Genomic DNA, 72,089 nt, shown 5'->3' on the forward strand with positions numbered 1-72,089 from the left:
AACAACCTTGGTTTGCGAGCAACTAATAATAAATTTCCGTGTCATTCTCACGCGCAAATGAGATTAGTGCAAAAAACGGAAAATCAAACATCTTCCCACTGGATTTTTTTTCCGGAAATAATCGATTTTAGAAAATAATCCATCCGTCAAAATGCCAATGACTATTAAGTGTCAATTTCTACTAAATAAAAACAACCAGATATAGAAAATCAAAAAGTAACCCCACCCCACTTTCTTTTTCACCACGTATCCGAAAAAGTAACAAAAAGTGAACAGCTTAAAAATTTTAAGTAATCATGGACGACTACTCATAGACGAGTTAAACTATTCTCAAACTTCACACATTCAACCATTTCAACGAACCTGTTCGCAGCTAAAACATCCAATTGGTCATTTTGACACCATTATTTGCGTACTTTGAAGGCGAGCAACATCAATTGCAATTGTGGGAAAACTGAAAATTAAAGCAAATACGGTCCCCCCTTTTTTCTTATTCAGCATGATAAAATTTTCTTACGTAATGGGTTAATTGGACTGCTAGTTATTTCACATCACCCTTTACAACGGAAAGAAATGTCTCCGGAAAGAAACAATTAGACGCCTCCCTGCTTTGACGCGTGTCTTTGTATTCACATCCTCGGGGAAATAATAACTTATTATTAACAAATCCATCGAATATTTTTGTATTAACTTTATTCGCAACAAAATCCTATCAAAACTAATAAGTCATCGCTCGCTTTAATTGGACCGTGGCAACAGTAGAGCGTTTGTAATAATCAATTGTTATTTCATATAATTAGACACAGTTAAATTTATGGAAATAACAACTCGTGATCAAATTTCAGCGAGCAGGAATAACATAATAGGTTGAAGAGCAATATAGCATAAACAGTCAAAATCTACTTTTTCAACACACCTATTAATTACAAGTGACTATTGTGAATTATGTACAAGTGTGTAATTCTTAATTATGCCGCACAGCCGTTGAGCAGCTACTTTGTTACTGTTCCTAATTCAGCTAATTAGCAGTAAACAATTGAGTATTTTCAGGAAAAGCGCTGATGAAAAGTACAACACTAATAGGATAATTGGCACGCCCATTTAATATATCAGGGATCTTTTTAACAATCACCTCCCCTGTTCCAGGGAGAGGGAGAGGGGCAATTTTTGAATGGAATATAAGCGAGCAATTTATAGATCACAACTCATATGAACCGAAGGCTTGGGTGCACGATAATTAATTTAGCATTGAGTGTATTTTTTGGGGGGGGGGGGGGGGGTTGGATCAATTTTTTAGTAAAGAGGAGGCGATTGTTGAAAAGATTCCATTTCAGTTCATGTTTTTTTTTTTGGTTTTTTATACTTTCTACAGTTCAAAACCTTCAGTTTTAAAATCTATATAGTTGTTCACTTGTCGTAGGCGCCTAGGATCCAATTCCACATGACAAAACTCCAAAATTACATCCCAATATATGCATTTTACTATGATTGACAATTTCGTAAATTGTTTTTTTAGCGTTAGCTCATTTGCACTTCTTGTACAATTCCGAGACTTTTCCGCCACTAACAACCACATAGTTAACAATAAGCATTAGATACAACACAGTGTTAGCAACAAGCAATTTATGCAACCTATACAAATAGCAGACAAACGAAAAGTATATACCGCACAAAAATATAACACTGACTATTTTGCTAATCAGCCTGTTGTGATAAAACCTAAAATTGGCCAGGTGTGCTTTGCATGTATCGGGGGACACTAACTTTACAGCTAAATGGGTACAATAAACAAATATACAGGCGACTGCATTTGGAAATGTCGGGTCAGAGTAGATGTAGTTTGGCTGTTTGTCTTTCAACAAGGCGACCATGAACAAAACATTGGGCAATGAGTTTATACAGCAAAATAGGAACCCTAATTTGTGAAGTCTAACTTCGGAATCACTGATGATATGAGCACCTAAAACGAGCTTTTCACATTTAGCTTGATTAATTTGGCAACTATCGACTGAAGATCTTTTCAACATCGAGCACAAAGATTCTCTAATTGATTTGCATCGAAATTCAGAGAGTGAGCAGCGAATAGTTAACAGAAATAGAAGAGCCAAACTTAAAACTGCCGCTAAGCTTGGAAACACATAGCTGAGAAATGTTAATAGCACCATTTGAAATATACTGGTATTAAACTTGAAAATTGGCCGCAGAATTAAAATCAGTTTTGTAAATGGAATAACAAAGCACAAGAGTTCCACTAAAAATTCAACTATTAAAACTAATAGAGCGATGACTACCCATCCAGTTATGAACATGATGATCGGAGTCCAATTTTGAAACAATTCCTCATCAACTGCAAACTTCAAATCAAAGGATGACAAAGCGGTTTCCTCCTTTTTAAAACCTCGCATCATTATTGATAGAGATGACGTCACGGCTATTGTGAACATTAGCTCAAGGAAGAAATTGAGTTTGAAACAGGAGCTAGGGAGTATTCCCTCGAAATGATCGGCGATGTTGCAGTGGAGCAGTATCATGATGATGATGAGCAAGTACGTGGGTAGAGACGTGACTTGGGACCTGATGTAGTGGAACCACCCGAAGATGGAGTTTGATAACTTGAAACTGACTGGACAACCGATGGGTTTCACTGTTTTGAGGGTAAAGGAGGAGTAGGGCAGCCATGATACCAATAACAGGTGATTATCTCCTAAATCATTATACCAGTACACACTTTTAGGTGAAAGCCGTTTATATGAATCTGAAACTTTAAGCCACGCAAAACAAATACCAATCCCACCGAAACCAAATTTTTTTTGGAATAATTTCATACCAAAATCCAGCATATGCTCTCAACATCAAATAGGTTTACAAATGAAAGACGGATACTTTGTATCAAACAATCAATTTAAAACTAAACGGCGTTTTATCCTTCTATAAGTTGCCCATTAGTTCGATAGATATAGTTAAGTTCCAGAACAAGAAACATACCCGGCAGACGGCCGGAAAATAGCCGCCGTTGATTCCCATAACTCTATTGGGATTGAAAGAAAAGAAAATATCAACAAAACTTGATTTTTGTATAAAAACATTTTTAAGTGCGATTTATTTTGATGTCATATCGTAAATGAACATACTCATGTCTCTCAGTGAGAGGCTACAGGGTCTAGTATCAATACCAACAAGCATTATAGATAGTATCTAAAACTCATGCGAACAAAGTTCAAGTACCGGGCATCTAAAAATGGGCTTTATGGGTTTATCCCGTTTCTATTTCTGACTTTGATTTTTTTATACTGACTCTCTTTATTTTGAATTGCTCTGCTGAGCAGCTGCTGTTTAAAAGGACTTTGAGCGGAATGACAGAAGAGTGAAACTAGCCTAGAGAAGTCAAAACGATTCCATGCAAAATGTCGAAAAAGCGGCAAAATGGGAAAGCGAAAAAAAAGTTCGACGAAGTAAAAAAAATAGTAGGACAAGTTCTGAAATACAATTCAAAGAATTGAATAAAAAACTTAAAAGTACTCTACCTGACCAGCAGATCAATTCAACAAAACCAGCCAAAACACAAACAAACTCATCTCAAAAAATTGAGAATCTAAAACAATCGAACAAACTAAAGAAAAACATACTCATTACTAGAACTCTTGAAGCTTTTACTGCTTAGGCAGAATTTCATCCCATAAAATATACTTGTTTCAAAAATATGTTCAAGGCAAGTTTTATTTTTGAAATTGGTCCAGTATTATATCTGCATGACCTGAACAAAATCATTGTCCCTTGAAGATCGATTAACTCAAAAATGACCGAAAAATTTAAAAGAAATCAATAGCAAACTGTAATGAAGTTTTGCTGAAAATCAGGATATTACAATCTTCAGAATCATTTCTGTGTCTCTAGAGGCTATCCATTAATCAAATTCCAAGCACTAAAAAATTCATTGGGTCAAAGATCGATAGGCAAAAGTTTTCAAAAAATCTTAAATTTCAAAAATAGAAATTCGTTCTATTAAAATGTTGAAACCCATTCAATTGCACACTAGCAATTATCTAATAACAGACTATCAAACCCTGGATGAGGTTAGCTGGCTACCGCGGCAAGAAAAACTGAATAAAAGTAAAATGTTTTGAAAATTGCAATTTTAATCAAAAAATTTCTAATATTCTAAAGGCTAAATTGTTGAAAACAAATCCATTGAAACTAACAACCATGCCGTAAATTTTTATCAGACCGTGGAATAGGTTTTCTGGCACTTGAGAATGGAGAAATATCAAAAATTGACAAAAACTTTAGGCCAACTTGAAAAAATTGCAGATTTTATTTTAAAAAAATGCCGAATTTCGAGAAATGTTGGAAATCAATCCATTATTGCTAAAAGACAATCAGTGCTCTATTATAAAACAACAAAGGACGTTTCCTGGCCGCTGAAGCTCGAAAAACTCAAACATACTCGGCAGATTGCCGGAAAATAGCCGCCGTTGATTCCAATAAGCATGATTGGGATTGAACGAATAGAATATATTGAAAAAAAAAAGATTTTTGTACAAAAATATTTTTTAAGTCCGATTTATTTTGATGGCATTTCGTAGTTGAACATACTTCTGTTTCTTAGAGAGAGGCTACAGGGGCTACTATCAACTCCAATAAGCAATAGAGGTGGTAACTAAGACTTATAGGAACGACGTTCAAATAGCGGGCATCTAAAATTGGGCTTTATGGGTTTATCCCGTTTCTATTTCTGACTTCAATTTTTTATACCGACTCTGTTCATTTTGAATTGCTTTGCTTAGCAACTGATGTTCAAATTCACTTTTAGCAGAATGAGAGAAGAGAGAAACTAGCCTAGAGAAGTCAAAAAGATTTCACGCAAAATTTCGAAAAAGCGGCAAAATGGTAAAGCGAAAAAAAGTTTGACGAAGTAAAAAAAAAATACGAGCGCAATAATAGCCGGCTGAGAAGATGAGGGCGGCTATTAATAAATGACAAAAATTTTCAAAAAATTTGTAGTATTTGTAGTACCAAAATATCTAGCACATAAAATGGTCATAACAGGTCATTTTTGTCTCACAATAGGCCTTCATCAATTTTCAAAAACTTCAACTTAAGACTAATCAAACAAATAGAAAACAATCACAAAAAACATGAAAAATTGCAACATTTTGAGCCCAAAAACTAAAAATGACCTTTACCTGTTTATCCCGTTTTGAAAGATCAAAGTCATTGAAAAATGTGTGAACACATCATAAAAAACACAGCGACCCAATACAATTCAAATTCTTTGAATTGTAATATATATATATATATATATATATATATATATATATATATATATTACAAAGACTAATTAGAACACGGGGCATCTAAACCTGGGCGTCATGAGTTTATCCCGTTTAATTTTTTCATTTTTGATTCTTCTGCTGAGCAACTACTGTTTAAAACTACTTTCAGCAGAATGAGAGGCGAGAGCAACTGGCATAGTCATGACGATTTTACGCAAAATGTCAAAAAAACCGGCAAAAGAATTTTCCAGTAAAATCAAAGTATGACAGTTAACACAGGACATTGATTTGTATGAAAAAACAAAAAAGAATAAAACAATTTAGTTTTTAAAAAGCAACACTATATAAAGACTGCCATTACGCGTCCCTAGATTGAGTACACAGCACTACCAGCTTGTGGAATCAATAATAGACAATGCAAAAATGGGCAAAAATAGAAACTTAGCGAAAATCAGCATGTTTTTGAAATCCAGCGGTGTACCAGCAAAAAGGACAAAAATACATAACAAATCCCTTATGGACAGCTTTATTTACGACTTTAGAAGTAAAAATAAAGCCATCGGCAGTTCCGTTGGCTCAAAAAGGGACAAAAAAAACAACAGATGAAGGCAAAGGTAAAAACTTCATAAAACCTTTAAAAAACATACCCGGCAGATTACCGGAAAATAGCCGCCGTTGACTCCAATAAGCATGATTGGGATTGAAATAACAGAAGATATTGAAAAAAAAAAAGATTTTTGTGCAAAAACATTTTTTTAAGTCCTATTTATTTTGATGGCATTTCGTGGTTGAACATACTTCTGTTTTAGAGAGAGGCTACAGGGGCTACTATCAATACCAAAAAGCATTAGAGATGGTAACTAAGACTTATAGGAACGACGTTCAATTAGCGGGCATCTAAAATTGGGCTTTATGGGTTTATCCCGTTTCTATTTATGGGTTTATCCCGTTTCATTGCTTTACAAAGTAACTGCCGTTTAAACGCATTTTTAGCAGACCGAGAGAAGAGATAAACTAGCCTAGAAAGATCGAGCCTAAAAGCTGTAAAATAAGGCGATACGGATTAAAAGACAAACAATGACAAGTCGTAAATCAAAATCTACGAAGCATAATCAGATAATTACCTGCCAGACAGATATGTTTGCACTAACAACAGCTTTCGGTTGTCAAAAGAGATTAAATCTTCCTCCAGGAAAACTAGCAGCGACAAAATCAGTGATCTAAGTCAACACGTTAAAAAACAGTGTTCAAACTACGCATCCTTAAAAAATGTACGTCATTTTACGCACATACTAACAATGCGGAGAAGCAATGGGATGCAGAAATAACAAAATTATTTAATAAAAACAAGTAGAGTCAAATTCAATAAAGGTACCTAAAAATTCAAACATGCGATCACATTCAACAAGAAAAGGCAGGAATAAATTTCTAATAATTTTAATAATGCGAGAGCGCTAAAACTAACAAACGAAGGCAAGTTTTAAACATTCACTAGAACTGTTCGAAAAACATCAATCAGTCAATCAAAACATTAGCTACCAGCTGAAATAGCATTGACAAGATTGATGGATGCCACATTTGCTGGACGATGAAACCCGTTATCATTTGAGATTACAAGACACGAAAAAAATAATACGGGCAACAGGCAAAAAATCTACGGATAATTAGAAACCTAATTTAACTATGTTTCGGATAAAATCAAGAAAATACAGTGATAAATCCATAAAACGCATGAGTTATAAAATCAAAAAATCTAAAATATAGTGAAATATTTTCATCACAAAGCCAATGAGACCTGTCATTAATGCAACTGAATAACAACACAACAAAAAGATAAACAAATAAAGGCAAAAATTCTGAAAATACAAAATTTGTGAAACAATACGCTATCAACAGAAAATTAATAAATATGCTAATTCCACATTAAAAACATTGAAACGGCACCTGAAACGACGATAATCTTTAAAAACACAAGGAAAACTCACTTCATTTTTTTTATAACAGAGCAACAGAAAAACGATAGACTACATAATGAGGGAAGAGATTAAAAGCAAGAATCAACCATCAGAACACATAGATTACCCTGAATTAGAAATTTAAAATCTAAAGAGAATTTAAAATCTTAAAAGAAAATGTTAAAGAGAGACTCCGGAACCAACTCAAAGTGAAACCTGGCTCTAACCACGAACTACCCATTTAATCACCTAATCATCATCGTTCAATTGCTAAATTCGAAAAAGAGAAAAAAAAACAAAAATTCTTAAATAAATCTCAACAGGTTTAATAATTTTCAATTGACTTTATGATACAAAATTTGTTCATTTAATGAGTTACTACAAAGTAGACACCGTGAAAAACGGACTCTAATGACAAAAGGTAAAAATTCGAAATCCCATCATTCCTTTTCACGAAATTGTCCACAGTGACATCAAGGTCGTAAACATTAAAATGTGGCAGTTCACAAAATACTCTCAAAAAACTTCTGTTCTCAATCAGTGACTACTTACGCGCTCCAGGACAGCAAAAAAACAAACGCACAGTCAAAAAGCGAAAATGTAACAGCACAAATTTTATCATTTATTTCGCTAAATACTGGCCTATGAAACATTCAAAAGACTCTTTTTAGCAACGCATCCCCTATAACAGATCTAAATGAACAATTTCACAAAAGACAATGTTCCGAAAAACACAAAAAAAGCAGAAACAAAAGAGGGGAAAATAACCAAAAATGGAGAAAAACTAGTGTGGAATTAGACTTAAGTTAATCATTTTTTTTCAATAAAAACACAACTGATTCCCTTCAATTGAAGAGGCAGTTGGAACTACCTGGAAGACTAACTGTCATAGCGAAAATATCCATAGACTGCTGCAAATTCAGAACTAACACAGAAACTAATAGAGAAAAAGACGAAAATAGCTCAAAATCTTAAAATTAAATAATAAATAAATGCTCGAAATGCTCAAAAATGATCCAAAACTTAAAATTATTTGGTATCATTGGCGGAAAAAAAACAATTGAAAAAAGGTTGGAGTTAAAACTAGAATAAACTGCTTGGAAATGTCGCACGTGATGAAAAAAAAGTCCTCGCACTTAGCAAAACATTTTTTTACTTCTCTCTTATGACCAAAAACCACTTTAAAATTTCTCTCTGCTTTTGACTTTAGTAGAGCAAATTGACCTGAGCACTTGTTTTACGTACAGCATTTGACTTTGCATCCTGTGAAAAAAGTCACCGAATAAAAAGAGCTCCCCAATACAATCCAAAATCCACTGGATTGTAAAACAGGCGCACAATAAAAGCCGCGTGAGAAGATGGTGGTTTATAATAGTAAATATTTTGTTAGCTCGGTGAAAAGGGATCAATTCCAAACATTCAAAGATGTAACCTTCATTTAGCTTGTATGGTACACTGCCATCCTCGCCTTTGTAAATGAAGAACGCATCCCAACAACCAGCTTCGACGTTCACTTCGAACACGTGAAAACTCTTCTGGACTCCAGTGACCTCTAGGTATCCCAACAGAACATCTGGGTACACCTCAAATACCCTCTCAACTGCAGCCGATAATTCCACATCGCCCAAATTGTGATCAGCATTGAATGCATAACCCACTTCAAACGGTTCATCGCTCATTTGTTCAATTTCTGGAAGACAGAGTTTTGTATAGTTCTTGCTGCGCAACCAGTTCGCGTCTATTTCCGCATACCTATTTAAAGCAACCAATCGCTCGGTGACACCTTTGACATTCTTCGTTTTTTCAAAAGGCGGCAAAGCTGAAAACACATTAGGATTTAGAAGTTCCATCCGATTGTGGTTTCCGACTGTTTTTTGTCCACAAATGAAGTTATCAGCAGTGGCATCTGAGAGGAAGTAAAAGGCTCTAGAATGTTCACCGATCCGTACGCAATGTTCGTCTGCCATCCAAGGAATGTTAGATACGTTTTCACTGTGGATGCTCTTTCCACCTAAAACATATCAACCTCATATAATTGCATTGCTTTGACAGTTAATTCATTCGATCTGATCACACATAAGTATAGTTAACAGAGCTGTCAAACTGCCAGAATTTCCGCTATTGATCACAGCTTGTCATCATCACACATTGATATCATTTGCTACAAAACTAAGCCCAGTATTGATTTAAAAAAATTAGTACCAGCGCCAGTGAAGGTAATACGACAGTAACTTCTTAGCAGCCCAGCTTTATCGGTTAACATATTTTGGCTCTGGACACCTATACTACAGATTGAGCTAATTAGTTTCACAAGTTTAAATACCTCAAAATTTTAACAGTAAGTGAGGTAAATCGGACACGAACATTGAGAGGCACAAAAATATAGCTAATAGATTGTCAGAGATTAACCACGACTGACCCCATGATATCCATTACAATTGAAACAGGCAACACAAGTACATTACAACCAAAAATTCACAATATTCTAGGTGCTCGAGCGTTCTAATTTGTTGCCGAACTTGTTAGATTAGATACTTATGTTAAAATTAGCATCTAAACTACAGAAATTAACATAAAACCAAACATAGCCGCATTGCCGGAAAAAAACCACCACTGTCCACATTGATGTCCATTGGGATCGAAAATAGAAGACTAAAATATTCTAATTGACAGACATGCTAATTTTCAAGCGTCAAAAGTGGTCTAATGGGGTGTGCAATCTTGGTTAGATTAGATGATACTGCTGAATGCAACTGTACCCTTAAGACTGTTTTAACACCAATACCAATTAACATTCGCTCTAATTAACTCCCATTAGCTAATGCACTCTGAGGTAATCACCGGTCTTCGTTGTTCATCAATCTTTTGTTATTTTAACCTTAGAGATAATAAATACTTTGTGTCGATATTCACTATGGCTGGTTTAAAAAATTTAACGCGCGATTCGAACAGTCGTCGTCGCCAAAAACTTCCCTTCGCAATAACTAGCTTGTATATGCTAAGATAACCAGTCAAAACCCAAAAATATATATCTTAATTAAATCGTGGAACTATACAGAAATAAGCAAAACTAAAAGTAAGCTGATAAAGCAGAAAATTTTACTTACTTTCCGCATATGCTACAGGTAGCTATAAAAAAACAAGACTTTCTATCGACCAATTATGCAGTTACTTTCTATCTATCAACATATGCAGTTGTCCAAAAACATATCAAGAAGATATAAGCCCACAAGCCTCTTCACGGGTGATGAAAATAGGAAATGTGACAACCTGAAAAGGTGAACTTTTTCTAATTTATTTGTCATGACTCAAAAAGTAACTGCCAATCGGACAACAACCAAATCAATTGGTATTTGGTAGCTACAATTATCTTCGAGCAAAATGATTTAATTCAATTCAAAATGAAAGAAAATGAAAAAGAAGCCAACATCACCAAATCACCTGAAAATCAGCAAAACAGATAAAATAACCGAATTGGAGTAAAAAAATTATTACCTAATAACAGCGGAACGCCGGCAGAACAACCTTACTGGAATCTATAGTTCATTGAAAAATTTTAATCAACGAAAGAAAATTTTCGCTCCTTCAAAAAAAATCAGCGCATTAATTTTCGCTCTCCCAGACAGAAGTATAAATGGAATCACTCTTTCTTCGCACAGCAAATCCACGAAATGTGACCAACAGACAAACCACTCAAATTTTCTTCACGCGTTTCACTCCTTGTTTCAATTTCACTCCAAAACTGTTGATTAAAAAACCTCCCATACTCCTTTTCGAGCTATGAAAGTCGAGCGCCTGAAGATAGCCATTTGAGTAGCTGAGAGTGGCTCTTTAATGCAAATAGCATTTGCCTTAACAGACTCTGAGTACCTAATCTACTTAATAGCATAGATTTATCCCGTTAGTTTAACTTCGCTTTTTACCTCGATCGCAAATACTGTTATTTTCCACAGCTATTTTCAAACGGTGAAACGTTTCAACTGAGTTCAAACGGTGAGTGAAGCTAAACGCGGAATGGCACGAATTTTAAGAAAAAATTTAAGCGACAAATTAAAATCTTTTGAAGTAGCTGAGGTAGCTAGAACATTTTTAACGAATCACTTTACATATGGGCTATGGGGATGGCAAGGGTGGGCTGCAAGTTCTCGCTTAGTCACATTGTACATCTGGGATTCTAACCATTATACTTTGCGGTGACGTGCGAAAAATCCGAGCATTAGAAATAGAAAACAATAACGACATCGATCTAAATTGGAAAGTTTCCATTGTAACTTTCGATATATTTAGCCTTGGATTTCACCTTTAAACTTCCGCCAATTTGAGCTTCGAATTCTAGGCTTGGCATAAGATCAGACATCACAATTCATTCAAAAGAAAATAACGCAGTTAAAAACTTTAAAATTCAGAAGGATCTGAGGATCATTTTTGAAGATCGTTTTTTAAAAAGTTGCGAGACAATGAAAATTGAAGCTTTTGCACGGGAGCACGAAATCGCGCGCAATAAACATTTCGTCAAACTCCGATTACTAGCTCTTGTAAAACATTATTTAAACAAAAAATACCTGGCATATTACCGGAAAATAACCGCCATTGATTCCCATAAACGCGATTGAGAAAAAACCGCAAATGAATAAAAAAGACTATTGTAAAAAAAATTAAGCTCGAACTATTCTGAGTGTATCTCGTAGTTGCACATACTCCTGTATGATATTGAGAGGATACGAGGACTAGTATCCACACTTTGTAGGGGCTAGTATAATAATTTGAGATGGTAACTAAGACAAAAAAACAAAGTAGCTGGCATCAAAATTGCGCTTTCTGGGTTTATTGCGTTTCTATTTTCTTTTTCGCTAATGACTCTGTTGATTCTGGGTTGTTTTGCTGAGCATCTGCTGTTCAACTGCAGTCTGATCAGAATGAAAGAAGAGCCAGACTAGCCTAGAAAAGTTTAAAAAAAAATTGCAAGCAAATCGAACAGGTTGTTCACTATGGTAAAACTAAATAAATTTTTGTTCGACTACATAGCTCCAACTTCTAGCTAAACATACGAAAGTATTTACTTCATTATACAAATGAATTTGAAAAAAAAGCAAACGGAGGAAACATCTGAAGGGAAAAGCAACAGTGTTATCACTTTCTTGAAAATTTTTCTAAGTTCCGACTCCAAAACCATTTTTATAACAGGCACTCTAATATGTTTAGTTCATGTTCGATAAAAGACTCCATATCGTTAAAATAAAGCGTAACAAACGATAAATATCGAAAAACAAGAAAGACTGAGCAAAATGAAAATTAAAGAATCAAAAAAATCTCAACCTTCTTATGACATTCTCTAAAAATTACAAAATGTCAACAATTATTCTTAACAAACCTTAAGAGAGTTTCCGGTTGTTCATCGAGCACAAATAGACAACCAAGCGCACTGGAAAACACCTAAAACATGAGCTAAAGACGAAAAATACAAAGAAGCTCAGCATTGGTATATTTATTACATGAAAATCAGGCCTATTAAATCTAATTTGTAGCTTATTAACAATTCCTCTGAGAACACATAACCCAATAACGTCTGAAGAATTTCACTCAAACGAGTAGCGTGAGCTCAAATCTATTGCCTGCTTCAGTTGGTGGAGGGTAACCAACCTCACTAAGGGGGCTTCAAATGACGTCAAAACAATAAAACAATAAAAGACATAACAATAAAAGACATACCCGGCAGATTGCCGGAAAATTGTCGCCGTTGATTCCAATAAGCATGATTGGGATTGAAAGAATAGAAGATATTGAAAAAAAATTTTTGTACAAAAACATTTTTTAAGTCCGATTTATTTAGGTGGCATATCGTCGTTGAACATACTTCTGTTTCTTAGAGAGAAGCTACAGGGGCTACTATCAATACCAATAAGCAAAAGAGATGGTAACTAAGACTTATAGGAACAACGTTCAAATAGCGGGCATCTAAAATTGGGCTTTATGGGTTTATCCCGTTTCCATTTCTGACTTCAAATTTTTATACTGACTCTGTTCATTTGTTCATTTTGAATTGCTTTGCTGAGCAACTGATGTTGAAAATCACTTTTAGCAGAATGAGAGAAGAGAGAAACTAGCCTACAGAAGTCAAAAAGATTTCACGCAAAATGTTGAAAAAGCGGCAAAATGAGGTAAAGCGAAACATTTTTTGGTTCGACGAAGTAAAAAAACATAGCAGGACAAGTCCTGACGTACAATTCAAAGAATTTTTATTGACTTAACAAACAACTAGACCTAGAACTGACAATGGGTGAATGGGGAAAAAATCAGATGAAAAAAAACAAAAAAAAAACAGAAAATCAATGACAAAATGCTGCTAAGTAAACAAAAAAACTACTAGTGATATGTAATTTTGATTCTAACAAAAAACTAGGTCCAGAATGAGCTGTGAATGGATTGGGAAAACTATTTAGAAAAAAATCCAATCCAAAAAATCGAAAAAAAACAGTAAAAATCAGAGTGAAATTGCCGCATGTGAACAAAAATCCACTCCCGGAAACCGAATTTTTATTCAAACACCGTTTTCTCACTCTACTTTAAAATTAGAGCAAAAAAAATTCACGCCGCAAAACCACTCGCTTTTTCGCTCCATTTCCTGTTTCGGCGTGACCAAAATCACCACTCCAATTTGACTACAAAATCATGAAAATGTGTGAACAGATCTTAAAAAAAAGACAGCGCCCCAATACAAATCAAATTCTTTGAATTGTAAAAATTCTTTGAATTGTAAAAATAGAAGCGCTATAATAGCCGGCTGAGAAGATGAGGGCGGCTATTAACAATAACCAAAGAAAACGCTAAGTAAAAACTTTACTCGCTAAGCAAACATATTTTCATTTACTTTTCTCACTCTCTCTCGCTCTCTCTCTCTCGCTCGCTCTCGCTCTCGCTCTCTCTCTCAGTAACATGCGGTAGGATAAAAACCCTATTTTATCTGCTCTTCAATTCAAAGGGCGTCTGTTATTAATCAAGAATCTAATTCCACGATACCGGAGATAGAGAGACAACTGAACAACACAATTATAGGTACTGCGAGAAACGGTACTGCGAGCTAATGTATATTAAGTCGGTTACTCATGCAATGACGAGGAGTGAAATGGATGCAAAGTGCGTGATAGTAATGGGATAACGGTTGTGAAGACCTGGATTGCGTATGAAGTGGTAGTTGAAGACTGCGTCTCTCTTGTCCTCTTCCATCTCAAAGCGCATTCGGTGCCAGTCTACCCAGTCGAATATCATCCTGGATATCACAATGGAGGCAGAGTTGCAGAAGGAGGAGGCCACGTGGTCAGCTGACTGGTGTGCCTAATACACACAAGAGCAAATTCTACAGGTTCCATCTATGCCCAAAACACTTCCTGCAAGTATATAATAGTAACTCGCGACAAGAGTCCATTTTGCATACCTCATTATCTCACACATGCTTGAGAAGTCAGTTTTCATCAATTCTGATTGCCCAAAATGTAGTCAGTTCAGCAAAATTTTCTGACTTCGTAAACTCCTTGTACTAACCTTGGGGATTGCTTCGAAGGAGTGATGTCTTGTGAAAGTGGAGTTCATGTTTGGCAGCCGTGTCAAGTGGCCTGGAACTGTGAAATCTCTTCTCCCAGCGGCGAAAGACACCAGAAATCTAAGCACATCAAACATGGCTAACTATTGTCTCACGCAATACTTTTCAAGGAGAGTGTAATCTGGATTAATAACTTTTGCCTCCCCCGAAAATAAGGCGTGTCATTTAATTTAATTTACTCTTGATACAAGGAAAATAGGAAACTGTGTGTCATTATTACCCACTTAAAAGATTGTCTTGCTGATCATTAAAGTGCAACAGAAATCGTAAACAAGTACCTTTAAATTGTAAACTGTCGCTATTTATATCAAAAGTTTGACTTCAAATTATGAACGAAAAAGGATCAACGTGCATATTAACGTCTGAATATCTTAAAAGATATTCAGTGCTCCACAAACATCAGAAACGTAATAGGGCACATTTTAACAGTCGCGGATGGAGCCAAAGAATTCCATTGGGGTAAATTTTTACAAAAAATAGAGCCTTTTGACAAGGCGTCAAAAACATCGATTCCAGCTCGCTATTCTCGTGGCATAGGATAACTTCTTGGCTCACAATCGACCAGTTAGCTGAGTACTAATGCCAATAAGAATTTCATCTAACCAGATCATACAATAAACATCATGACACAGAGTCATCACAAAGTAAAAACTAGGCGTCTGTGGTTATCACGCTAAGAGGATGTCCTCTGTGCTATTGGAACACCTGATAATCTTGGAACTCACGCAGTTGCTTGCCATGGAAGAGGAGATGCAACTGCAACACGACAAAATCCGTGACCCTAGGGTCTCTCTTTGATTAACCCCCAATAATTGAAAAAGATGAATCTTATACCCGTGAGCACTTCATGCGCAAAACATATTTATTGTTCCGTCATGTTAAGCTGGAGAACCAGCCATTTTCAACGTGATTGCCACTTTAAGCTTACGATCACACTTAGTTTTAAATGCGGATGTGAAGACTGGCTAAGAGTTTGGCGCAGTTTAGGACAGGAAATCTGGTGTAGAAAGCAATAGTTTTCTAATTTTAGAGGACAGCCTATTAAGGCAGAGATAGACTATAAATTCCTGACTTTAGAGAGTAGAAGTGTCTCGCATCAGATGGTTTTGTTTTTTACCTCACTGACAATCAACCCGACCACTGTCAATTTTCTTGCCTGAGAAGAATTAACTTTACTTCGGATAGGTTATTCAATTCGATAATTTAGAGGTTCTATGTTTATAACTCAAAAGCGAAATTAATTTGCTTGGGTCTTACTGAGGAGCAAAGTTGTCGGAAATAGCACAGAAACAGCCAAGAAATCAACAAAGCATGCATTGTACTGTTTTCTCGGTGAACAGACAAAATAGTCCGAAGAAAACAAAACAGTCCCAGAAAAAACAGTCCCCGTCAAAGTGGTCGTTATAGAGATCAAAAAGAAAGTGCAGCTTTGATCTTGAAAGAAAGCTTTGAAGTCGGAAACTCAAAATCATTGTGCCGTAGTTGTTAGTGCTCTGGGCGCACATTCGAAGGTCGGTGGTTCGAGCCCGATTGGAAAATTTTTTCGCAAAAATTGAGGGTAAATCACATCGGAAACTGGGAAAAGTTGGGAGAAGTCTTAATAACCGGAGAACCCGGCCATGGCTTGTCGTGAGAGAAGGGAAAGTGAAAAACTAGTTCATTATCGATATTTTGCAATAATCAGATCACTCCTAGCGTTATTTTTAAACTCAAAAATTTTTTGTAGAAAAAGAATGATGTGAATTACAGAAAACAAAGAACCACAATAAAAAAACAACAACTGTTAGAGTTTGACAACAAGTTTCTCCACCGGATAACACGAGTCTGATTCCCTGCTATTAATTCTAAGTTTTTTGTAGGTCTTTGAATTTCTCAATCAGTTTGGGTATCGATGGATGTTTTGTATTAACCAATTTCAAAAAGTTACAGTTCCAGTTGTTTGTTCTGGGATAGCCCTTCTTAATGCGCTTGCAGAAGTTCCAACGTTCAATTGCAAATTGGATTCTCGTCAGCCATGGCTGCTCTGTCTTTCAACGCCGAGCGGAATTTCCTCTTTTCAATATTTGTTGGATCCGGTAAATGGCTATGAACTGTGATAACTTCAATTTGTTCTTTGCGTAGCCTGAATCATCCATTGCAATTTGTAATTCAGCAGCGCCAAGAAGATGCGCCATCTGTAAGTTGTCGGGGCCAAATACAGCCATATCTTACAAAAACAAGCAATTCCGATTTTTTGTCTGAAAGAATTCCATATTAACAATTTGCGTCAAAATTATGACGTCAACTAATCAAACGAAACTCATGTACAACCATTAACAGTCAAGTTTATTACAATGGCAGTTTCAAGAGTTTGTGAGTTTAAGTTTGCATTTGGGTCATTGGCTCTAAACTGTGCCGTTTTTGGGGTAAGAAGCCATTTTGAACACCGTGGAGGGTGTTTACTGGATCGTGGCGACTGTGACGCGTGGGTAGATCGACCTCTCGCTATGATTTTCATTTCGTTGAATGTATTGTGCCGTGTTTTTGGGGTACGAAGCCATTTTGAACACCGTGGAGGGTATTTACTGGATCGTGACGACTGTGGCGCGTAGGTAGATCGACCTCTCGCTATGATTTTCATTTCGTTGAATAATGTATTGTGCCGTGTTTTTGGGGTACGAAGCCATTTTGAACACCGTGGAGGGTGTTTACTGGATCGTGGCGACTGTGACGCGTGGGTAGATCGACCTCTCGCTATGATTTTCATTTCGTTGAATGTATTGTGCCGTGTTTTTGGGGTACGAAGCCATTTTGAACACCGTGGAGGGTATTTACTGGATCGTGACGACTGTGGCGCGTGGGTAGATCGACCTCTCGCTATGATTTTGATTTCGTTTAATGATGTATTGCGCAAATATGCAGACGTTTCGGTTGGAATAATGCTCTAAACTGTGCCGTGTTTTTGGGGTACGAAGCCATTTTGAACACTGTGGAGGGTGTTTATTGGATAGTGACGACTGGGGCGCGTGGGTAGATCGACCTCTCGCTATGATTTTCATTTCATCATATGATGTACTGCGCAAATATGCACACGTTTCGGTTGGAATAACGCTGTTTCGATAGTTTTTGTCCATTTTTCGTGGCTTATGAATGTCTAACGTTTTGAATTGAATTTTTTGTACTTACTTGAGAAACTCTAAAATCATTGATTCAGAAATCGTCAGTTTCGCCTTCTTTCGTATTTGATACATGTGCTGAGTCTTCACGCCTGAGGACAATAAAATGTCTGTGCGCAACACTCCTGAGAGTCCCCAAAAGAAGTTTTATCACGCATGATTCAGAGATTCTTCTCGAGAGTTTCAGTGACGGAGCCGAAGATCCCCCGACGATTGTTCGCAAGAAACTCCCTCTATATGAGTGTTTGATACCGGATGCTCTGGTGGAGGCTAACAGAGCTTGGAAACGTCAGAAGCGTATTTTATAGCCTAGGAAATGGCGGGCAACCTCTGATTCGAAAAGATCGAAGACTCTTCCTGACCCTAGGTTTGATCCTGACTTTGATCAAAAGGATTGGGTCCTAGTTGACCCTAGGTTTGATCCTGACTTTGATCAAAAGGATTGGGTCCTAGTTGGTGGTCACTGATTCTTAAATCAGTATAAAGAAAAAAATAGATAGCTTGAACCAGAACGTCCAAGGCTCTTTTGCGATTGTTCTTTGGAAATTGACTATTCTTTTCTAGAAGATGAAAAATTGATTCAATTTTGTTCTTTTGAGCTCGCTTGATGTATTTTTGTGCCAATCGGACCTGAAGTTAACTTCTGTTAGAAGGTTGAGAGAGAGAACAACTCAATTTAAATTGTGCATAAGATAAGCTTGACATAGCTTGAAAAGAAGCTCTACTTGTTCAACGTAAACTTGGCTAGAGAAAGGAAGCCTTGAGGAAAAAGAAAGAACATGAGAACGGGTTATAAGAGATGCCCAAGTTCGAGAACTTAAGACCAGTTGGTGTAAATGAGTAGCACACTAGGCTTGCAAGTAAGAGATGCTGTTTCGAATCCAGTACTGGTCCATTTTCACAGTAGTTGCACCTGCGTAGACCCCCTAACAGGTTATGGGCCCAGACCGTAGTCTCTGAGCTTAACCGCAAATGAGAGACAAGATAGTTAGAAACTGTGAAAGAGAGGATGCGCAATTTGAGGGGGAGTGTTAGAAGGTTGAGAGAGAACAACCTAATGTAAATTGTGCATAAGATAAGCTTGACATAGCTTGACAAGAAGCTCTACTTGTTCAACGTAAACTTGGCTAGAGAAAGGAAGCCTTGAGGAACAAGAAAGAACATGAGAACGGGTTATAAGAGCTGCCCAAGTTCGAGAGCTTAAGACCAGTTGGTGTAAATAAGTAGCACACTAGGCTTGCAAGTAAGAGATGCTGGTTCGAGATGGTCAGTACTGGTCCATTTTCACAGTAGTTGCATCTGCGTAGACCCACTAACATCTTCTGCTGGGCGTGTTAGATACTTCGTGTGTATTTTGCATGTTATACCATCGAGGTGTCCTTAAAAACATTCTCAGTGCTCTGGTTTATGTTTCTTCCGTGTTAGAGATGATTGTATGCGATTGGTTGAGCCAGCAAGCGTTTGCATATAGAAATAACGGCCGGAACTTGTACAGCACATTTAAACTTTCTTGTTCAACATTCAGGTTGCTTAAACGCCACGGCTGGAAGATTCTCTAGTTTTCTATGATTATTATGACTTGACAATGTTCATCCCAGTTGAGGTGTAGCATCATTATCATTCCTAAGTACTTGATAGTTTTGGTTTCTTCAATTTGTTTTCCGCTGACAAAGGTTTAGGCTTGTTTGTCTTTTCGAACGGTTTCTGAACAGCACGTACTTGGTTTTGGCAGGGTTTAGAATGATTTTAAGACAATCGCACCCATTTATGAGTTTATCAGGTGATGTCTCGAGTTTGCTCTGTAATACCTGACTCGACCTTGACCTGTAATATAGAACGAAGTCATCTGCAGACTGATAAATTCAGCTGAAGTATCTGGAATGCTTAACGCAAAGTGAAAACAATATGGGCACCACGACGCTACCCTGGTGGACACCAGCTTCTAGTGAGGTTTTCCTGCTTCTTGTGTTCTTGATTTTATTGTAAACGCTTCTTTGTGAGAGTAAGGAATTTTCCCATTTAATGATACTCATCTGTATTCCGATTTTTAATTAAGTTTGTCAATCATTCGTACTCTCCAGACCACATCAAAAGCTTTCTCTATATCGAGGCAAACAATCCCCACCATTTCTAACCATTGGTAAGCTTCACTTACATGCTGAGTCAATACAAGATTATCAGTTGTGCATCTGTTGGTTCTGTATGCACTTTGTTGTGCTCCAAAGATTTTGGTTGCTTCACAGTGGCCTAGGATGAGATCTTTAACAAGAGTTTCGCATAATTTTGCAATGCAATTGGCAAGACTAATTGGCCTGTATTTTCGGCTTTCTTCATCTCGTTTTGCAGTTTTGGAAGCAAAGTTAATTTTGATTCTATTCAAAGACATGAAACGTAGAGTTGTTGATTGAGCATGATATAATTACGCATATGAAAGCTTTAATGCTTATTTTGGTAGCTCCGTCAGTAGTTGATAGCTTACTTTGCTTGACCCGGGACATGATTTACTCGTGAGCTTCAAGATTCTACTTAACTCTTCAACCTTTAAAAAACAGTCCTTAGTTTTTTCATTTGGATCGGCTTCTATTAGAAGTTAAATTTTTTGTTCTGTCTCATGAAAGAACTTCTTCAGCTCCTCATTTTCAAATTGGTGTTCCTTCAAAGTCTCACTAAGTAGGCATTTAAACGTTTCACAATTTCATGGTCAGTTACAACTACTTTGTTTTAAACGTTATTTGTATATCCGATCCCCTTGTCTGTTGGTTTATTGCTGCTGAAGATTTTAATTGCTCTCCGAAACAAACCCCTTAATGCCTGCTCGTTTCCTTGCGTCAATTAGCTTTCTGTTTTGTCTCTCATAAGAACGTTTCAAAGCGCTTCTAATTTCTTTTTGGAAGTTGGTTCACCTTCTCAAACGACAGAGACTGCCAACCTTTGCATTTTTTAGTTGCCTCCTTATCCTTTTCTTTTGCTTAATCAGGTTGATTATCTCAGGATTAATTTGATGAGTCGGTTTATTTACATAGAATTGTTCGGTTGATTTGTGAAGTATTTCAATGAGGTTAAGGTTAACTTCAGTTCAGATTCTCGTTCAGATTCTCTTTGTTTGGATACTTTGGTGGGTTCAAGAAGGAACTTTTGTAATTGACTGTTGCATGCTTCTTAAACTTCTTGAAATTGACTTTTGCTTTCAAATCGAACTGTATTAGAAGTTTCAGCCTCAATGTTGCTGAATGGTCACTGCCGAAATCTTGTGTGACTTGAAAATTGTCAACGTATTTAAAGACTGAAAGGCCGCAGAAATGTAAATCAAGCATGCTCTGGCTCCTAAGATGATTTGATTGATAGATTTAAAAACCGATTTTCAATAGTTAAAAACTTCCATCATCAAATATGTCCAGCAGTATTTCACTGTTTTCGGTGTTGTAGGTACAGTTGAGCTCTTGATGAGGAGAAACACAGATGAACAGGTTCTGGTGGTTGCTGAAAAATGTTTCATTTAAATTTAGGTCTTGATTGGTTGAAAGGTAAACATTGATTATCCAAAAGTTTCCAATGATTGGTGTTTCCCAGTTAACACCGATTATCTCTAATGCTTGTCCGTTGTTGTTTTTCCTAGATATAATTGATCTGACCACTTTAACCCTTATCCCCTTCTTCGCCATGATAACAGAACAAAAAAACTGCTTGCCTTTCTTTGCAAAAAAAATTTTTTGCACGTACGAAACCTTTCTGTCATTTCTTGATTTCATTAAAACAGACAATGGCAATGTTTTCTTTCGTCAGAAACAAGGACAGTTCATAAATTTTGTTTGCTAAATCACGACATTTCCGTTTTAAAACTTTTAGATTGTCCATATTGAAGGTTGTGTTGGCTGCTAGACATTCAAATTTGTTGTGTTAACAGTTTGTATCTGGTTTTGTTTTCCTGATGATGCCGTGAATCTCTTGTCCATCTATTCTATCGTTGAATACTCTGGAGTCAATGTTGCTAACGATGCTGATTATATCACAACAGGGCATTGCATTGAATTGTTTCTAACTTTACTGAGAACTTCAGCAACTGGGGCATTATTTTTGCAGTGATCATTGAGTGAGCATTTTGAGTATCTTTCTTTGAAATGGAACCTGGGTATTTCGCTTTTTGATTCTGTTTATTTGCTTCGGACCCGGCGTTTTGATATGCGGGACAGGCCTCTATACACAGTTGCGTGTGAGCCACCACAGTTTGCACATATTACCTGTTCCTTTTTGATTCGTTGCAGCCTTTTACAGTGCGTTTGCCTGACATCGTAGACATCTCAATTCGCCTTTACAATCGCTTGCTGAATGACTAAACTTTTAGCATTTGATTCACTGTTTAATTAGAGGTGGTTCTTCACTTGGTTCGCAGCGATTAAGTACCCAGTCTATTTTAACGCCATGTTTTAATGAAGCTGTTAATTGTTTTGAACAATCAGTTATCACGCCAATCAGTTTCTTTGGTTTTCCTGTGGCCTTGTTTGTTATCCAATGCACCTTGATAACATTCATTGCATTGTTGTCGGGGAAGTTTCTATTTCACTTCGTTTTCTCGTATGCTATAATGAACATTTATAATTACAAAACAGGGTTTATTCTCGATTTTTGGCAGAGTGTTTCTAGCGTTAATAGAAGTGTTTGGAAGAACAAATTGTAAACTTGAAGCGTTAATCAGACATTCTCTTGAATTTCGGTCTTCGGTTTGGATAGAGAAGTCATTGTTAATTGAAAGTTACCTGATGAAATGAATTTTGAGTTGAGGGAATTTGTTTTTCATCGAACGGGCAAAATAGACTTGTGTTGGTCTTGGATTAGTCGTTATTGTAACTGTTCTGATTGGTACAGAGTTGGTTTTAGGATAATTTCTAGTTCGCTTGCGTTTGTTTCTAACTTCAATGAAGTCTTGTTCATCTGTGATGTTTCGTCTGCAGTTTTGTGCTTCAGAGAGATGTACGCTTAACTGGCTCATTTCGGCCAGAGCCGTTTCGAGAACTTAGCAAATGGTGTCAGAAAGGCTGAATGTGAGCTTGGCTTTTGAAGATCGGAATTAAAATCGGAAAAGTAATCGAGAAAAGGGGATTTTAAACCTGAACCATTTTTCTACGAAAAATCTCTTTATAAAATCCTCACTCCCAAAGACATCGTGAGACAAAATTAATACGGCAAACATCGTGAGCCAATCTCTTATATGCTTTGGTTCTTATTTGATTCGGTTTAGCTTCATTGTCAGATTAACTTTCGTTAATCAATGCGTTGAGTAAAAATCTGAAAATGTTTGGGACTATTTTGTCTGGACTGTTTTGTCCGCTTTTTGAGACTGTTTTGTCTGGGACTAATTTGTCTGGGACTGTTTTGTCTGCGACTATTTTGCAATTTAGGAGTACTTTGTCTGGGGCTGTTTTGTCTGGGGCTGTTTTGTCTGGGACTGTTTTGTCCGGACACGGTTCTCTCCTACAAAGGATCAAAAATAGCCCCTCATTGACTTAACTAAGGCAATATTTCTCGTTGAGTCACTTCCACTAACTGACTATATAAAAAGACCAAAAAATGAAGTGCTGATACGCGCTACCACTGACTTTTTCCCTCAATAATCTTCTTTGAATCCTTGATTGAGGGATTTATATTAATGTTTACTCCAAATAACTTTGACCAATTGGTTATATCGAAAAAATGGCATCAGGAAAACTGTTTTACTTGTTTTCAGACGGGGTTTTCAACATTTCTCTGTAAAATGTCTCAATCAGGCTATCAGTGTACACCACAGGCAACAAATGAGGAGTGGCTATTGTCACCAGAGTATCCGACAGGGAGCCATAGGAGTCCAGAGATCTTCCTATGAGGCCTCCAATTGAGTGGCCAATTAGTAAAATCTTCTTTGGCGTCTTGTACAAGGTTCTAATGCGCAGAATCGACGCCTCAGCGAAGGCCTAAAACAATTAGGCAAACTAACTGAGCTCAGTATTGTCTGTCCGAAACGCGAAGTTCCATTGAATGCGGTTCAATGGGGAACAAACATTAGATTTGAAATGGTCCACATGTTTCAGTACAATCTTTGATTAATCTTTGAGCTTTCCTATGTTAACACACAAGTTTTTCTATGTCAAATACATCGATCAGCCAAAATTGATAGAACAAAAAACAAGTTTAGGATATAGTTTCTCCCAAAATTGCACTACGATGCTCAAATAGCCATTCCAACAATCAAAGTCAATTAACACAATCAAATAATCAGTTTTTTCCAGAACTAACTCGCGCTCTGAAGAGGTAGTGTCCGGAGAGTGCGAGAGACTCCTCGTTGAAATCTATGGTGAAGTAGTCGAAGTGGATGCCAGTGTGAACCAGTCCTCTGCTCTCTATCATGTGAGTCAGAATGGAACTGATGGTCCTCCCCTGCTCGTGGAAGCCACAGTTGCCAGGAATGAAAAGGATTGGAACGCCTTTAAAGGACAGCGACAATGTTTAAAGTAAACAAACAACTTACGTGGGACGAATTTCTCTGGAACCACTGAGGACATTGTAGTAGCTAGATTACGCTTAGAGAATCCTGTCTACGATTTCGAGCATCACTAAATACTCGAGGAAAGTTCAAGGCATCTTTCTTTTCAAGTTGCGTGTCGAGATTTCTGTTGTGAATGGCTCTATTGAACGCAACGCGTGAAAGCAATCAATTCTTTAATGGGTATTAATAATAATAATAATAAATTGTTCGTAGTGCCGTTGTCATAAAATATTAGCAAGAAAATACATACATTGTACAAACACAATCGGTTACAATTGGTGACACTACAAGGTCGCCATTAAACCTATCTGGTTTGTTTTCAGGCGCCTAACGGAAGAGTTGTGCAATTTTAGTTGAAAGAATAATAAAAAAAGTGTTTAAAAATGAAAAGTTGTCCTAATCAGTAGAGATTAACTAAAGAAACTGTGTTTGTAGCTATCAAAAATTTTGCTCTAATGAGCATGAAAGAGAGAATTATTGAGAAATTATATGAAATTGAGAATATAAGCATTGGGTAAAAATTCATTTAACCAGCTGCAGAATAATAGCAAAGCTCACCGTTTAATGACTCTTTGCTGTTGTGAAATGAGAAGTTTTTGTGCATGTAGATCTTCTCAGTGAATAACTCTCCAGCCACGTACAGTTTGTAATCAGGGAATTGTTCCTCAATCTCGTCAGACATCTCTATCTTGTAGTACGATTCCCAAACTGAAATTACAACCATCTACACTCAAAAAATCTGCACCTAAATTACTTGTTTGATACCCTCAAAAAAGAGGAAAATCGGAAAAAATCCTCATATAGAATTAAAAAAATTGAAAAGAGATGAATATCTCGAGCTCTGAGATCATTATGATTATTATCAATTTCTGTCGTCTGTCTAGGTGAGCATAAAAGGATGTTACTAAGAAAAACGGTGGATATGATATTTTGAACAATGTAAGATTTTTGGCTGTTTTTTGGCAAAAAGGGACCAAAATTTCCAACTTCTCGATTCTTTTACTGGCTTTTAAATATATCAATAGTAAAAACATTCAAGTCACGTATTGAATTACATATTGTGCCACTGCCGATTGAATTTTTTTAAATCTTGTTGAATCTCTGGCAAAACAGGAGAGTGGATCCCTGTGAACATTGTCTACATTCACAATCATCAAGATTTACATTCACAGGCAATACAGAACACCACGTAAAGGTGTTTATTGATTTTTTGTAGAACGTATTACGATTAATTGTTTTGCTTTTAAAAGAAGCAGAGCAAACAAAAATGTGACCAGTTTTCATATTTTATAAATCTCAGCGAAAAGTTAACAAGACCATTACAGATTGCTTATCGTTTAGCAGTTCACTTATCGTTGAAATAAATCCAAAAACTCTTTTTACCACGCGTTAAAAAGTTTTGGATAAAACACGTGCTGACGCATTGAACTCAGAAAGACTAAAATTGTTGACTGTATACCTTGAACAGAAGACCTGAATTCGAAGAGGCAATAAACTTTTTAAAGTAAGCTTGCAGTTTTGCACAGTCGTGTAGGTACCAAGGATTTATCTCAGGAAAAGGCAGCGGTCAACCAATTATTAAAAAAAACAATCTGGTTATCTAGTCAAAATTGAGATCGACTCATTTTTAGAAAAAAGGAAACCCATTGAAATTTGAATTGAAAGCTAATTATTGAGAGCAACCATATTTGATTCGTCTGATCTAATTTTCTCAAGATCATTGAAAACTATCCAACTCTTTAAGGATGTAAATTTTCCTGACGAATCAGCAATCTCAGAACAAGTGACTTCGCTGAAAGAATTGAGATACGTTGGATATTGATGTACCAAACAGGCTCATCGCAACTCTCTTGTTGATTCCCTAAAAAGACCTTACCAGCCGCTTTGTTCATTCCTGTTATATACCAAAAATTGCTCTGGAATAACATCGCAGATTCAACTCTATTGAGCCATTTTAACATTGAAGGGGCGCGGAATGCAATAAATTCACTAAGTGTCTGTACATAACGTTATTAGAGGTTATTATATACCACTTCAAAAGATCTAAAGTGAAACCAACTCTCAAACATTGTTCATTTGACTTCTAGTAGTCAGCTTCCGCAAGTTGAGTTTAGCTGCTCGAAATTGACAAGCAGAGAATAATTTTGTTTTGACAATAAACTCGAAAACTATTCAAGAAAGAGTTTAAAAAGTACGATCAAGCAACAATTTGGCAAAAAGACAAACGACAACACTACATAACGACGCAGAGGTATACCGCCAAAAATTCTGTCTTAGTAAAAATTGCGCGCAAAATAGATACATAAAATGAACGAAATGATGAGACAAGCTTTCTATCGAATTTTTTGCAAAAAGGGTAACGCAATTTGAGATACTTTAAAAATGTATAATAGGTGACACGTCTTGTAGCACGTTTCTGCTCATATTAGGTATCTATTTTTTGTAAAAAAATTTGTCTCTAATTCGCAATATTTAAGAGCCTAAATAAAAGCGCGCTTCTGAGCATGCAAAAGTGAAATAAAGCTTTATCAATTGAGTACGCAAAAGTGATTCCAAGCGTTTACAGTGATATAAAGATAGAAATAACGACGCGAAAAAAATAAATCTATTTAGAACTTTGGTTTTTAGTGTTTTTTTAGTGGAAGTCATTTCTTATGTGATATACACCATTTTCATTTCCAGTACCATTCCAGCAGATTCACTACCAGGACGGAATCTTTAAGACGTCCCAATGAGATTGACAACTCATGGGCAAACATGAAATATTTAATCTTTTTATTTAAACATTAAAACCTGAGTATCAAATAAAACTGCCATTGTGATGTTTGTGTTGAACTGTTAATGTTTATAACATGCCATTGAAAAATTGCATTAGTAAACCTCTGCTTCTGATTTTTTTTGAGATTTATTTAGAGACAGAGACAGAGAGAGAGAGAGAGAGAGAGAGGGGGGAGAGAGAGAGCAGAATGAAGATATTTTTCAGAAAAAAATCATTAGACAGCTTTGAATTTGTAAAAAGAACCAAAAATTAGTAGACACCTACAAACCTGTAATCAGGCGCAATAAAATGTTGATTCAAAAAAATACCCCTGTAAACCTGTAAAAAGACGAAAGAGACGTCGCGCAATGGAGAAATTTTTCAGAAAAAAAATAGGCATCCAAAACAGACCCAGAATTGAGGGATTTTTAAGAAAAAAAGCTAGACAACTGTAAACCTGTAAATAGACGAAAAACTAATGATCAAACTCAAATTAACAGTTTATTTCCTCAATTCAAATGCAATTCACTTATTAAATCAAATTTAGCAAGAAAAAAAACATTAACCAATTCACATGGGATTTTATCACCGAAATTTCCCTCTGTACAATCTTATCTTGTTATGGATAATTAGGAGGAGTTATTAAGTTGCTGCAGGACAAACTTTCGTTTTATCGATAGAAAGTTACCTAATTTTTCTGATGAAATAGCCAATTCAACCATACAGCACAAAAGAGCAAAGAAAAATTTTAAAATGAGGGATTTATGAGAAACTAATTTATTTGCCAAATTTTTAAAAAAATTATTTCAAAACAATGATGCTTGAATACAAATAAAATCCTGAAAAAGCATGAAGGAATATTGAGGCGACAATCAAGATTATCAGCCAATTAATTTTGTCAATTAATTTTCTCAAAAATCCGTAAAAAGCTTTGGGTGATCCCAATTCCAATTCCCAACCTACAACTCACATCAAATAAAAATATTGTGATAAATTTGGGTCCCATATGGTATATTATTAACATGGAAACCACTTTTAAACACTTAATTGCTATCAATAAATAAACACGCATTAAATTAGGCTTAAATGCGGATTATAGATACATTCAGTGCTAAAAATAGATACATTCAGTGCGAAATAGATTTACCGTGCGTGCGAAATCGAGATACATAAATCGAGCAGGTTTGTGATACGTAGCGCGCGAAAATAGGATACATAGCTTGTATCTCAAATTCGCGGCTAAAATTTGGAGACTTTTGCGAACACGGGTTGCGCAATTCCCTTCAACTTTGCCTGTTTTGCTTAAGTATATTTTTCGCAATATGTTGCTTTTTCAATGTATTAACATGGGAAAAACAAACAAGAGATACGTAGATCGGACAAATTTGCCCGTTACGATTAGGGTATACCTCTGCGGCGTAATGTGAGTGCTTCAAAATTTGTTCATTTTTGCAAACATCAATTGACCCTTTCATTGAGTTTCATTCAACAGAACTGGCTTGTTTCTATCAATTGATAACAAAATTTTATATCTCTAGGAATTGATATCCCCTATTTGTAATAGTTACAACGCTGTCTTAATAGGTACTTCAGAACACCAATAATTCTAAAATCAGTCGCTTTTTACTAGGAACTTACAACAAACATTTGTTGACAAAATCTCTTAGTTTCAGAGCAATTGCTGTGAAACCAGTAGCTGCTAAAAGAGCACAATATGTAACCGCCAATTTTTAGCACTGAAGGTGGCTCACAATAAGTACAAGTTTTGAATAGCCAATTGTATTTGATTAAAATTGATGTTTAGACCCTATGTTCAGTATTCGGAAATTGCTGGATACATAGCTTGTATGTAGCTTGTAAGATAGAAAATACTTGACATAGCTTGTAAGATAAAAAATACTTCGCTACTACTTAATTGCTTTTTTATTAGTTTTGTTGCATATTCACTTACCAGAAGTGGATGTGGCGCATTTATTCACATTTGATGTGAACTCTTTCCAATACAATATGGCCGATATCGCCACAGTCATTCCATAAATCACACAAACAGCAATCCCCAAGTGCCTCGCGATTGACCGCAGGTTCGATTGAACTATGTCCACCCTCGGTTTAAATTTCGGATACAAAGATGATAACCAAATCTCAAAAAAGAAGGATTTCATCATAATTGTCTGATATAGAGGTGAAGATGAATGAACAAGCGTGCGCTTTGTATCCGAACGACTAAACATACCGCGAGCATCTGCTGCGTACTACTTTACATAGTTTTGAGTTAATCAATGTTTTCACGTTGCCCGAGTTTCCCCCTTTCTCATGTGACGAATCATGATTATTCGGAACGGCACAGCCAGTCATGAAAACCTGAAACGCGACAGACCAACTCCAGCGTTTCTAGAAAACTATTTTTTGTAAAACTTCTAGATTATCTCAATTGGCGATCATTTCCGTTATCATAGTCATGGTCTGTAATTGAAACGGAATCAGTTTAATGAATAGTCAACACACAATTCATCTCAGGGGTATACCACACATGTTATTTCCCCACACAACCAACCTGATTTTTTTGCTAAAAGGAGAACTGTAAACAGTCCAAATTTGTAATTGTGAACAGCCCAACTGTTCGCCAAAATGTCGAAACCTGAGTAGTTGCCGACAGGGGACAATCTTTTTCTTGCTTCTATTTATACATTATCAAGCTTCGCTTTCAGCCAAACATTGCTAAATTGTGACAACTCGGTTATCGGTTGACACCACATCATTGGCAAGATTCATTTCCGTATTAAATGTACATGGGAGTAATTTTTCTTATCCCTGCTTGAACAAAATTAAGAAATTGCTCCAAGGATCATGGAAAAGTCGATCAAATATCGATGTCCTTTTGCATTTCGTAATCTAATTTTTCTGCTTTATAAATATATTGATTTGGCTGTCGGTAAATATCTTAATTTCTTTTGTGCTGCCAAAAAACCAACAGTTCGATAAATTCAAGTCTTTTAAAAAGAAAAGATTGAATGGTGAAAACAAGGTCAGGGTTCTGAAGAACAAAATTACCACGTTGCGCCAAAAATTTGCCCGCGTGTAGTCGCGAAGAGACAACCAGGAATAAGTTAAGGAAATGTAATTATTCGCGGATGTCGATTTTTTTGGTTTTCAAAAAGACTTCAAAAGCAACGCAGCGACAAAGTCCTATTCAAAAAACATCAGAGAAAAACCATTTAATAACGCAGTGAAAGAGTATAACATTTTCTTCAATATCTCCACGATGACGGTATAATGGCTATATTTCGATAATGCTTAAAAGAGGAAGTACCAATGATTCATGATAAAATCTTGAAAGCGTTATTCTTGCTAACGAGTCAATTCTTTCACTTTAACTAAACATCTCAGCATGATTGTTCAAGTAAAAGAAGCTATTAAAACTGCCTGTCATTCACTCTACTCAGCATGGGATAACTGATATATGACGACCCACAGTGAAACATTTCTTGAGATATGAGTAATTAACGTTCAATTTTCGTGCATTTGGCAATGCTGATGGTTACGGCCTTAAAGCCATATTAGTTATTCATATTCAGAACAAAGTTAACATCCCAAAGAGCTCAGTCAAATTAGACAGATTTACCTTCCCAGTCTTAAGTCAAACTTGAAAATTATCCAAGATTCACGCGGTTTGAGCTCAACTGTAATGGATGGACGAGTAATCTCCAAATAAAAACAAAAAACCTCGTTTCGATCAGCTTGAACATGACCTCACGCACGCAATTGAGCCAACAAATTGCATGAATGATTGATCAAAAGCTGATTTGAAGTGAGCCTGACATCGTAAGGTTGTATTGAAAATGTTACGAAGTGAAAAAACCAGTAGAAAACAATCGCAGCTACTAAAACGAAATAAGACCTAAGACAATTTTCACATTAAAATGCATTAACCTTCAATTAGAGTGAGATGCCGCAATTTCAGCTTAAATCATCATTTTTAAAGCCATGAAAAGTCTTTAGAGAGTGATGCAAATCTTCAGATTAAAAAAACTAATCGAGTTAGTAGGCTAAAAACTGAGCGTAGGAAATGACGTCACGCAAATAAAAGCAACACTTCTGCACGCACGCGCAATCAAAACTGATCTTTTGAACGTTGGTGCGCAAAAATGCAAAACAACAAATGAGCATCAGAAGCCGAAGCACAACTTACAGCTTCGCAGCTATGAACAAAATCAGAAAACGGATAAAATTCAGCAAAACATTGAAAACAAAGTTTTAGCAAACGTAAATCTATGATCACTTTTATATTTCTGAGAATCAGCAAACCAATGAAAACGCAAAACAAGCCAAAAAACAAAATTACTAGCAGGAAAAACTTGGAGAATTGTTAAGAATCACCAAAAATTAGAACCTCTCAACCATCCCGCAAAAAAATTTTCAGCCTGCTACTCATTTATGTTTTGGCAACTAACTTTTTCATTAATAAATTTCAAGTGAACGATTCATTCAAAATCATTTATTGGAAAGATCTCTCAAAAAAATAGCAGCCGACTAAAAATTTGAATTGATTTTAGTATCAGATACACAGCAAAGCTGCATTAAAAATACTTGAAGCAAAATCTAGGAAATTACCCAGCGGTATCGTGATAAAAGAAAAACAGCATCTATGCATCCAATCATGTCGAAAACAACATTATTCGACCTTATTCTATTTCATAAAAAGTGATTAGAACAAGATTAAATTTTAATGCCTTCAACTAATTAGGTGCAAATGAAAAAAAAAGTAAAAATACGCATTACCAGGTTTTCGTCACTTCGTACAAAATACATTGGCTAGGAAATGGCCAAAAATACAGTTTACGGCAAAAAAGTATAAGTATCGTCATAAAAATATGGATGGTAATGTGCGTTCGCACATAAAATTCCGACCCCGCTCATCCACTTTTTTGGCATTATTCCTGAAAATTCAAGTATTTCCAGAAATTGCTGTATGAACAAAAAAATCATCTCCAACGCAAATACTTCAGTGGATTAACAAAAGCCGCATTAGATTGATGAGACCTGCCATTACTAAGAAAGCGAGGCAAGACCAAAAACAAAATCAAACAACAACAACAATAATCACATCCAAAACTTAATGTCCATCTTTTTAAAAAAATTTTAATAACAAAGTCAAGAGAGCGTTAGATAAAACAGAAATTGAACAAAATAACTTGTACTTTACTGGAAGAGACATGCGACCAGTCCATAATAAGGCCCGGTTACAATTAGACAAAGAACAAAAACAGCAACGTTAATAAATTCGCTTATATTTTCGAAAACAATAAATTTCAAGGTAATGAAAACCAAAACATATCAACTGAAGTTATCCAAAATGTTTTATTATCAGCGATGCCTACATAGGAGGGCATTAAGAACTGTCTTGAGGAGGTCACTAAGAACTGTCTTTATTCAATTTTTTCGCGGTTACAAAAAGAAGAACAAAGAGAAAACATCCGAACATTCAATTGAAACTAGTGAGAAAACGCTGTCGCAGCCTTAAAGCCATATTCTCCCCCTCAAACTATGTTTGGTTGCGCCTTCTCCAAGTAACAAAAAATGGTATGTCACCTCTCATTAATCAGACAAAGTAAAAACTGACAAAAGAGAAGGGGAAATAATAATAAAAACTTTTGTGCCTTTCGAAAACAGTTTTCAAAGTCATAAAAGCCAATAGATACAGAAGAAAATGATTAAATAGGTTCGATTAGTGGTCCCATGGAAGCGCTTGAGACCTGTAATTATTCAGAAAATGTCTTACGTTTACAAAAAAACATCAAATAGACAAAAAAAAATCTTTTTTTTTTGCGGAAAACCCGTGTCGAAGCAAGCTAAGTCATAACGAATTCTTTAAAAACTTTAGATTATGTACACATGCTCCTTCTTCCGACGCCAATAATGTCATATGTGATCTGTAATAAGCGAGACTAGCTAACAAATACACACGAAACGAGAAAAATGCTAAATTACGAACTGTTTTTTTTGAAAAAAAAAATTGTTTTCAAAGTCATGAAAGCCATCAGCCACCAACTCAAATCAAATAAGCTCATCTCACCCTCCATAAAAATCCAATGAAGCCTGTCAATCTCCAGGAAAATCTATCCGACTAAAAGACAAAGTGAAGTCAACAGTTGAAGAAAAAATTAAAAAAATCAATTAAACTCTTCGAGAAAGTGGTGCCGAAGCCGCTAAAACCATAATCTATGCCTTTAAAGATTTTCATATGCTCAAATGTCCCTTATTGAGAACACCAGTAAGGTCTTGTGTAAACTGTGAATAATGTGACAATGTGAAAAAACGACAAAGACGTGAAAACTGCCCTAAAAGTAAAAAAAAATGAGAAATTTGGTAGAATCAAATCCAGAATACCATAACAAACACATGAAACAGCAATAAAGATAAAATTTTGATTCAGTAGTAAGAAAAAATTATTCTCTCATTGCTGACACTGAGCTACAAGTTGACCAAAGTAAAAAAAAATAGTGGCAAAAGCCAAAAAGCCATTGTTTATTTAAAAGTCAAACAAACTTTAAAGTCAAAACGACTACAAGCTTTCGAGTGGAAAAACTAGTTACATTAATTTGGAACTGCATAGAAAGCCAATTGTACCTAACACCCGTGAGCTTTGATTTGAATTGTTCTGTTCTTAAATTTACAAAAAAAAAGATCGATTTTTTTTTAAAAAAAGATCGACTGATTACAATCCGAATTAGTTTTGGATTGCAAGTCCAAGATTGGAGCGAAACTAACGTTGCTATTGTTTTTCGTCCGTTAGGAACACTTAAGTATTTCGAATTTTATAGATATAGACAATCTGTTGGTTAAAAAAATCAAAAATCAATGCTGCGTTTTTGATAATCATCGAGAAAAGTTAGCAAAAAACGGCAAACAATTAATTCCGGAGCACTCTCAATGGAAATTAAAGTAGAACGAGACCCTTTGGGGTTTGAAAAAGTTTGTGTTAGTGGTTTTGAGGCGTGTACTTGCGCCCAATTTAATCAAAGTGGATGAAGAAGTGGTATTCCGTGCCAATTTCGTTGAAAAAGGCTGAATTTTGAAATATTTAGCTAAAGTTTTAGCCAAAAAAATTTAAATATTCCACAAAACTTTTTCGTCTTTGAAAATCAAATCAACTTCACTATTGCTAACAATTTTAGCAAAATTGATTGAATTTTAGGCAAAATTTCCCGAAAATGTGAATAAAAATAACGCAAATCAGTCTCAATATTCCCAAAAACTTAAACCTCGATAACTCGCTCTAGAAAACGAAATTCAAAAAATTAATTCCATATTCTACGCTGGACGGTCTTTTTAAGGACACCACTCAACTCTCTACGAGGAAAATATGGATCGGTCAAAATTGAATGAACAAAAAAACCCATTTGATTATATAGTTCCCCACCCCCTCAAGAGGGGTAGGAAAATCAAGCAGAGTGAATAAAATATTAAAGAAAATTGGTGTTTAAAAACAATGGCTCCACTACAAAAAAAAACAAAGTTCACAATGCAATCTTCACTTCGGTTGAAACAATCACGGCTTCATCACGCAAAATACTGAGACTTTTTCTGACACTATCGATCACAAATTGTGAAACAACGGTTTACAAACTCTCATATAGAATCGTTTCTAAGTCAATCCATCTGAGGGAACAAATATCTCAGGAAACCAATCCCTCAAGGTTCCATTCTCTGTCCTTTGACACCAATTAAACCGTTTTAAAGATAGCCTTTCAGAAACAAACATTTTTATCCAATCCATTGCTCAGTTAATATATCAATGGTTTAACAAGGTCAAGATAGCGTCAGATAAAACGAAAACTGAACAAAATAACTTGTACTTTACTGGAAGATATATGCGACCAGACCATAATAAGGCCCGGTTACAATTAGACAAAAAAGGACAAAAACAGCAAAGTTAAAAAGTTCGCTTATACTTTCGAAAACAATTATTTTCAAAATATTGAAGACCATTACCTATCAACTGAGTTATCCAAAAAGTTCTATTATCACCAACACCTACATAGGAGAAAATTAAGACCTGACTTTAATCATTTTTTTTTTCGTATACCAAAGAGCAACAAAGACAACAAAAATGCAATTGAAACTTGTGAGAAAACGATGTCGAAGCAGTAAGGCCATATTCTCCCCCTCAAAAAATGTTTGGTTGCGCCTTCTCCGAGTAACAAAAAAGGTATGTCACCTCTCATTAATGAGAAAAAGTAAAAACTTGGCAAAAAAGAAGGGGTAAAATTAATAAAAACTTTTGTTTTTCGAAAACAATTTTCAAAGTCATGAGAGCCATTAGCTACATAATGAAATGACTAAATAGAATCGTCCACGGGAAGCCCTTGACACCTGTAACTATTCAGAAAATGTCCTACATTTACGTCTCTGGTGCTCCAAACTTTCAGATGCAAGATCTGTAACAAACAAAAAAACTATTTTTAACGACTTTTGCAGCAACTAGTGCACCTGCAATAAAGAACTGAAAAAAATAATTTGAAGAGCTTAGAAGTAATAAAGCTGCAATGTTCTGGACTTTTACAACAAACTGATAATCATATTTGAAGGCACTCAGGATTTCAAGACCTTGCATTCAACTATACTTTGACCACTGAAGTGATTACTTCAGCTAAATGCGACTTGGAACTTCGTTAACTGACAAACTAAAACTGGCCTTAATGGGTGCAAGAAATGATACCCCCAACAACAAAACAAAGGAGAGTCTTGACGAGAACTTTGCCATATTAAAGGCTACAAGAGCAATAGAAAGACCTCCTCTCAGCTGTTTCCTCCAAAGCTAATCAAAACAAAACAGATGAGAGCTTGTCCTACATCTAACTCAAGAGGGGTCGCTCAAGAGGAGTGAATTAAAGAAATAAAATATGAATGAAAATTGGTGTTTCAAAATGATGGCTCTAATACAATAAACAATGTTCACAATGCAATCTTCACTTCGGTTGAAACAATCACGGCTAAATCACGCAATAACCTGAGATTTTTTTCTGACACTATCAACCACAAATTGTGAAACAACGTTTTACAAACTCACATACAAAACTTTCTAAATCAATCTATCTGAGGGAACAAATCCCTCAAGGTTCTATTCTCTGTCCTTTCACACCAATTACACCAATTTGAAGATAGCCTTTCAGAAACAAACATTTTTATCCAATCCATTGCTCAGTTAATATATCAATGGTTTAACAAGGTAAAGATGGCGTCATATAAAACAGAAACTGAACAAAATAACTTGTACTTTACTGGAAGAGATATGGGACCAGTCCATAATAAAGCCCGGTTACAATTAGACAAAAAAGAACAAAAACAGCAAAGTTAAAAAGTTCGCTTATATTTTCGAAAACAATTATTTTCAAAATATTGAAAACCATTACGTATCAACTGAGTTATCCAAAAAGTTCTATTATCACCAACACCTACATAGGAGAAAATTAAGACCTGACTTTAATCATTTTTTTTTTCGTATACCAAAGAGCAACAAAGACAACAAAAATGCAATTGAAACTTGTGAGAAAACGATGTCGAAGCAGTAAGGCCATATTCTCCCCCTCAAAAAATGTTTGGTTGCGCCTTCTCCGAGTAACAAAAAAGGTATGTCACCTCTCATTAATGAGAAAAAGTAAAAACTTGGCAAAAAAGAAGGGGTAAAATTAATAAAAACTTTTGTTTTTCGAAAACAATTTTCAAAGTCATGAGAGCCATTAGCTACATAATGAAATGACTAAATAGAATCGTCCACGGGAAGCCCTTGACACCTGTAATTATTCAGAAAATGTCTTACGTTTACGTCTCTGGAGCTACAAACTTTCAGATGCAAGATCTATAACAAACAAAAATTATTTTTAACGACTTTTGCAGCAACTAGTGCACCTGCAATAAAGAACTGAAAAAAAAAATAATTTGAGGAGCTTAGAAGTAATAAAGCTGCAATGTTCTGGACTTTTACAACTAGTTGTTCTGAAAATCAGATTTGAAGGCATTCAGGATTTCAAGACCTTGCATTCAACTATACTTTGACCACTGAAGTGATTACTTCAGCTAAATGCGACTTGGAACTTCGTTAACTGACAAACTAAAACTGGCCTTAATGGGTGCAAAAAATGATACCCCCAACAACAAATGAAGGAGAGTCTTGACAAGAACTTTGCCATATTAAAGACTACAAGAGTAATAGAAAGAACTCATAACCGACTAAGAGAGAACTCTTGAAAACATAACAGACTAAACGTCGGAAGAATTTCTCTCGAACGACTAGTGGGAGGTCTAATCAATTGCAGCCTGCTTCAGTGGGGGGGGGGTGGGTGAGCCTGAATGGGACTAAGAATTTCAATAGCGGTCTTCAATAACCACATTTGAGGTTAACATATACTACTATTAAGATTTAAAGTAAAAAATGGCACCAGTTTCGGTGCACTTTTCAGTTGACTTTTAGTATTAAATTGCCGCCAATTGAGTTCAGCTGCTTGAAATTGTGATTGAGAGAGAATTTTAGATCACGCAAAACGTCAAGGGCGTAAAAGTCACTCGAAAAGTCAAAAATTGTCAAGCAAAAATTTTGCATAAAAAAGACAGACACGTTTACAATAATAGCTATGATCTTCGTTCAAGAGCAATTAAAAAGATAAATTGCGCCTGCCTTAGAAAATGAGTCAAGCAACAAAAAAATTTCCAATTGACAGTCGAGATATACTATTCAAGAAGTATTAAACATAGTGCAATCAGTGTGCATTCACTATGGGTTAGTTCAACTCAGATGTCACTTTTTAGTGCAGCACTGAACCTCTTATCAAACTAACCAGAAGAAGTTACAGGAAACATTTAGGAACGAATTCGAGAGCAATTCTTTTCTCGTTGAAAACCAATACTTTTTAAAATCTTCAAAAAATTTCCGATTTTTTTTAATGTGACCGAGGACACACGTGTGCCTACAGTTTCCTCGCATTCACTAATCACAAATGAGTATTTAGCAAATTTAAGCCCAACTATAGTCACTGAAACTTTTGATGAAAAATGATCATGCCTTTATGAAAAATAAACATGGATGGATTCCCAATTTCAACTAAAACGAACACTAAATAAAACAGAACAATGCGCGAAGAAAATACGCAAAAACATGGAATTCTGATTTTTACTTCTTAAACTTATTTTTTTAACCAAAACTCAAACATTGTCTTTCAATATACGCTTATACTGATCTAGCTTGGGTAACCTCTTTGAATTCCAATTAAAATGTACATTCCAAAACGAAACTTGATGAGTGACTGCAGAGGTCAGTTTTTGAGTGAGTAACGTCCCGCATGATCAACAACGAATCACGCACTTGACCTAAAAACTCAGAGCGGAGTAACAAATAACAAGACATATTAAACAGCTGCGTGATAGAAGCCCGAAGAAAATGCTGTATACATTCTTGACGCCTGATCAAATTTTCTCAAACTTTCCTGACGCCTGATCAAATTTTCTCTTGACGCCTGATCCTGAAATACAACAGACGAGCCTGGAATACCAGCCTACTGAGAGGCAGATGCTAATGAGAGGCGGATGATTATCTTTATATAATTATATGATTTTTTTCCGAATGTAAACATTTTCCTTTTTTGCAATGTAACATCAATTTCTGTTTATAATACCAGTATTTATAATTAATGATTCTTTTATTTTAATTGTGATGGTTTGTTCCCACGTTTGCCCACTCAAACCATTAACAAATCAAAGCAAATCTTGCGTTAGATTGTTTACTGCAGTTGGTGCAAACAATATTTTGCCCAGGCGAAGTAAAAAAGGAGCTTTGATGACATCTTTCGTTGGTTGTTCTCCAGAACTCTATAGTTCTCTATACAATTGATTTTATCGAATGAACAACTGATCCTTTCGCAATTCATCGGCAATGTATGAATATAAAATGAGATAGAAGCATTGCGTTCCACTGGTATTCGTTCAAGAGGCTCACAGAACTCAAAACCTGAAGCTTCAGTCAAAATGAGAAACAAGATTAGTAATTTAAGAATGAATTCTCATATTTCATAAAGAGGTTACAAAAGAGTAAGAACTAAATAAACAAATGTGCATCTAAAATTTATTGGGCTATAATTGGTCAAGAAATGGCTGCCCAATTTGAGATGTTAACACCTACATCTGGGACTAGAAAGAGATTAGTGTTTTGTACAGCACTGACAGCGATGTATGAATGTATGTAGAACTATCACAAGCAAAGGTAAGACGTTAAAACGATATTTGAAATTTGACGTCTAAGTAAGAATATTTACTAACAGTATCCGACTAAGATCGGAAAAATTGCTCTCAAACGAAGAAAGTTTCTTGGTTTGGGTTTTAGCGTCGCTCAGCTTGAAATCTGTGAATTTTATTCTTACCAGGATCTTGAGCATAAAATCCACAACCAAGCGAGGGAATAAGACTTTAGAAAATTAGAGTTATTAAATCTCTTAGAGTTGCTAAATCTGCGCCCTCAAGTTCATTTGCTTCCGCAAAAACGGAATGAGGTTTGAATAGACATTATAATATTAAGGACACGAGTAGATTATCGGTACATAGCCGACGCTGACACCCTTAACAACATTTGGACTGCAACACAGGAATATACGAACCAAACGAAAAAGATCGAGAAACTACGTTATCAGGAAGTTCTTCTAACAAAAAGATTTCTAACATTAACAACCATAATTCCAGCATTGAAAACTAAATTTTAAGATTTTGGTTTCTATGTTTTAGGTAACTATACACTAGCCTCGATGGATATAAAGTAGTTTTTGCGGTAAACCATCTTTACTTCTTTATATTGCAATCATGCCGTCTTTAGCTTGCATTGGCAACATTCTCCACGGGGGCAAAAGAACAAGAAGGTTAACAAAGAGTAAATCCAAATGAAGAGTGTTTCCAATTCCAGGTAGAATCCATATAACCAAATGTAAAATCAAAAAAATATACGTAAACCCAATTGCCTAATCCGGTGCATGAAAAATCTAAGCAAAAGGTAGCTAATCAGCAAAAAAACGAGCGATACTGGGTGGACGAAGGTGCCGTTAGCCGTTTTCACTTTCAACTACTGTTGTTTTCATCGATTCCAGGGAACACTTCTTCAACTCTCCCCAGAGACCAAATGCCAAGTGGGTTGACACATAATTGACCTTGTGTGAACTCCCTTTATTTTCGGTCTATTTTGGTCAAGGACGGTAGGTATTCACGGACCAGTCTTCAAATGTGGTTGAGGAATTGTTGAACATCCGTTGAAGATTTCGTGCTGGTGGGCGGGAAGACAACGGGCGGAAGGGAGTTGTAAGCACACTGGACAAGAAAAAGGTGTGGTGTCAACGGTTCTTGATTTTACAAGCCACCCGACACTCGTAAGATTTCTGGAATTCATCAAGCTACTGCTTCAGCAGACGCCAGTCAATTCCTTTACAAAAATTAAGATCAGGACAAATACATACATTTCCAATGATTTCAAAATGGAGCCCCTAAGAAGCTCAGGGTTAGAGCCTAACTTAAATAAGTTGAGCTCAGGGTTAGAGCCAAACTTAAGTTAACTCTCAGGACAAAATAAACGCAAAAAAAAAACAAAGCAGTATCTTTTAATGTGTATTATTGCTCTGAAAATCCACTTGTGACTGTTATCTTTAAGTAGAAGGAAATGAGAAGGTCTATCGAACACAAATCACATTCTTTATCGAGGGGTTCTGTCGCACAAAAATTGCTATTAAAATCAAAAACGAATATCTAACTCTTCATCGGACTCCACTTCACCGTTGTAGGATCACAAAGGAGTTTAATTACAAGAGAAGTGAAATTCTATTTCCGTATGGCTGAAAGCTACTCGCCAACGGCTTACTTTACGTGCTTTATAAAGTCATGTGAGTCATACCTGGATAGATTGTGCAAAAAACACTAAGCAAAAATCTATCGTGCATTTGAAATAGCAGAGCGAATGGGCAACTCCAATATTTTTACAATAATTGAGGTGAGAGTGATGCACAACTTTGTCTTGCTCTTCTTGGTGATCATGCTCTTTGTAGTATTGCTAATTGGATAATTGCCGCCGCAATTACCGATACGACAAAGTCTATATAATTATTTAACCGTCTACTTTGTGAACACTTTGGACTTATTTTTAACTGAGTGAAATATTAAAAGAGAGCTACGTTGCGTGAAATGAGTTAAAGAATACATTATTCGTGGCAAATACTGCTCTGTATTATTAAATACACTACTGAATAGGCTATGGCGGCTCATTCACTGCCGCTAGTGATACGCGTACTAAGTGAAGGATACTGAAGCTATCCAGGCCGCTCCCCACAGCAGCAAGTCTAAAACGAATGTATGACTAAACACGAATGAACTTCGACTCTACAAATGACCGAGGAATTAATTCGAATCTAGTCATAAGCCTCGTTAAGCTTCATAAGACTCTTTTTGCATCTGAATACCATAAAGGTTTATTAATTAAATTTCACGAAATTTACGGACATATATATTACTCTTTTGTACCTGCTTATAAATACTTGGTACATTTGAAAGTCCAGGCACCTAAATTTTCTCACTGAGTAGATAAAGTAATTTATTCAGACGACGAAACGTTTTATGCTCTTAAGGAATATTTACCTGATTATGAAAATGGTCTCGATTTAGGAAGCAACATCCATTTTCTTCTATAAAATGAAGCACCTCGATCTTCGAAAGTCACTTCGAGAACTGATTATTTTATTTGCTAATTTATATATCGTAACTAATTTAGCCTTATTTATAAAACATTTCAGAGAACCAAACGTATTCACTGTACATTGAAAGCACTTCGAGCTCCCTCAACACGCAAATAACTTTTTGGAATGTACTTTTATTACGAAGGCAGTTTAGTGGGACCTTAACAAATAAATCGCCCACGTTAGAAGTTCTCTTTGTTTTTGATGACTCATGGGACGAAGGTTCTATCACCACATCAGCTTTTTCCCCTTATTGAAATTTTTTAATGCTTTCCGAGCAAAATCTGAACAAGATCTCTATTGACATTTCAAACAGGTAAAGATTAACGTGCAGAACAAATCCCTTACCCTTAAAATAAATAACCATGTGTGTATACAATCCTTGGATTACCCACCACCACCCATAACTCCTTTTTAATTTATATTCCCAACCCCATAGCATTTTGAATCACTATCTAAATTGAAAAATAGGTCACCCCCAGAAACTTGAAATAGCCCTGTTCTTATCTTTTTATTCTAAGGCCTAACTGACAATCAAGTACCCTTTTTCATTAATCTAGATCATGTTTTTCGTTTTGAATGAGTTGTTCGAAATTTAAAGTTTCGAGAAAACCTTCGAAACCGAACCTTCCTTCAAGCTTTTATTTTATTGCACCTAAAGAACATCCACATTCTAAAACAGTCGACCCTTTCAGTATATCCCACATCTGTTTATTGGAATTACTTCTATTATCTCCTCGGAAACCAGTCCAAATGTGCCAAAAGTATCTCCACAGAAAGCAATAAACTCAAACAAAAATCATTTTCCATTTGAATCAGCATTTAGTCAGGATAACTGACATCAAATGCTCCTTCACAGAAAGCGATCACTACACTTCCCTTTCTGTAGGAAATCATTACATAAATATCGACACGTAACAAAATCTAATCAAAATCCTTCCTCCTCTTTCACCCCATTAGAATTTCTTTTTAAAAATTGAGGAGTCCCTCAAGTTAAAATTGAGTCAACTAAACCCCTCAGCCAACTTCAATGACGACACTGTTTACCCTACTCGTGACTTCCAAAATGGGGAATTGTTTCTCAGTCGAAGTAGTTTTCTCCCTACAGAATTCATCACGCCCCCAATCGTTGAATACAGTGACGAAGGCCCCATTTATCTGAAGATCACTTGTTGGAAAAAACTGCACCCTTCTAACGCAGATCAAACCCCCTCCCCATTTAGTTTGTCCCGATTCTAGAATTAATCTTTTCCGAAACTCTTCCCAACAAAATTGCCCCCTTTGCCTCCGCCACATTTATACAGTATCCCTTAGCTTTTATTATCGATTTTTTTCCTAAAATCAAATAAAGAATTGTGTCACCCATTCACCCTCACATAAAATAACACCAAAACCTAGGACATTTTGCGTGTGTTTCCTGTGCGAAAGATAAGAACAATTTTCACCCCATTTTCACGAAGAAGATTAACCCCCACGACGTTTGGTCAGAAAGTTCAACCATGCATCCCCTTTATATCCCAATTTTTATACTTCTCTCCATCATCACCTTCTCTGTTGGCCTCCTCATAGAAGTCCTCCTCCTTCTCTGATGGCCCTTCAACAATGAGTTAGTCGAAATTTGTAGTTTCGAGAAAACATTCTACACCAAACATTGCCTTCAAGCTTTTATTTTAGTGCACCTAAATAACGTCCACACCCTAAACAGTCGACCCTTTCAGTATATCCCACGTCTGTTTATTGGAATTATTTCTATCATCTCGAAAACCAGTCCAAATGTGCCAAAAGTATCTCCACAGAAAGCGAACTAAAAAATGATTTTCCATTTGAACCAGCATTTAGTCAGGATAACTGACATCAAAGGTTCCTTCACAGAAAACGATCACTACACTTCCCCCTCTTTAAAATTTCATTACAGAAATATCGACAAGCAACAAAACCTAATCAAAATGCTTACTCCTCTTTCACCCCATTGGAATTTCTTTTTAAAAACTGAAGAGTCCCTAAAGTTAAAATTGAGTCAACTAAACCCCGCAGCCAGCTTCAATGACGATACTGTGACTTCTAAAATGGGAAATTGTTTCTCATTCAAGTTAGTTTTCCCCTACAGAATTCATCACGCCCTCCCCTATCGTTGAATACCGTGATGAATGCCCCATTTATCTGAAGATAACTTCTTGTTGAAAAAGAACCCTTCTGACGGAGAGCAAGCCCCATTTAGTTGGCCCCGATTGTAGCACTGGAGTTATTACTATCTGTTTACTGAGTTATTTCTATTATCTCCTCGAAAACCAGTCAAAAGGTTCCAAAAGTATCTCCACAGAAAGCAATAAACCAACAAAAAATGATTTTCCATTTGAACCAGCATTTAGTCAGGATAACTGGCATCAAACGTTCCTACACAGAAAACGATCACTACACTTCCCCGTCTTCAGGAATTCATTACATAAATATCGACACGCAACAAAACCTAATAAAATCTTTACTCCTCTTTCACCCCATTGGAAATTCTTTTTAAAAATCGGCAAATCGCTAAAGTTAAAATTGAGTCAACAAAACCCTCCAGCCAACTTTAATGACGACACTGTTTACCCTACTCGTGACTTCTAAAATGGGGAATTTTTTATCATTCAAATTAGTTTTCCCCCTACAGAATTCATCGACCCCCCATCGTTGAATACCGTGATGAAAGCCCTATTTATCTGACGATCACTTCTTGTTGGAAAAACTGCACCCTTCTGAGGTAGATCAACCCCCCCCCCCCCCATTTAGATTGCTCCGGTTGTAGAGTTAATCTTCTCCGACACTCTTCCCAACCAAATTGCCCCCTTTGCCTCCGCCACATTTATACAGTTTTCTTTAGCTTTATCGATGTTTTTCCTGTAATGAAATAAAAAATTGTGTCAGCTCCTCCCCTCACCCTCACAAAAATGTCACCAAAACCTATGACATTTTGTTTGTGTTCCCTGTTCGAAAGATAAGAACAATTGCCCCATTTTCATGAAGAAGATTAACCCCCACGACGTTTGGTCAGAAAGTTCTTCAACCATGCATCCCCTTTATATCCCAATTTTTATACTTCTCTCCATCATCACCCTCTCTGTTGGCCTCCTCATAGAAGTCCTCCTCCTTCTCCTCTCATGGCCCTTCAACAATGAGTTAGTCAAAATTTGTAGTTTCGAGATCCTTCGAAACCGAACCTTTCCTTCAAGCTTTTAGTTCACCTACAGAACGTCCACACCCTAAAACAGTCGACCCTTTCAAAATATCCCACATCTGTTTATTGGAATTATTTCTATTATGTCCTCGAAAACCAGTCCAAAATGACAAAAGTATCCCCACAAAGCAATAAACTCATATAAAAATGATTTTCCATTTCAACCAGCATTTAGTCAGGACAACTGACATCAAATGTTCTTTAATAGAAAGCGATCACTACACTTCCCCTTCTTTAGAAATTCTATACATAAATATCGACACGCAACAAAACCTAATCAAAATCCTTACTGCTCTTTCACCGCATTAAAAATTCTTGTTAAAAATCGTAATATCCCTAAAGTTACTATTGAGTCAACAAAACCCTCCAGTCAACTTCAATGACGACACTGTTTACCCTACTCGTGACTTCTAAAACGGGAAATTGTTTCTCATTCAAATTAGTTTCCCGCTACAGAATTCATAACGCCCCCCATCGTTGAATACCGTGATGAATCCTCCATTTATCTGAAGATCACTTGTTGGAAAAAATGCACTATTCTGACGGAGATCAACCCCCATTTAGTTTGCCCCGATTGTAGAATTAATCTTTTCCGACACTCTTCCCAACCAAATTGCCCCCATTGCCTCCGCCACATTTATACAGTATCCACTAGCTTTTAATATCGCTGTTTTTCGTATAATAAAAAAAAACTCACCTCCTTCACTCACCCTCGCAAAAATGTTACCAAAACCTAGGGAATTTTGTGTGTGAATTCTGTGCGAAAGATAAGAACAATTGCCCCATTTGTTTAAAGAAGATTAACCCCCACGGCGTTTGGTCAGAAAGTTCTTGAACGATGCATCAACTTTAAATCCCATACTTTATACTTTACCATACTTTATTCTTTACTTCTCTCCATCATCACCCTCTCTTGGCCTTCTCATAGAAGTCCTCCTCCGTCTCCTCTGATGACCCTTACACAAGCAGGTATATAATGGAACACAAAACACCCAGCTGCGCGGGTCGTCGCACGGAGGCCAGCCACGAGGTTCGATCCCAATTTCGTCAGTTAAATCTGACACAATCTGATCCAAAACTCAAACTCTTAAACAAATAATTTTTTGATTGATGGGAAAATCCGATTTTCAAAGTTCAAATCCTTTGAATTTTTGTTTTCTTTCCACCCCCGTGGGAGCTTCGCAAAGTTGATTCATCATCTAATGTGTGATTGTATTCCTGTACTCTAAGAGTATGATTTTGTTGGTTCTTTAAAAAAACGATTGTTTTCTTTTTAGCACAGTTATATCTTGTCCAGCACCTATATTTGTAAATGATTTTCTGTTTAGGTTTTACAAGTTGTCTAAATGAGCTTACAGCAAAACAACCCCCACACAGCCAAAGGAACAGTACGACCCAATAACAAACTGGATGAGTGACCTTCCACCACTCAACAAAAAGCCGAGAGCAATCCACCAACGTTAACGTAACCATAACAACAAACAGCGAAAACAACATCAAAACAACCTAACGAACAATATTCTCAGTCACCTTCAAAAAACCTTACTAAAAGTCTCATTGACGATTGACTTTCTGCAGAAACCACAGTGCCTAGAGGAACAATTTGAACGGGAGCAGTTCCCCCAGAATGAAAACCCACAATATGTCAAGTCGCTTGACTACTCCCTCAGGCCAGAATTCAACAAGTGTTGCCTCCTTCTCCTCTATGACCCTTCAACAATGAGTTAGTCGAAATTTGTAGTTTCGAGAAAGCCTTCGAAACCGAATCTTCCCTTCAAGCTTTTATTTTAGTGCACCTAAAGAACGTCCACACCCTAAAACAGTCGACCCTTTCAATATATCCCTCATCTGTTTATTGGAATTACTTCTATTTCCTCAAAAAAAGTCCAAATGTGCCAAAAGTATCTCCAAAGAAAGCAATAAAATATAAAAAAAAATTTCATTTGAACAAGCATTTAGTCAGGATAACTGTCATCAAACGTTCCTTCACAGAAAACGATCACTACACTTCCCCGTCTTTAGAAATTCATTACATAAATATCGACACGCAACAAAACCTAATCAAAATGCTTACTCCTCTTTCACCCCATTGGAACTTCTTTTTAAAAACTGAAGAGTCCCTAAAGTTAAAATTGAGTCATTTAAACCCCGCAGCCAGCTTCAATGACGATACTGTGACTTCTAAAATGGGAAATTGTTTCTCATTCAAGTTAGTTTTCCCCTACAGAATTCATCACGCCCCTTATCGTTGAATACCGTGATGAATCCCCCATTTATCTGAAGATCACTTCTTGTTGAAAAAAACTGCACTCTTCTGACGGAGATCAACCCCCCATTTAGTTTGTCCCGATTACAGAATTAATCTTTTCCGACACTCTTCCAACCGAATTGTCCCCTTTGCTTCCGCCAACATTTATAGTATCCCTTAGCTTTTAATATCGATGTTTTTCCTGTAATCAAATAAAGAATTGTGTCACCTCCTCAACTCACCCTCACATAAAATGTCTACAAAAACTAGGACATTTTGTGTGCATTCCCTGTGAAAAAAATAAGACCAATTGCTCCATTTGCTCGAAGAAGATTAACCCCCACGACGTTTCCTCAGAAAGTTCTTGAACGATGCATCCCCATTATATCACAATTTTTATACTTCTCTCTTTCATGATCACCCTCTCTGGTGGCCTCCTCATAGAAGTCCTCCCCCTTCTCTGATGACCCTTCAACAATGCGTTGGTCGAAATTTGTAGTTTCGAGAATACCTTCGAAACCGATCCTTCCCTTCAAGCTTTTATTTTAGTGCAACTAAATAACGTCCACACCCTAAAACAGTCGACCCTTTCAGTATATCCCTCATCTGTTTGAAATTATTTCTATTTCCTCAAAAACCAGTCCAAATGTGCCAAAAGTATCTCCAAAGAAAGCAATAAACTAAAAAAAATGATTTTCCATTTGAACCAGCATAAGTCATAACAACAAACAGCGACAACAACATCAAAAACAACCTATCGAACAATATTCTCAGCCACCTTCCAAAAACCTTACTAAAAGTCTCATTGATGATGGACTTTCCACAGAAACTACAGCGCCTAGAGGACCAATTTGACCAAGAACAGTTCCCCTTAAATGAAAACCCACAAAATAAGTCGCTTGACTACTCCCACAGTCCAGACTTCAACAAGTGGTGCCTCCTTCTCCTCTGATGACCTTTCAACAATGAGATACTCGAAATTTGTAGTTTCGGAAAAACCTTCGAAACAAAAGCTTCCCTTCAAGCTTTTATTTTAGTGCACCTAAAGAATGTCCACACCCTAAAACAGTCGACCCTTTCAGTATATCCCACATCTGTTTATTGAAATTATTTCTATTATCTCCTCGAAAACTAGTCCAAATGTGCCAAAAGTATCTCCAAAGAAAGCAATGAACTAAAACGAAAGATTTTCCATTTCAACGAGCATTTAGTCAGGATAACTGACATCAAACGTTCCTGCAAAGAAAACGATCACTACACTTCCCCGTCTTTAGAAATTCATTACATGAATATCGACACGCAACAAAACCTAATCAAAATCCCTACTCTTCTTTCACATTGGAATTTCTTTTTAAAAATTTAAAAGTCTCTAAAGTTAAAATTGAGTAAACTAAAACCCGCAGCCAACTTCATTGACGACACTGTTTACCCTACTCGTGACTTCTAAAATGGGAAACTGTTTCTCATTCAAATTAGTTTTCCCCCTACAGAATTCATCACGCCCCCAATCGTTGAATACCGTGATGGATGCACCATTTATCTGAAGATCACTTCTTGCTGAACAAACTGCACTCTTCTGACGGAGATCCACCCCTCCCCCATTTAGTTTGCCCCCATTGTAGAATTAATCTTCCGACTCTCTTCCAACCAAATTGTCCCTTTTGACTCCGCCACATTTATACAGTATCCCTTAGCTTTTGATACCGATGTTTTTTATGTAATCAAATAAAGAATTGTGTCACCTCCTCCACTCACCCTCACAAAAAATGTCTACAAAAACTAGAAAATTTTGTGTTTTCCCTGTGCGAAAGATAAGACCAGTCGCTCGATTTGCTCGAAGATTAACCCCCAAGTTTGGTCAGAAAATTTTTGAACGATGCATACCTTTATCCCAATTTTTACACTTCTCTTTCATCATCACCCTCTCTGGTGGCCTCCTCATAGAAGTCCTCCTCCTTCTCTGATGACCCTTCAACAATGAGTTAGTCGAAATTTGTAGTTTCGAGAAAACCTTCGAAACCCAACCTTCCCCATAAGCTTCTTTAGTGAACCTGAATAATGTCCACACCCTAAAACAGTCCACCCTCTAATTATATCCCACATCTGTTTATTGGAATTATTTCTATTATCTTCTCGAAAACCAGTCCTAATGTGCCAAAAGTATCCCCACACAAAGGAAAAAACTGAAATGATTTTCCATTTGAACCAGCATTTAGTCAGGATAACTGACATCAAACATTCTTTCACAGAAAACGATCATTACACTTCCCTTTCTTCAGAATTTCATTACATAAATATTGACACGCAACAAAACCTAATCAAAATCCTTACTCCTCTTTCACCATTGGAATTTCTTTTAAAAAACTGAAAATTGCCTAAAGTTAAAAATTGAGTAAAATAAACCCCTCAGCCAACGGAACAGTACGACTCAAAAACAAACTGGATGATTGACCTTCCACCACTCAACAAAAAGCCGAGACCAATCCGCCCACGTTAACGTGGCCATAACAACAAACAGCGACATCAAAAACAACCTAACGAATAATATTCTCAGCCACCTTCCAAAAATCATAAAGGTCTCATTGATGATGGAGTTTCCAGAGAAACCACAGCGCCTAGAGGAACAATTTGACCAAAAACAGTTCCCCTTGAATGAAAACCCACAATCTGTCAAGTCGCTTGACTACTCCCTCAGGCCAGAATTCAACAAGTGGTGCCTCTCTGAACAGTCAATCATTCAGATAAAGGTCACAGGGGAGAAAAATCTCAGTCCCCTCTTCTGTGCATACTGTGATATCAGACTTCTCTCTGGTCTGATCGTTGAACTTGTGGAGACTCAGAAACCGTGATGTGAGACAGAGGAAATACGAGATCGAAAATAAGGAACTCCACAATTGCATAAGCGTACCTTTTGAGACGATTACGGCTACAAGACGAGCCGATAGAAATAATCTCTTGGGACCAAACTCTAATGGAGAACTATGAGCTCAGGTGACGACTGTGGAACTCAGAGTCTTCTGTCAGTGAGCTCCAAATCAAGCTGGATCGGCTCGCAATTAGTGCAAATGAAAAACAGGAGCAGTTCCCAAAGCAAAACATCCTGTCGAGTTAAATGATCAAAATTCGAGATAGCCAACCCAAAGAGCTGATAAAGAAAGCTGAGACCCTAGATGAAACAAATAAGCAGATGGCGTCAGAACTTAACGAGATTGAGACAGGAGAATAAAGAACTTAAACAATTATGCCGCCTAACTCTTATAATGAACTAAACTTTGCCATTATGTTTCAAGTTCTATCCAGGAATGTCTGAAGAGTATCCCCCCAATTGTTATACATAAGCTTTGATCTTATGTTTCTTTTCTACATTTGTTGATATCATATTTAATTTATAACTGCTACCCTGCTAATCAACTTTTTACATCTGTCGCTTGAAGGCCAGTTTTATAAAGCAAAATATTGCATATTGGTTCCATAACCGGTGTACTAATCAATCTCTTTCTTTAAACTAACGTCGTAACCTTTCTCAACTGAGTACTTATCCTATTTGTTCATCAATCAATTCTAACTCTTTTGTAAAAAGTAATAACTGTTTTCCTTATTACTCTATATGTAACTTTTATACGATTCACACATAGGTATGGCAAAATTAAACAAATCACACATAGGATTGGCAATTAGAAAACAACATTGTGAGCATATAGTGAGACTTATTCTAGCACTTAATTAAGGCCACTTAAATAATATTGGGTTACCTCTAGTGTGGTAATTAAGATCAAGCGAATAAAGTCCCTACCACATCAGAGTTGAAATCTTCGAACAGTGAAAACAAAGTCGAGGTAACCAGTTTCTGAAGTTGACAGCTTTTTCCTGAGAGGACATTTGCAGGAACAAAAAACGCTGCTTTTGGTGGTAACTCCACTGTAACCACTTCCGAAGCTTTGCCATATGTTCAACGATGGGATTAGGACCCTTGTAAATAGCTGTTTTGTAACTTTTGCAGTTTGACTCACCAAAACGGCACCGAAACCTGAATGGTATTGCTTCTCAATAACGATCTTGGCAGTACTCACTGTGTTAGAATTCTCGCTGTTGTCCTCATGCATATCAAAATACTGCTCAGTTTTGACGATGAAAGCCTCTAAATCGGAATAAAAAACGAACAGTGCACTCGAGCAATTATTCAAGCTGCTGAAACATCGTCGATTCTGCTTTTGGCATCTCAACAGAGAGACGCTTTTGTTCAATGCAAAGTTTTTTGTGCTGTTTTAATTTGGTACGATTAATGCTTTAGTGAAAACTTTTTCATTGAAATTTTCTTGAAATTCAACTTTTCAACTGAAATTTTCTTTCATTGTTTTTTTGACAGAGCTGTTCCTTCAGATCGCAGCATTGTCTTCAGAAACCAATCCAAACTTTTACAATAACAGTAGTGAAAGCTATCTCCATCGGAAAGTAGGAGCAGGTAAATTGATTTCTTGTGAGCTGTCGTCAAGCTTGTAAATATTGATTCTCAACAAGTTGCTCAATTCAAACTGCGGGACTGCTTGAATTGGCATTGGAATTCTTGTCTTGTCAAACTTCTGTTAACTGAAATTTCCCTTGCAGATTTGAGGTCTTTCTTGAGTTCGTCCGACAGAAAACAATGCTGCAAGAACGCACTACAGAAACCAGAAACGTCATTGAAACTTTTGATGTTCATTGAGCGATCTCAAATGTGAGAGGTTAGCTGAAGTTGTCATAAAAGTTCCTGCGCGGATTGGTTTTATCTGCCAATTTTAACGTCAACCGAACTCAATCAACGTAAAAAAAAACGCATTCACTTCCAGCGGTACAAAAATTGATTTGTGTTAAAATTTGGTCTACGTGGTTATAAAACTGTTTCAATCTTGCTGTTGAAATAAGAAGTTTTGTCATCTGTTCACATAATTGACTAATCACAGACTTCCATATGTCCTTCTCATGCCCAACCAAATATTTGAACGGGACAATTCTGTCTTCTGAATGTTTTTTAAAACAAAATGATTGAAAATGACCTCGTATAGCTTTTCGCAATGAATAGAAGAGCTGCCAATAGTTGTCATTGGATTACTTATAAAGTGTTCAGATCTGTTCGGCTCCGAAATCTTTTACTCGGTCCCAGGAAAGTTGGTCAACTTGGGAATTTGATGCAACGTTAATTGGTAAACTAATTTTAAATGCCAGAATAGCTTGTGTGTCCAAGTCAATACATTGTTGCAATGAACAGTTAAAGTTTGTAGTTGGTTCATTTTGATGTTTTTGCTGACGGTGCAAACTAAGAGCTCGTTTTGATGGAAACTCGGTATAGCAACTAAAGCATGTCACCCTCCTGATACAGCTAAAGCATGAAGAATAGCAAGTTTTGAATACTAAGAGTGCCACAATCTTTGTTACCAAGTACCAAAAAGTTTAAGCACAGCTATCATGTTTGAGCAGACATTTTTGTCAAAACAAATGTCTACCAGAAATTAGCCATCGTTACTGTTCGCCCGAGGTGGGTCTCGCATGATGGCGTAGAGCTAGGAGCTGTTCTTGGTTCCCATAGCAATTCAGTGGTACCAGTCGCTAAGGAACCTCAAAGTTCCAGGGTAGGTCTCGGAGCGTGGCTCGAGATTTTATCTTGGAGTCCTTTGGTCAAGCAGAACAGAGGAAATGCCTAGCTGAAACCATTTGCCGTCACCTTTTTGACAAGACTGAAAGAAATTTCCCTGCCTCTGCCTTGAACTTGAACAACTGAGTACTTGGTGCGGAGAAGAAAACTCTAACTGACAGCTGTTCAAGCCTATCTGCAGTGGCGGACTTCTCCCTTTTTTGTTTATTCTTAGGTCACTTGTCATTCAATTGACAACGTTTACCTACTGTATTTCCTTTGTGGAATTTTCTTGAAACTTTCCTTTGTTCAGCAACCACTTCTTGTCACTTGGTCAATTTTATTGATATCAAAGTATTCTTTAGTCTCTCCATTTACGCAACCTCAAACCAACTTGAAAGCAAACTGCAGCTCGATCTATCAGTCATAGTAATTTCATCTCACTAAATATAAAAAATTAATTTCCATAAACTTTATCACACTAAAGATAAAAAATTAGGAATCAACTTTTCCACCATTTAATTACATAATTTTTTAGCGTATTTGACCAATTTTGTCAAAATACGCATTTACCTATCTGAAAGCCAATAAAACAATCTCCAAGATACGCAAACAATTGCTTCAGAAAGAATGCAATGAACGCATTGAAAACAGCCTGAATTGACCATACTAAATTGACCATTGAAAAATAAGTTTTATGTTGATCTCACTTTGTCATTGAGATCTGGATAAAGTCTATAATTTCATTGCCATCGATGGAGAGAGATCTTTCACGGAGACGGAGGCAACTAATTGTTAAGTGATACGAATTTCTATACTCAAAGAGGAAGATGATCAAGTCTTGCGAACGGTGGAAACTCAGACTGCAGTTTTCATTGCTATAAAAGACAGTTTGCGGAAACATCGCAGCTGATAAATATTCTGGCTAAGGGAGAGGTTGACTACACTCATCATCGCACAAATTGTTTCCATTTTCACAAGTAATGTATATGAACACAAAAAGGTGCAAAGTGATCACCGACATTCAATACAGAGGAATATTTGTTTTTGAAATTAATTATGGCCCTATTACAAGTTGAATTGGGTACAAAAGGTCAAAATTGTTTAATTTCATTGTCTAAAGCACGGCTTTTAGGTTTAAAATTGGTCAAACACTGTCAGAACGAGCTATAGTGTTTCACGACCAGTATGGGGTAGTGTGTAATTTCAAATCAAAGTGTTCTTTGAGAACGAAAACGATGCAAGAAAGATGGCGAAAGAAGTGCGCGACAATGAGTCCGATGGAGTTTTCTCTTTTGGTGCTATATCATATGGACTTTCAGAAGTTATATACGTTCTACAATGAAGTTGCTTCTTCTAGCCAATTTGATGTGCCGCCTCCCGCCAAAAGAGAAGATCGCCTCTCATCGACGATGAAAGCGAGTGAGAAGTTACAATAGCGCAGCAGAGAAACAGCAATGCACAGTTACAAGCTGAAATTAAAGCAAAACCTTAGCTAACGTAACTAAACTGTTAAAGCTTGAATTTTACCAGTTCATATAGGAAAAACGTATTGTAATAGTGCTGTAATAGGGGCACCTTCCCCCAGAGTTAGCTATTAAGAAATGTTTGAAAAACAATACCTTAAAATGCTTATATTATAATGTAGGGTGGGCTAATATTCTCAGTATACCTCTGTTGAAATACTGTGTTCAATTTAGAGTTCACAAACTTAAGCCAGCTTAAGAGTTGAAACTAAAAAACTTCAAACATTCTGTAGTTTCAGCCTCCCCCACAGTGCGAGATTAAGATCGCTCTATCAAAACTGCCTGAAGTGGTAAAGGCAAGTCAGCCTTTTGAACAACACCTCTCGAGACTCGGCTCAAGAAAAAAAGAACCCGAGGTGCATAGAAACGCTCAGATAAACATATGTCAATCGTCTCCATGTGTATTCAGCAATTCAGAAATTTCATGTACAACCATCAACAATGAAGTTTATTACAGCAGCAGCTTGAAGAGTTTTTTTGGGTTTGAGTTTGAATTTGGGGCATTGGTTCTAAACTGTACACTGTTTCTGGGGTACGAAGCCATTATAAACACCGTGGAGGGTTTTTACTGGCTTTTCCTGGTTGCGATTACTTGTCGTTGATTACTTCTGGCTAGCCGTGTTTGCAGTTGTTATTGAAGATTGTTGGGCATAAAGGTAAGTTTTGTCAGGGATAGGGAAGAAATAATAAGTAGTTACAAGAGGAAAGAAAAAAAGAGATTGAATTAAACTGAAACTAGAAGAAGGGCTGAGGAGTAATCAGCTTTGTTTCTTTGCTCGAAACAGCTGCGGCGCGTTGGGGGATCGAACTCCCGCTGTGTTTTTCATTTAGTATACTTATGTGTTGCGCCAATATACACACGTCTCTGCTTGAGAATTGTCTTTATTCAGTTATCGTGGCTGATGAGTTTCTTTCGATTTTTGAAATCAATTCGTTATACATAATTGAGATACTTTAGAATCATTGGTCCAAAGTTTGCTGGTTTCGAATTGTATCGGATGTTTTACAAATGTTGAGAATTCAAGCTTGAGGGGATTAACAAAATGTCTGTACGCACTACTCCCGAGAGTCCCCCTCCAGAGGAGAAGTTTCCTCAAGGCATGGTTCGGGTGATTCCTCTCGAAAGCTTTGGCGACGGAGCCAGGGATCCCCGGCAGATTGCCCGAGAGAAGCTTCCTCTGTTTGAGGGGCTGTTACCGGATGGACTGTCGGAGGCTTATAGAGCTTGGAAGCGACAGAAGCGCATTTTAAAGCCTAGGAAACGGCGGACAACTTCTGATTCTGATTCAAAAGGATCGAAGAAGCTTCCTGACCCTAGATTAGATCCTGACTTTGACTCGAAGGATCCTTTGGGTCTTAGTCGGTGATCACTGATTTTTAAATCAGTAAATAGGAAGAAACGGTTTTAATGTCAGTAAGCCTAATCAATCAGAAAGTCTAATGTGCTTTTACAGTTGTTCTTTGGACATTGCCTTTTCTTTTCTATAAGCCGTAAAATTGCGTCAATTTTGTTCTTTTGTGCGCGCTTGATGTATTCTTTCGCCAACCGTTTCTGAATGTTTCTTATAGTAGGTGAGTTCGATTCTTCATGTAACTTTTGTACGCTGTACCATCGAGGTTTCCTTAAACATATTCTCACTGCTCTGTTTTCCGCTTTTTGCATGATTGATATGACCGTTTGCGCTTGGTTTAGCCAGCAAGCGTTTGCATATAGAAATAGGGGCCGGATCCAGGACTTGTACAGCAGAAGTAAACTCTCCTGCTCAACATTGAGGTTGCTTAGACGCTGCAGTTGGAAGATTCGCTTGTTTGCTCTGCTTGTGATGTCTTTACAATGTTCATTCCAGTTTAGTTGTGGCGTCATGGTTATTCCTAAGAACTTTATGGTTTTGGCTTCAATTTGTTTTCCGTTGATGTTTAAACTGAGACTTGTTTGTCTTTTCGAAGGGTTTTTGAATAGCATGTACTTTGTTTTGGACGGGTTTATTTTGATTTTCAACTTATCACACCACTTTATGAGAGTGTTGAGTGAGGCTTGGAGTTTGCTTTGTATTAACTGACTGGACTTTGACCTGTAAAACAATGCAAAGTCATCTGCAAACTGAGAAATTCCTGCTTGTGCTTCTGGAATGGGCACCACAACGCTGCCCTGGGGGACTCCGGCTGTTGGTGAGAACTTCTCGCTTCTCGTATTCTTAATTTTCACGTAAACATTTCTTTATGAGAGGAAGGAGTTCACCCATTTGATGATTTTCGTCTGTATTCTGATTTTAATCAGTTTATCAATCAAACCTAATCTCCAGACTGCATCAAAAGCTTTTTCGACATCAAGGCAGACAAGTCCCACCATTTCTGACCACTGGTATGCTTCCCTTATATGCTGAATCAGAACAGGGAGGTTATCGGTTGTGCATCTGTTTGCTCTGTATGCACTTTGTTGTGGTCCAAAGACTTTGTTTGCTTCACAGTGGTCTAGGATGAGATTTTTAACAACAGTTTCACAGACCTTTGCAATACAAATGGTAAGGCTAATTGATCTGTAATTTTCTGCTTTCTTCTTGTCTTTTTGAGGTTTTGGAAGCATTGTTACTTGTGAGTCTTTCCAAAGGCATGGCACGTAAGAATTGTTAATTGAGCTGGAAATAATTATGCATATGAGAGCTTTAATGCTTTTTGGTAGCGCCTTCAGTAGCTGATAACTTATTTTGTCTGGCCCGGGGCATGATTTACTTGTATTTTTCAAAATTTCATTGAACTCTTCAAATTTTAAGATTTTTTTCTGCAGTTATTTCTTTTGGATCGGTTTCTATTAGACGTTTTGTGTTTTGTTCTGTCTTGAGAAAGTGCTTTTGTAAATCTTCATTTTCGTATTGGTGTTCTATCATTGTCTCAATCAGAAGGCTTTTGAACATTTCACATTTTTCATGGTCAGTTATGGCAATTTTGTCTTTAAACGTTATTTGTAAATGTGATCCGCTTGACTGTTGTTTATCGCTGGTGATGGTTTTGATTGCTTTCCAGAACCCCTTGATTCCTGCTTGTTTAGCTGTTTCAATTAATTTTCTATTTTGTCTTTCAATCGAACAATTGAATGCTCTTCTGATTTCTCTTTGCAAGAAATTGATTTCCTTTCTCAATAGATAGAAAGTGTCATCCTTTGCACGTTTTAGTTGCCTCCTTATCTTTTTCTTTTGCTTGATTAATGTGATTATCTCTGGACTAATGTGAATATTTGTTTTATTTACGTAGGACTGATCAATTGATTTATGAATAACCTGAATGATGTTATGGCTCGTTTCATTCAGATTGTCTTTGTTTGGATATTTTGGTGGGTACAAGCAGGAATTTTTGTAGTTGACTTTCGCATGTTTTCTGAACTTCTTGAAATCGATTTCTGCTTTTGAATCAAATTCCACTTGAAGTTTCAGTTTTAATGAGGTAAGTGTCGCTGAGTGGTCGCTGCCGAAATCTTCTAATACTTGAAAATTGTCAAAATGTTTAAGGACTGAAAGACTACAGAAATGTAAATCAAGCATGCTCTGGCTCTTATGTTGATTAGATTGATACGTTGGATAGCCGTTGTTCAGTAGTTTGAATTTTCCTTCAATTATTTCCAGCAATTTTTCGTCGTTTTCGGTGTTGTATGTACAATTGAGCTCTTGATGAGAATTGAAATCTCCGCATATGAATACGTTCTGGGGATTGTTGTCAAATATTTCAGTTTTATTTAGGTCTTGATTGGGTGAATTGTAAACATTGATTATCCAAAAGTTTTCAATGATTGGCGTTTCCAAGTTTACACCGATTATTTCTAATGCTTGTCCGTTACTGTTTCTTCTTGGTATGATTAGTCTGACCTCTTTGATATGCCCTTTTTTGCAATGATAACAGAACCATGAAAGTTGCTTGCTTTTGCTTCTGTTACAATGAAATATTTCTCATGTACGAAACGTTTTTGCCATTTCTTGACTTCATTTAAACAAGCAATGTCGATGTTTTCTTTCGTCAGAAACAAGAAAAACTCATGAATTTTGTTTTCTAAGCCACGACAGTTCCATTGTAAAAATTTAATGTTGTCCATTTTGAAGAATTTGTTGGCTGTTAGATTGAATCATGTTTGTCTTTACAGTTTGCATTTGGTGTGCCTTCTTGATGTTATCGTGAATTTCTTGTCCATCTCTTCTTTCGTTAAATACTCTGGAGGCACTGTTGCTAACGACGCTGATAATGTAGCTATTGGACATCGTATTGAGATTGTTTCTTATTTTACTGAGAACTTCAGCTACTAGAACAGTGATTTTTGTAGCGGTTAATGACAGTGTTCTGAGTATCTTTCCTTGTAACCGCACTTGAGTATTTTGTTTCTTGTTTATGTTTATTTGCTTCAGTCACAGCGTTCTGATATGCGGGACAGCCTCTATACACTGTTGCGTGTGAGCCACCACAGTTTGCACATTTTGCTCGTTCTTTCAATTCATTGCAACTTTTCACAGTGTGTTTGCCTGCACATCATAGACATCTCAATTCGTCTTAACAATCGCTTGCTGAATGACCAAACTTTTGACATTTGAAGCATTGTTTAACGTGAGCTGGTTCTTTACTTGGTTCGCAGCGGTGGAGCACCCAGCCTATTTTAACGCCATGTTTGACTGCGGCTGTTACATGGTTTCAGGAATCAGTTATTACGCGAATCAGTTTTGTTGGCTTTCCGGTGGCCCTGCTTGTTATCCGAAGCACCTTGATCACATTCATAGCATTGTTGTTGAGAAGTTCTTCCTTCACTTCGTTTTCTTGTATGCTCTGATGAACATTTACAATTACAAAACTGGGTTTAGATTTGACTTTTGGCAGAGTGTTTCTTGCGTTGATAGAAGTGTTCATGATTTGAGGCGTTCATCAGACATTCTCTTGTGGTTTGGTCTTCGGGTTGGATAAAGAAGTCATTGTTGTTTGGAAGTTCTCTGATGCAATTGATTTTGAGTTGAGGGAAGTTATTTCTCATCAAACGAGCAAAATGAACTTGTGTTGGTCTCGGATTAATCGTTATTATCACTGGTCTGATTGTTTCTGAGTTGGTGTTTTGATAGTTTCGGGTTCGTTTTCGTTTGTTTTTGACTTGAACGAAGTCTTGTTCATCTTGTGACGTTTCGTCTGCAATGTTTCGTGCTTCAGAGAGAAGTGCACTTAACTGGCTCATTTGGGCCAGCGCCGTTTTGCGAACTTGAGGCAGGAAGGCTGTAAATTGAGCTTAAGACTTTTGAAGATGAGAATAAAACTAGAAGAAAAGTAGAAGAACAATCGGGAAATAGAGTAAAAAAGTCGGGATTTAAAACCTTAAGCAATTTTTTTGTGAAAAATCTCTTTTGAAAGTCTCACTCCCAAAGGACGTTCCTACACAAAGTTGAGTATTTGCTTGTGGCTTTCCTATCACACTTTGAGGTACTGATCCGAAAGTGACATTAATAGCGGTTTAATCATCATCAGGCTAATCATTATTGTCAATCGTCTCCATGTGTAAAATCAAAAACTTTGAAGGAACTTTTTTAACTAAAATTTGGAAGCGCTTTTTAGTACATCCGTTTCCATTGGGAAAAAACTTTGCGGGATGGTTAACCTGACTTATTTCAGTGTAGTTTGGCATAAACAAAAATATGAGCTTTACAATTTGCTCCGGAACATTTAGCGATTGTCCCATGAAATGCATAAATTATAAGGCTATAAGAGCTTTGTGTGCAAAAATCTTACATCTAAATTGCGTTAATTCAAAATGATGGTATTTCTGTGCGACAGACCCCTTCAGTTCTTACTACTTCAACCTGCATTTACTAAAAAAAATTAATCGATAAATTTCAAATTCTATTTTTACCGACTAAGTTCTGAAGCAAAAGAAACAGTGAGCATTAAAAATTCTCAGCCAAAACCTCAAACGTTTAAATTAAAACAAAGATTCAACTGTCGTTTTATTGAATCCAATCGAATAAATTAGCTTGATTGACAAAAGGAACCAAATTATTCAACCCTGAATTGCATTTTGAGCTCTCCCCATATGATGTAGACTTGCTAGAAACTCAGCGCACAATAAATCAAAGGTATTGCACTTGAGATCAATCGTTTGCATAAAATCTGAACTTAAAACACGCAGATTCAGCTGAGACACGTCAAATTTACTGAATTGATTCAAGCAAAACTAGTTGTTTTTCAGAGTGGTTGCATGAACAGTCAAATGCATTTTTTCTATAATCCATTTGAAAAAAAAACAGTAACACCGAGGCAATTCTCGATGAAGCGGATAACAGTTAACAAAACAAACTGCATAAACGAAATATGCGGACATGTTTTGAACCACTGAATCAAACTAAACCACATTAAACATTCCTTGTAATACGCGGGTGATCAATCGCCACTGTCATTAAAAAATATGATTCTGGTTTCTAATAGCTTCTTATTAGCCATACCAGATTTATCAATATAACACTGATATATGAATATAGCAATAAATGACACAGCTAAACTGCCAAAAAACTATTTTTGTAATTGGGGCTGCACCGTCCACAGGGCATTCAAGGTAATCTCTGCCCACCATATGTCAAGAAAGGGTTTCACACAAGGGCACTCTACAGCACGGAATTGTAAGTTACTTCTGCTGTGAAGTCCAAACAATTCTCAAACCAGATTTGAACAAAATTTTTTTGGGTTCAGAATGTCTTTAGATGCCTTTTCGACCAACTTAAAGAGGTTTTTTGGCGCTTCTAGAGAGTCGATTGCACAAGGGCCGCTTTATAAACTCAAGAGGCGCATAGCGAACAACGTCTTCGCGCATTCTCGAAGTTCTACAGCCGCCTCAGGTTGCAACCTTGGATAACATATGGCATGTTTCCACTTGGGGGATCAACAAGAGATTTTTCGACGCGAACAAATTTTTCGTACAAAACCGGGGGTGAAAAAGGTCCATCGAATTATCAAATCTAACACAGAAAAGTTTCAGACAAAATTATTTGCAAAACGAGCAGGATTGAAATTATCCCAACAGAAACCGCTTGTGAGCATTTAAAAAAATCCTCCAAGATCATTCAGAAAAATAGGGGGAAAATGATAGAGGACCCAATAATAACTGCAAATGTGTTTGAGAGCAATTAATGAGAACATTTAATTACCTAGCCAGTTAATATTGTTAGCAACCAAGTCTCAGACAGCTATGAAATTATGTACCTGATGACACCATTGGCAAACATGAAAACAATTTTCAGCGTAATCTTATTATTGCTAACACTCCTATTGATTGCTTGAGGGACCATTGTTTGACCTCTTCATTATTCGGTTATAGAACTCGACTCAGATAATTCTATTCTTGGCGGAGTCATCAAAAAGAGGACAGACAATGTATTTGTAGCAGCTATTAATTAATAATTAGCATTTAATTCTCGGAACTGTACCTTCATTATTCTGCTGTTCAACCTACAGATTAGCTAATACACGATTAATGTCATTTCGCAAAAATTAATTCAATTAGGTTCCGGGAAGAGGAAACAGCTCGAGATTTTTGACATTTGATATCGTACCGTTGGCTCTTTCCCGTCGCAGCGCCCATCAAAATATATTACTATTGTTATGAGGGGTGAGTTCTAGCTCTCACTTAACTAAGAGGGGCGCTCGCTGGAAAAGAGTCATTCAGCACAACAAAAATACGTGCGATATAGTCATTTACTTCAGTTCTAATTCTACAAAGTAGTTCAATGAGATAGACTGAGAGAGGAGGACAGAATATACAAGTAGTTAGTAGAAGAAAGCTCATTTACCTTTGCACTGTTTCATGCTCATAAGTCACTATCACCTATTTCGGGTTTTTCCCATTATAGCATACCCCCATTGGGTATGTTTAATATGATTGGGGGTGGGGGGGGGGGGGGCTATACGTTACATGACCACCAAGCTAGGCTAGGGGAGGGGAGGCGGTGGGTGGCGTTCAAATGGGAAAGACCCCGTATAACATTTAATTGCAAGTAAGAGGAAATGAAGAAATTAAATAGTTATCAACTAACCATACAATATTTCATATCACTTATTACGTAAACAACACTTCGCTGATATTACAATGAAAAGGCGTGTCAATATCTATATAAGGCCAAATACAATAACGGGCATTTTTTTCTAAATTGTGCAATACAATGTTTGAAGCTAACTTGAAAATTGTTGTTTTGAAGGAATTTAGAAACGTGTTGTACAAATGAGAAATTGGAAGTGTGACCATCAAGTATGAATTAAGCATTTGTTTCGTGAATTGTTTCCTGCTGCGATGATTTCAACTTCAACTCCAAGTTGAGATTGGACATCAGATCTTTCTGCTGCTGTTCTACCATTCCAGTCAAGGACTTTTTCACACGCAGTGCCGAGTGCCTCGCCTGCCAGTCTTCCGTCCAGCACTCCGTGATTGTACGAGCAATCGATCGAAATGTGGGCTCTTTGAACCAAATAGGGGGGATAGGAGGTCGCATTTTATGAACACACACAACCTAGAAATAAACGTAATACAGCGAAGAGCCGATCAACTCATATATTTGTAATATTTCAAACCTCCCTTATTTACTCAGTCAAAACAAATCCTGAACCACTAGCCCAATTTGGGGCGACAATTAATCGGGACCCTATTTCTCTGTCCCGAAAAGTGCTGTCGAATTGGTCTGTCAACATTGCATCATCTCCCTTCTCATTGGGTTAGCATGCTACAGGTGCCAAGTACTCATCACCAAAATGTCTAATTGCGGAAAACTCTTCAATCTACCAGCCCATCTTGGAGTTTCCGTTGTTGAGTGATGGAATTTAATATATGCTTTGTTCGTAGAAAAATATATTGGACTGATATCTTGCATAATATACTATTATTAATAGCTAAAATGTCAAATGAAGAGATTAATGTGTAGGTTACGTGACTTTGACTAAGTGAATGAGAGAATCAGGCATTATCGAGAACCGCCTAATGGTTCAAGGCATAAGTCAGAATTCGGAAGCGACTTCTGCAAATCATGTAACCTATACATCAACCTCTTCAGCTCGTATTGACATGAACAATCTGAGAAGAATACATATGCCGATAGGGTGATACTCGGCACCCAATCAGCACATGCATTCTTCCTCGGTTTTCGGAGCCTACCCGACTAATCATGTTGTTCTATTTTTAGATGACACAGTAAGCTTATTCATTTTCCTTTTTCAATTTTTAGCAAAACATATAGCGTCATAATTCCCCCCCACTTTTTTCAGCTGCCGTATTGTTCCTTTTTGAGTGCGCGTTTGTGTTTGTTGTGTGTGTGTGTGTATGAGTGTATGCGTGCGTGAGTATGTGTGTTTGCTTGTGTTGTGTATGAGTGTGTGCGTGCGTGAGTATGTGTGTTTGTTAAAAAAACTTCCTGTTTGTTAGAGCAAGCACATTAATTTGTCATCGCTCTTATTATCAACACGCTTTATCCTCACATACAAAAAACAGTATTTTTGCCTAAACGATTTTACTCTTTCTAAACAGTTAAATCTATTCCTAACTTATTCAACCTACGTATTCGAAAAAGGCTGCGTGTTTTCTAAAAAAATTATCAAAAAAGTTATCAAAAAAGTAGTTACAAAAAATGTGTACCCCCCCTCCATCAACCCTACCCACCCACCCACCCACCCACACACACACACACACACACACACACACACACACACACACACAAACAAACACACACACCCACACACACAAACACACACACACAAGCGCGCACACATTCACGCGTTTATACGCAACAACTGACTGATACATGCACACTGTCAGCTTTTCTTATATTTGCAGAAAAAATTACATTTTGTAAAATAATTTTTACAAAATGTAAAAAATTTGTTTTTACAAATTGTAAAATTTTTTACAAATTGTAAAAATTGCTTTTCTTCAATAGTATTTCAAATTCTAAAAACAATCAGTTTATCTAACAAAATGTAAAATTTTTACAAATTGTAAAAAATTTTTACAAATTGTAAAAAATTTTTTACAAATTGTAAAATTTTTTTTTTACAAATTGTAAAAAATTATACTTCTCAAAAATTATTTTAAATTCTGAAAACAAACAGTACATTTTACAAGTTTTTTTACAAATTGTAAAACTTTCATCGTTCCAAGTAATCTTTCAAAAACTAAAAAATGCACAATTTTTACAATTTGTAAAAGAAATTTTACAAAATATAAAAAACTCTTACTCTTTTTATCGTGATACATGTCTGTCGGATCAACTCATTTTTACAAAATGTAAAAATTTTTTACAAATTGTAAAAAACTTGATTCACTATGAAAACAACCTTTTTGTTGATTCGTTTTGTGTTTTCGAATTTTAATTTGAGTTAGTGAAGAAAACTGATTGGTTAATTTTTTCTCTACTTTTCATTCATTCTTTGCTCGTTTTTCGTTTTTGATAAATTTTCTGATAGGACTCAATGCTTTAATTCTTTGTTTTTGTGGATCATTTTTCTGATTGGTTGGTGTATCGACTAGCAAGTTGAGGTTAGCTTTGCCTCGCTCCAAGTAATTGATTTTGCTCACACTGTTGCTAACCGTCATTTGGTTGCTCCTTCTCAACTAAATTTTTTGCTTTTGTCCTAGCGTTGTTGTTTATTCGAATAAGCTTTACTTAATTTTGTCTTGCTGCTCTAATTTTTTAGTTTTTACAAATTGTAAAAAAATCAGCTTCTACATTTTACAAATTGTAAAAATTTCAGCTTCTACATTTTACAAATTGTAAAAAATTCAGCTTCTACATTTAACAAATTGTAAAAACTCAACTTCTACTTTTTACAAATTGTAAAAAACTCAACCTCCACTTTTTTACAAATTGTAAAAAACTCAGCCTCCACTTTTTACAAATTGTAAAAAAACTCAGCTTCTACTTTTTACAAATTGTAAAAAAATTCAGCTTCTACTTTTTTTACAAATTATAAAATTTCAACTACGTTTCTCTTACAAATTGTCAAATTTTTAGGCATCTCATTTTACAATTTGTAAAAACTCAACTTCTACTTTTTTACAATTTGTAAAAAAAAACTCAGCTTCTATTTTGTTTACAAATTGTAAAAAACTCAGCTTCTACTTTTTACAAATTGTAAAATTTCAACTATGTTCCTCGTTCGGAATGATTGTAAATTCTCTATATTGCTCCTGTTTACAGATTTTAAAAAAGAGGATTATTTCTAACAAGCGAGGGATGTCTTGATGAAATTTTACAATTTGTAAAATTCGGTCTTTCGCTGTTTTTGTTTTCAATCAGCAAAAAAAATAAAGTGATTTCTCATTTTTTACTTAGAGCTCTTGTTTGCGTTTTTGAAAAAAACAGCTCTTACACTTTATTTCAGATTAGCTTGCACTACTACATTTTGTTTCTCATTGGAAGAAAACAAAAAGTGGAGGAGTGTCATCCTACTTATATCCAAAATCATCTTGGTCTTCATTCCGACAACATTGTTAGTAAGTTAAAACTTTGATTAAAACACAGTTTGAGCCATGAGCGTTTTTTTTATTTTTTTTTAAAAGAGGAAGTGCTTGCCAACTTTAGGCAATAGTGATTGCAACGTTTTGAAGACAAAATTAGAAAACAGTTTCTTTACGATCGATTTATCATCCAATGCGTCGCTTGATTGCTATCCCGACAATACACTTGCGTCCTTCCGTACATCACTCAGCGCACCTCTAGAACTTGACGATAATCAGTGGACCGTTTCCCTCTCTAGCATAACTTGCCCAAAAAAGTTCTTCAATATCGTTGAAGGTAAATTTGACTATATCAATGGAAAACTTGGCATCTACTTATCAAATTGTCGTGTTCCTAAAGGTTTGTACAATAGCGTGTTCGAATTGATTGATGGCATGGAAAAAGGAATCTATGCATCTAGAGGACAAGAATCTATTTTCGATAAAAGTAAAAAAGATTTTCAGTTTTTCCCGAGAAAAGAACTTACGTCCAAAGGTGTGGTTGTTCTATGCGAAGGAAAGGATTGTGTTCATCTGACAAATGTTTCCGATGATCTCAGATACATATTAGGATTAGAGAAATCTCCGTTGGAAACGCATAATAAACTTTCCTCTGGAAACAACCAGTTTGAAGATAAGCCAGTTTTTCCAACGGATATCAATTTGTATCATCTTGCTTTTGTTTATTGTGACATTATTGAGCCACAGTTTGTTGGCAATACCAAGGCACCCTTATTAAGATCTTTCCCCCTATCTGACGCAACTCAAATTGGTCCTGAAAAGGTGGAGTCCTCCATCGCAGGCCGTTTCGGATATCCAGCTGTATATCGTCACTCTTTTGACAAAACTCAATCTAAGCTTGTCAATAAAAACTATATTCACGATATTTTGATTGAAATTCGAAGTGATACTGGGAAACTGATACCTTTCACGGGAGTTGGTCGTACCTACGCAACACTTTTCTTTCAAAAAATTAGTTCATAGTTTCATTGCTTCAAATAATTTAGAATGGCGCAGTGGATCAGAAAACGAAAAGAACAAAGTGACCTTGAGCGACAAAATGCACAGCCTTTCACCGGAGTAACGCCTGAAGAAGATCTTGAGGTATCAAAACTGGATAACGTGTGGGACCTGGATCCAAAAAACAACCGATTTGTCAGAGTCGGGCTCAGAAAATTTGAAACGAGCGTATACGCCTACATTAAGGTCTTCAAATTAACAACTACGGTTGATTCAAAAATCAATGCAATATCCGATAAATGGACCATACAATCGAGTTTATCGCTCACAATGGACGAATTGATCAACGTCACAAAAATTATTGGCAGTGAGTCCAGTGAAACCTTGACTGAGACAGATTTGGCACTCCGGGAGTCTTTTGAGGTGGCAATGACTTCATCCCTTGAAGCGATAAGATGCAATAGCGCTCCCGTTGAAGGGAAGAAAATGAAGACAAAAGTTGTGGAAGTTGAACACAAATTAAATGGCGAAACGATTGGCGACGAAGGCGAAGTTTACACCCAGTCTCAAGTTGGGGACGACTTTCCCGAAGACTTTGCTATCCCTGTTACAGAGGATTTATCATATCGAAATGAGCAAGATGCAGATATTTGGCGATCCCCAATCAAATTCAAAGCTAGTCAAAAAGTGAAAAAGAGCAGTTCTTCCAATATGAAAAAATTTTAAATCGTCTGAATGATATCACACAGTTTTGGTTCAACTGATTGATTGGCTACCAGATTATTATTCTCCTCTCCTTGATCAACCTATATACAATACTTTTGTATTCTCTTGCTACTATTTTTTAAATAAAAAACTTTTTTGCAGCTTTTACTCGTCATCTCATTCCAGCCATTGTTGGTCCTTTTTTCAAACCTTGAACAAACTTATAGTGCTGTGTTTTTCAGACAAGTATCAATGACTTCTGTCAGTTCTTCTGAAGCAGTGAGTTGCGAAGCAATTGACCTTAGTCGCGGCCATAACCTTGCTGTGAAGCGGGCACGTTTGACAAGGCAACCGGACGGTTTTCATGTTACACTGGAGGATGATGAAGGCAATTCTACCCGGATTGAAATCGAAGAGTCTGTCGACGACAACTCCCAACAAGCGAGCTCTAGCACTGAAGTTGTTGACTTGGACAATGAGGACGTTAATGACGAGGTAATAAGAACCTTTTTGCTTCAAAACACCTCCTTTTTTCTAGGATGACATATACTGTACTGTATTGAGATGGGCAGTATCGAACCCTAAAAGATACAAAAAACAAATCACTTCGATAATTTGCTGAGCCTCAATAATTTTATTGTGTTGTGTTTAGGATAGTGGAAATGTTCATATAACCCAGATAGCGCAAATGTTTGGGATTGACGTAGTGAAGGAGGTTGTCAGTAAACAATCAAATCAAATATCGCTGGGCAATATGATACTCAAGGCTATCGCAGAGGGTCAATGTAATGATCTTTATGCGAAGTTCAAATATGTTGCAACGCGAGAAGAATTGAATACGGCTTTTGACTTCATGATAGCTAATTTGAAGAGCCTACTTCTCCAAATAAACATAGGTTCCTCGGAGACAAATAACATCAAGCGTTATTGTTGGATGCTTGGTTTTTTGTACAAAGCAAAAAGCGACCTGTTCAATGACAATGAAGACGAGAGGCGATCAAAAGTGTAAAAGAAACTTTGTGTAAAAATGCTGTCATGCTCGAATGTGACTCTTGAAGACTTGATTCTCCGCTGCCAAACCATAGCATAGCAAAAAGTTCAACCTACCATAATTCATTTTTCTTGCGCGGATTTTGTTATGTCTAAAAATTTATTGTACACTTTTTCTTCTTTCATATGTGTGTGTATTACTTTTCATCTTATGCCATGACAGTCAGTCATTTATTGACTATTTAGTTGTTTCACTACCAAATTTTTTATCTTATTTTTTGAATTTCAACGACCAACTGAAAGAAGCAAGTTTATTCAAAACCACCTTGTCTTCAATAATATTATGAGGAATTATTGTTAAACTCATTAGAAAAAAAAATGTTCTCACAAGATCACCAATTCAGCCACTTCTGTTTTTCAGACCACAAAATGCAGAGTGGAAATCAACCATGTGCAATGTCCGACAACCCGTTATGCTCAAAAGAAGTTGAAGTTTACGAAAAAGTTGAGATAGCTGTTCGTCAACTTGAGCTGTCACATCAGTCAATTACCATTTCGATAGATAACGGATCCTGTACATGGATAGAAGCTCTGAGAAACCTGGAAAGCACAAAGGCTTTTGGAAATGTGCTCTACCATATGGGAATCATCAGACGTTTCGCTTCCTTATTCCAATGGAATCGACTGAACAAGACTCTCGAACAAATTTATCTGAGGCTGGCGGATTGCTACAGAAAAATTGACATGCACGACGACGCAAAAGCACTCAGCTTAAGAGCGTTCAATTTATCGCAAGAATATAGACAGCGTAATGAGGCACAGAAACCAGCGACGATCCCAGAGTGATTGTTCCTAAACTAGATTATAATGAACGTTTTTTCGAACGTTTATAATTTTTGTAAGCTGCCTAACTTTCACCTTCAAATATTATGTATAGTTCAGAGTGTTTTTACTGATATTAAAGTACTTTAATTTATATCCGGGGTTTAACCTACAGCTTTTTTGAGAGGATTAAAAACGTGTCAACCAACTATTGGACAGACTTTTTTTCAAAAGATTTGAATGATATCTTTCCAATCAACCAACCGTTAATCAAACTTGATCAAACTGATTTTGTTATTGCGGTTTCTAACGTATTTCCTGCGTTTCAGTGAAATGAATGTACAAGCCAGTGCAGATGAAAGGGTTGTCTATCTTGACAAATGTATTGCGGCCTGGAACGATTCACTAATTGAAGCAAGTGAAGGTATCCGATTAAAAGAGATGAATGATGTGAAGGCGGTGCAGCTTCTAAAAGGCCTCAGAGACGAAGGTTTACGACTTCATTCGTTGCCAAATATCAAAGAGTTTTTGACTGGTTTTCAGTGGTTCAGCATGACATATCTGATGGAACGAACCTATCAAAAACTTGGAGAAATTCTTCTACGTCTTGGTGGTTCCTCTAAATCTGAAGCTAAAGAATGTCTTTATATGGCAGCGGTTTTTGCCTGCAAATATGTTCAGAAACCAGCCAACAAATGATTAAATTGTGCCTTTAACTGTTGCTTTCAAATAATAAGTAAAACTTGCTCCAAACTTTTACCACCCATGCTGCTGTGTTTAAAGCCGCTAATCATTTTCCAAAGAAAACATTTTCTTTTGTCATTTCTGATGCGCTCACTTTTTGTACTCGAGTTTTCTAATTATTTTATGATGACACAATATTTTGTTCTTGGCTCAACATAAGAAAGAACACGAATTCTGTTTAACATTTTTTTTTTGCTGTTCGAAATTGATGATTGTTCTCTCCCTATAAACGACACAAACAGACCGTCGTCTAAAACTAATAATTGAAGAATCAGGTTCTAAATTTGATACCTGTTTTCAGAGACTGAACATGTCAAGTGAAAACACACACACTAATGGCAGCAGCAGCAACGCTACTGTAGCAGAAGCACCAGACCTGAGCTCAGCTAGTGGTTTTGATCCCTCAACCTTTTATCAAATAACACGAAGACCGAAAAGAAGGAGCTCCCTACAAGCGGTCAGTCGCGACTTCGAGGTCAGTTTCCGAGGTATTGAAACCCAAATTGACAAAGTCAAAGACATTTTTAATCACTTGATAAATTTCCTAATTGAAGAATTAAACCGTGAAAACGAAAATACTAACCACCGTATACGCTTGGTTCTAAATGCTCCGAGTCTGAGTTACCCAGTTCATATACCTTTCCAGGAAGCGGCTGATTTTAACATCGATTTTGTGTTAAATGAAATTGAGCGTGTTTTAAATTCAAACGAAGGGTTCGACATCAGTAGCGATATGAAAGTGAATGTGTTATCGGTGTCTTTACCTGCAATGGGTGGCTATAAAATAGGCGGAATTCATAATCGAACTATCCCCGACGTACTAACTTTCATATCACAGAAGCGATCAGTTATATCTATTCATACTGATGAATCAAATAATTGCTTATTAGCAGCACTAGGCGTAGGCATGGCTCTGGCAGATAACGGATTACAGCAGGCAAAGAAACAATTTTCAAAAAAATACAAACAGGATTTGGAAAAAAGCAGTTGATATTCAAACTGAAACGGTTTTCTAATTCGGATATTGATTTCGAAAACAGCGCGAATAAAAAATGGACTCTTGACGATCTCTCTATGTTGGCCAAAACCGCAACTCTAATACCATACAACATAACTGTGTACGATGCAAAGTTCATGGGTGTTTATTTGAAAAGTTTCAACGACGGCCAGGAGAAGCACATTGATCTGTTGTACAACTCAGACGCAGAGCACGTTGATGTAATCACTTCAATGAAGGGCCTGTTCAGCGTTCGGTTTTACTGCTATGCTTGTCATAAAGGATTTTCTACTGTTAAACACTTGTGTGCAGCCAGTTCGTGTACAGAGTGTCGTATGCCAAAGTGCAGAAACAGGGCTTCTACTGCGTTCAATACTGATTTTTTTGGACAACAGACGTGTTCTACGTATCGTTGCCAAACTTGTGGACTAATTTTGAAGAGTCAGCTGTGCTTGGATGCGCATATAACGCAACGTATTTGCTCTTATTTCTACAAATGTCCTGGGTGCAATCTTACTGTTTCCCGGCACTCGGCGTCCACTCATCAATGCAGCAAAAAACGATGCGTTACTTGTTCTCAATTTTACGATTTCTCACAAGGAAAGAAACACGAGTGTTTTGTACAGAGCCCCAGAAAACGGACACGTGCAGCCCTGGAGACTGATGTTGGTGAAAGAACGACTGTTGATGGTGATAACAGAAATTTTGCCGGCAAGAAATCAAAGAGGAGTAACCTCTCCAATTCAGTGTCCAGTTCTGACGCTTCCTTCTCGCGACAGGAA

General features: G+C 36.6%; 2 protein-coding genes across 3 annotated transcripts in view; both read right to left on the reverse strand.

The window, feature by feature from the left end:
* Positions 1-1,280: 1,280 nt before the first annotated feature.
* Positions 1,281-29,637, reverse strand: LOC142344800 (uncharacterized). Of its 2 annotated transcripts, XM_075396751.1 has the most exons (9): positions 29,489-29,637; positions 29,207-29,358; positions 25,056-25,205; positions 24,248-24,435; positions 23,693-23,925; positions 14,768-14,885; positions 14,398-14,560; positions 8,661-9,239; positions 1,281-2,704 (listed from the first exon to the last, which is right to left on the reverse strand). In XM_075396751.1, exons 1-9 carry the CDS (start codon positions 29,608-29,610, stop codon positions 1,524-1,526), a joined length of 2,886 nt encoding a protein of 961 aa, XP_075252866.1. In that variant the 5' UTR covers positions 29,611-29,637; the 3' UTR covers positions 1,281-1,523. The 2 variants fall into 2 exon arrangements, with proteins under 2 accessions (XP_075252866.1, XP_075252865.1); XM_075396750.1 differs by having other exon boundaries at positions 29,207-29,612.
* Positions 29,638-61,737: 32,100 nt separating this feature from the next.
* The window catches only part of LOC142345096 (bone morphogenetic protein receptor type-1A-like), a 30,938-nt gene continuing 20,586 nt past the window's right edge, over positions 61,738-72,089 (reverse strand). Inside the window, exon 6 of the mRNA XM_075397181.1 lies at positions 61,738-63,114. Coding sequence (XP_075253296.1) covers positions 62,863-63,114 — 252 coding nt within the window. The 3' untranslated portion in view covers positions 61,738-62,862. The remainder of the gene's footprint in view (positions 63,115-72,089) is intronic.

The sequence above is a fragment of the Convolutriloba macropyga genome, chromosome 8 (genome assembly GCF_964194025.1).
Source record: "Convolutriloba macropyga chromosome 8, txConMacr16.3, whole genome shotgun sequence".
NCBI lineage: Eukaryota > Metazoa > Xenacoelomorpha > Acoela > Convolutidae > Convolutriloba > Convolutriloba macropyga.

What these genes read in the sequence shown, in the direction of transcription:
- LOC142344800 (XM_075396750.1), bottom strand. Translation starts at nt 29,486, where the DNA reads ATGTTTAGTCGTTCGGATACAAAGCGCACGCTTGTTCATTCATCTTCA. An exon ending in CCTTCGAAGCAATCCCCAAG is followed by an intron (nt 14,561 to 14,767) that starts GTTAGTACAAGG and finishes TGTGTGTATTAG; the next exon opens with GCACACCAGTCAGCTGACCA. An exon ending in CCACTTCATACGCAATCCAG is followed by an intron (nt 9,240 to 14,397) that starts GTCTTCACAACC and finishes GATATGTTTTAG; the next exon opens with GTGGAAAGAGCATCCACAGT.